Source organism: Protobothrops mucrosquamatus, unplaced genomic scaffold (genome assembly GCF_001527695.2).
Source record: "Protobothrops mucrosquamatus isolate PMUCROS unplaced genomic scaffold, P.Mucros_1.0 scaffold486, whole genome shotgun sequence".
NCBI lineage: Eukaryota > Metazoa > Chordata > Lepidosauria > Squamata > Viperidae > Protobothrops > Protobothrops mucrosquamatus.
Window position 1 is genome coordinate 619,926 of NW_015386805.1, and position 72,089 is coordinate 692,014.

A 72,089-nucleotide genomic window follows, 5' to 3' on the forward strand; every position below is an offset into this window, starting at 1 on the left:
GCATCACAGTAAAGGTGATAAATCGATTAACAACAGATTCCACCTCCCTACCTCCCACCCTGCCTCTACCCTCTCCATCTGTAATTGGACGTAGCCTTTGCAGGTATTAATTTATTGTGTATATGTATAATATTTTATGATTGTAAGCCGCTCAGATTACCTTGGTGGTAAGATGGGCAACCAATAAATTTTATTTATTTATTTATTTATTTATTTATAAATAAATGATAGATAGATAGATAGATAGATAGATAGATAGATAGATAGATAGATAGATAGATAGATAGATAGATAGATAGATAGATAGATAGATAGATAGAGCAACTATGCAGTGTGGCTCAGAGGACTAAGCTTTTGTTTTGCAGAGGGTAAGTATTACAACGAATAAAGAAGAAAAATTTAGATGCAGTGAATCTTGAAAACTGCAGAATTTGAATAGCTATCATATGGAGTAACTGGATTAATGACATATTTAGTTCCAGTTCTGTTTTTCCAGTCAAATATCTTTTCCAGACAAACTTCTTCTGCAGCTCTGGGCCCAGCCAAAATGTCTGGCAAAAACGGATGACCTTTCCCAAGGACAATAGCTGCCATTGAAATTGATTGGGAATGCCAAATGTGACTGTCAAGAGAAAGGCATTGATCTTGGTCTTGGACACGACAGAACCATGAGGTTCTGCTTTGCTTCAATACAGCTGGGGGGCGGGGGAGATGCTGTGGAGAAAAAAAAAGAAAGGAAGTTTTTCCTTTCATTTGAACCCAATTTCTCAGGCTTCTGCTTCCTTATGCCAATGGTTTTGGGGTCAAACTGATGTCACCCATCTTCATTATGTTATTTTCTCTTCTCCTCTAGGAAATTTGGTTCCAATGGAAGAAATGAAATTTATCTACATCATAATTGGGGGGGGGGGTAGGTGAACTTGACTTCCTTTTGACTCTCCCGAGACTAGAATTGCTCGGCTATAGTGGGACTATCTTTCATGCTGGAGAAGAATTCACCCTCTGTTGAGGAAGCAAAAACAAGTGGACATGAATCCAGTAAGAGAAATCTGAAGGTTGGAATTTATTCTCTGGCATTATGTTAGCACTGATATTGGTTGGTTGTATCACATAATCATGACTGAAGGTTTTATTACAAAATGATGGTATAACAAAGCAACACTTCCATAGTACATCTATTTATTTAATAAAATTATAGCGTGTATTTTTAACACTGTCAAAGTGGCCATTCTATTTAAAAAATGTAAGAGCACTCAATTAAAATGGGTACAACGGAAAATTAACTATATCAACACAGGACAACACCATCCAGCAGTACTGGGGTAAGCAAAGGCCTGAGTGGACAGATACATTTAAAAGCTGACATTTCAGTGAAAGCAGAATTTCTTACTTTGCTGAGAACTTCCCTAAAATGGCAAGACAGTATACTTTTGTGAAAATTCTAGAGCTGCCTTCTTAAGTTAATCCTTTGTAAAGTCTGGAAATGATATGTTCTTGTATGATAGTTATGATTTTAGAAGAGGCATTCCATCTTTATTATGGGAAGTATATGCTTCTTCTAAGGTGGCACCTACTAAGATGTATCATGTTTTCTCCATATTTTTAAACAAATATTTTTATTTTAGCTATATGCAAATACATACATAGTTAATGAATTAACATTTTTATGCTGGTTAGAACCCTACAAACCTTTCTTCAACCTACATAATTTTATATTTTATCTCTCAACAATGTGTTTTGGTTGCTTTCAACAACAATCCATGGTTGAAATGTAATTACTGTATTTTAGCTAGAACAGAGGAGTAGAGTAGAAAACACATTTTCTGCCTTTTGTTATGGATTTTATTTTTTGGAAATGGCAAGGGGAAGAGGAATGACAGGGGGGACTTGGAAATTAAAAGTAAGGCAAATGAGGAAAATTCATTGACAGTAGAAAACATGCTACATGAGACTACCCTCAACCCTTCCTCTTATTTCCTGACATACTCCTCTGTAAAATGAACAGAAATGTAGTAGGTGTTGTTTCTCCATCTTGAGAAAAGTAGCATCAAACAGATGTGCAGAGATGTACAGAAGTGTGAGAATTGTTGAAGCACATAACTAATACTAAGGAATGACAGTTGTTTGGTGCCATGGTTAATGGCAGCAGGCTAGAAGCTGGAAGTTTTAGTCTTAGTCTTAAAGTCTTAGTCTTATTGCAGACAAAGAGGTTTCTCCTCCTAGGATAGAAATGTTTCTTCAGAAGCAGACTGACCACCATGCAGCATACCAATGAACCATGAATTGTAACTATGAGCTGCAAGCATTGGAATGCAAAGAATGCCTTTTACATATAATAATGTGATTCCTATTGCATATTAACAAAGACAAGGGAGTGACTGGACTTTATTGCCCTCACCCACATACTGTACACACACTGCCCCCCAAGGGGATGCATAATTTCCTCTTCCCTTTTTATCAGGGAGTGACTGCAAGAAGGTTGCCTAGGCCTGGGAGAGCCCAAGCTATTTTTGCTATTGTCATCCTACCACTATAGACTATATAGTTCCTAATGGAATTCAAGAAATCTAATAGCCATTAATTGTCCTCTGTACGGGAATTGTTTTCTCATGAAATGCCCAGGTCATGGATATTGGTTGAGTAGATTTTATTGAACAGAACACTATGGTTCATGTTATGTGGCAATGGAACTGGATCTTAACACCAGTTATGCAGGACAGTCTTTGAAGTAAAAAATTGCTAATTATCTCCTGTGAATAGATGGCAAAATGGTGGAGGTGGAGGTGGAGGAGGAGAAAGAGGAAGAGGAGGAGGAGCAGGAGCAGGAGCAGGAGGAGGAGGAGTAGAAAGAGCAGCAACAGCCAATTTGGAACTATAAACACTAAGTAAAACTGCTTCAGGAAGTTATATGGCCTATTACATTGTTTAATATCATATGGTAAAATTAGTATGTATTTTTTTCCATGAGTTTCAGTTTGATAATACATAATTTACTGCATAACTATTTTACAACAAAAAAGTGAATTTCACTGAAATCCTCATATGGGAAGTGCTGTGTTTTCAAACTAATTCACTAATGAGCAGACCAAGAGATGTACAAATGTGAATATCCTATCTTATTCTAGAATCACATCTCCATGAATCTGCAGCCTCTCAGGCTTCAATTAAATCCTAAGAGAAGATCAGAAAACATTCTTTCCTTAGAAAAGGAATAGGACATGCATTTTTTCTGAGAGCGCAAAAATTCATTTATTTGCATGACTTTGTTCTCCAGCCTTGCTTCCCTTGTTCCAAGTGGCATTCTTGGATTGGCTGAGGAATTTTGCTCAGAGGCTTTTTTTAAAAAATCAGGATAACTGAGCAGCAGGTGCAAGACTCCAAGAGGGGTATTGGGACTGTTTCTACCCAAGGACCTCTTTTTTCCAACTTGTTTCACTGGCATTGCTCACCAGCTAGGTGGTGTGGCAAAGGATTTCTTATAATGAAGTCCATGCAAGAAAGGAGGGAAAAGGGCACAAATATATTTGTAAGGAAGGCTGGAGAAGGTGACAAGCACAGGGACTTAGTTGACTTAGTTGTTGTGTTTGGCTACCACTGTGTTTTCTTGTGATAAGAGTGACCTATTCAGACTCCTTCCATAGTTGTGGCAGGAGCCAATACTTTGCGTCTAAACTGACCTTCAATTGTGACTTGGAGACATCAGCTGATGAAAAATAAGTTATATTTTTTAATGTGGCAGGAGTAGAAAATTGTGGAACACATTGAGGCTAATCACCTCAACTTTATTTTTCCTGAATTGTAAATTAAATGTTAAATTTAATTGTTGATTTTACCTCACCCACAGTTTTTTCCTGGCCCCATCTACTTTGTTTAGCACATTGCCCACCATGGCACTCAATGTCAAGTGTGGTCCCCAGCTGAGAAAAATAGCACATCCATGACTCAGAGTCTGTCTCTCTGGGGAGAATGCCAGGTGAATGGAAGATGCTATTTCAGTTCCTTGTTCTACTTGCATACCTAGAGAGAACAGAGAAGTTGCAATGAACAGATATAAGAGGAATAGCAAGGCAGAGCAAAGGTGTGGATCTGGTCAAATGTCTGGCCAAGTTTAAGAAAGAATAAAATCATCAGCAATTAGAGGAAGCTATAAACTTAGCCAGTGTCCTGCATTTCAGTAACACTGCCATTGTCTAACATGATTATGAATCAGTTTTCACATGGAGCTACTGCACTTAAAAGGGCTCACTTGAGATGAACTATCAAATGTCCCTCCATTCTGACTCAAAAACATGATATAGGTCATGGGGAAATACAACATTTTGCTTAAGTTTGTTTTTCTGGGGAGTGAGTGGGAACTTTCACAAGACTCTAGAACAGGGTTTCAGTAATACAGATTAATCCATACACCTGATGTTTTATATACCTCCCATTTTTTATATCTTGCTTAACGTATTTTGTGGATCTTTTTAGCCACAAGAGAATACTCATTCAGGATATTGATTCTGAAAATCAATTTAGCCATTCATGCTACAGAAACTACAGAGAAAGTTGTCAAAAGTTCTCCCAGGGCAGTCTTGCTTGGGAGAAAAATTAGTGGGTGTGACCATGCATGGGGTAGCATTAATGCAGTTTGGTATCATGCATATGTTCATAATATAAAACATGTTGGAAGATCAGCAAAATGAGAAGGCAATACTGTCCAATTACAGTAGTGTTAGCCTACTGCACATTCTGCCTGCAAATTTAATTTAATTTAATTTGCTCTCTGGGATGACACCCCCTCCCCCCCCCCCCCCCCCGAGATCTGGATGACTCCCACTCTGATGGTGTTCTGGCAAGTTTTGAAGTCCTGTCTGTTCTCCCAGCCACTGAGGTAATAGTGGATGGAAGCTTTTCTTGGACATATTTGGTTGGCATTTACTCTATTTTGATGTTGGTTGTTTAGATTTCCATCTTGTTTATTTCGTTGCATTTTTCTGTACCCTCAGGTAATCAATGTGGGTTTTATGTCTTTCTTTTTTTTAGTGTGAACTGCCCAGGTCAATTTGGAGTCCACTAGTCAATCATCCAATCAAATAAATAAATATAAAAATGTGAATTCAGAAAATTGAGATATTCTGTTGGAGCTGTTTTTGATAATAGATTTAAGCACCCATCATACCATAAATAAATGCCAGGTGTTCCAGGAGATACAGTTATTCCACTGATAGATAAGGTGTTAGAGCAGTGGTTCTCAACCTTTTTAATGCCGTGACCCCAACCGGTCGTAAGTCGAGGACTAAACCGGTCATAAGTCGAGGACTAAACCGGTCGTAAGTCGAGGACTACCCAACTGGTCGTAAGTCGAGGACTTTCCCTGCCCGGGAGCGCCGTGCATGCGTGGTTCTGCCCCCTGCGCCGGCTGAGGCGTAGCTGGCAAGCGGCAGAGACGGAGCAGGCTGACCACCAGCTGGCCCAGCCCAAGGGAGGTAAGGCACCCGCCGGAAAAGGGGGAAAAATATGGCGGATAAAAAAATGGCGGACAGCCTTGCTTGGCGACCCCCATGAAATGGTCGATCGACCCCAAATGGGGTCCCGACCCACAGGTTGAGAACCACTGTGTTAGAGGGTCATTTTGGCACTTGTCCCTGCTAATGAATGATGGGAAGGGAAATTGACTCAAAGGAGCTGATTAAAATGTATATATATAATTTTCCTCCAGGATCTTAACAGCTACTCATTTATTGTTTGCAATTTTAAAAATAAAGGCTTCTTAACCTGGAGTTTGGTAGGGGCAGCCCAGCATGTTGCAAAAGGCAGGGAAATATGACTCAAAAATAATTAATTCAAATGCATCTTACTAGCTTGTGTTTTTTCTTTGTTCTGACTGCTGAACAAGTGAACACGGCCTTTACATGAAACATTTGACTGACAAGCAACAAACAACATGCAAATGGAGGCAGAGAAAGGTGGTTCCTGTTTTGTAGACACACAAGGAGAATGCAAATTCTACAATCAGTATAAATGATAAAAATGTCTTCAGTTTACTTATTTCACTTTAAACTGGGCTGTTTAGTGTGCAGCTGCAATGAGTTTGCAGGTTTTCTTTTTTGGCATATTTGCAGAATAATTCATATCTTTAAATAAAAACAATGCTTGGATTTGCAGCTTTATGGATGTGGGAGCCTTTGAATGGCTTTTACAGGTAAGGATCTGGAAGGTGAAGCCTCACTTCTTATTGTTTATCCTCTAGGAAAACATGCATCACATGAACTCCCTTCTTTCTAAATTACATTGGAATAAAGGTTCAGTCATTGTCCACAAATCTCAAATCAGCAGACACCTAATTGACTTGGATCTTATCTTGGGAGGGAAACAGTCTGTTTACTGGTGCTCGAAGGGCATCTTCCAGGTGCATCAAATCTCCTCCAGGACTCCATCCAAGTTTGAAAGAATTTCTAAGCAGTGGTTTTCATTCTTCACCACTGATCCCTCATTATATCATTATTCTCCATCACAGCTTGCCTGGTCCTCTGTCTGGGATAGAATTAGAAACTGTGATTCATGGATCATTGGTTGCATAGCCCACAGGTGGATTGTCTTTCGTCTCTTACCTGAAGCTTCCCCATAACTTAGAGGAAATCATATTTCTCCCCTTTTTCTGCTCCTCAGTTTTGTTATTTATTTTCCATCTGTGATTCAGATTGTAGCTGCTGTTTCTTCTTCCCCCGCTTCTTGGATAGTACAGATCTGGTGCTTCCCCCACCTCCATGCTTCTGCTGAATTGGATAATCAACTACCATGGGAAATAGAAGCCACATTCCAAAGGAATGTCCCCTCCCTTTTCCATTCTTGGCAAAAAAAAGAGGAAAATGTTAAACTTTTACAATTAAAAAAAAAAGAAAAAAGACTGTGAGAATGCATAGCATGTTTCACCTGTTCCTTGCATGAACACAGAATGGGGAATGAGGAGATAGGAAAAATAGGCTGGTCCTGGCTACAGTTTCCAAAACAAGGGGGTTTGTTTAAGTGATAATCAGTCTTTTGTATTTGTTTAACAGAACTCACACACTCCTCTTTACAAAGTCCTTAATGAAATGTTCTGAAAAATTCCAAATGTTAGAATCTGTAAAAGAAAGCACATTACACATTAGCATTTGGAGCTGAGTGGGTGATGCATATGTAAAATATGGCAACTTCTTTGATTCCTTTAACCTGTGGTTTTGTTTTCTTTTTTGTAATTAAAGAGTCAGTGTAATTAGAAACCTGTTTTCACCAGTGAGAAGTAGACTATTAAGAAAAGAGTGGACAACAATTGGGGAATCAAGGATCACGTTTTGCATTAATAAAGAGTAGGGGCTATCACACATATGGGTAAGAGTGAATCTGGGAAAACAATTATGTAGGAATGCGTGCGGAAAGGGGGTTTTGTTTCTCATTTGTGTTAGGGCCATACATCACAGTTTTTATCTGTTTCTACTTATGGCAAAAAAATGGAATTGCAATTCAGGTGACTCAAAAGCCTAATGCAGTNTTCAAAGGTTTCCCCTATTTATTTGCACATATAGGCATTTTGCTTCATTAGTGGTTCCAGAGGTATTGTCTATGCATGTATGCTTCAAGAAGGAGTGCTTCACTCACATGCTTTCCAAAGCACCCCTTTTAAAGTAATACCCTTCAGCCATACAAATTCTCTATCCATTTTTGCTCAACAGAAAAACTGTCATGATAAAAAACAAGGGGGAGGCCTACAGACTAAATAAACTTGCCTTTATAGATGTATAAAGAATCATCTTTCAGTGATCTGTAAATGAATACCCTAAGCAATATGGACAAAATTGTAAAAAGTTCTACTGTGTTCTAGCAGTTGATTTGCATACTGATACCTTAATTCCAGCATTCTCATGCGTTATTATTTTTGATTCATAGAAAGTGATTTGAACCATAGATGCATGCATGCTCAAAGGTACATACAATGATCTGAATAATTCACTGAGTTGGAAATATAATTACAGCCCTCAAGAACAGAGTTATCTATGTATATGCACAAGTCTGCATCCCATTGCATACATAGAACTTATGAGATTTATGTATGTATATATACACACACATATATATAGTGTATATATACATATACAGTGTATATATATGTATATTGGTATATATATACACATATATAATAAACATATACAGTGTATGTATATATGTGTGTGTAAATATACATACTGTGTATATATATTTCATGATATATATATATATATATATATGTATATGTATGTATGTATGTATATATCTATATATACATATATACATATATATGTATCTCTCTCTCTCTCTCTCTCTCTATCTATCTATCTAACTATCTATCTATCTATCTATCTATATATTTTTTAAAATTTGGATTGCTAACAAAGAATTAAGGGAGAACTGGAATAGCCATTTCGAACTTTTTAGTTCACATTCTCTCAACCATCTCTATTAAATTTTCACAGACGCAGCAGCCTCTGTGGCAACAGAAGAGACAAGGAGGCCAGCCTGATATCAGGAGCATTGCAGCATCATTACATGCAAGCTCTGCCCTTTTTCTACCTGCACTGCAATGTTGCATGCATACCCCAAAAGAGTGAATCTTGTATGCTTATGCCATAATGCTGTTTTCTTTATTCTGAAGAGAGCAGCAACTATTGTAAATTCAATAACCACATTTAAACCTTAGCAGAACTCCCTTCAGCCCTGAAATGCAGTATCTGACAATCTTGGATCAATCCTATGCCAATTCTGTAAACATGCAGCCTTGCATATGGGAAATATTGTAATGAGAATTTTCTTCAAAAACCAGCAAGGAAAAGGCGATGATAAGGAACAGACACAGCTTCATTACAGAGAGGGTAATTAGAAAGATATCATTTGAGCTTCCTGTTGGATATTTGTAGGCAGGCCCACCGCTCTTTTAAGTAATTATCCTCAGTTTTACAAAAGAGGCGTGTATGATTTAAATGAAAGCCAGCCTCTTTGGGAAACTGACTTCCCAATGAAGTAGAATGCTCATCTCTGAAGTCCTGAGTCTACCCAGCAAATCATTAATTATGTAGGGCCAAATCCATCTTTGCAACAACCCTTGATGTGAATAATTATAAAGGTGTGGTCTGATTTTTAATTTGTGCTTTTGTATAAATAAAATTACCTAACAAAAACTCTGGGAGGAGGGGGCAGAGAAATGACAAAAACTGAATTCCTTCTATTCAGATTTTTCAGCATACGATGAATTTTTCAGACTCTTTGGGAGTATTTTCTATTATTCCAAACTAGACGTTTATCACTGATTAGTAGGATATCTCTCTACAGAGATGTCTTGGGGCACTGTCAGCCTATTGCCAAATAAATAAGAAATTATACTCATAAATTGAGTTTTCAACTTTAGACAATGTCATTTTTTCAAAATAACAATTTGTTGAACAAATGACAGTTAGCACATGCTGAGCATCAACTCAATGGTTGAATTCATGTACACTACAACTAAACAAAATGTAATTGAGATACAGGGACTTACTTTTGCCTGTATGTAGTGGCCTTAGGGATTAGAACTATGGGTGAAATTATTATTCCTGTTCAAATTTGTATGGCCGATTTGTGAATGTTAACTTGAGTATAATAACCAGAAGGAAAAAAAGCAAACGTGGCTTGACAGAATGGAGCAGGGATCCAGCATGGAACTTAAAGGCCACTTGTAGTGGCAGGACTATGTAGGTGATCCAGGATTAAATGCGGGTGCAAAGGAAGAGGGGTGCAAGGCTCCCTGTTTGAGAGTGAACTTGCCTTTCATGCAGTACTTGTGCTGGTAACATTTATTTCCACTCCAATTCTGGCTTAAAAGCAAGGTCAAAACTTTGGAAATCCCCTATGTCTCTAAGGTGGAGAGGAGGTGGTCTTGGTGATCTCACTCCCTTTGTGTTAGTTTGAGTGTGTAAGATTAGTGACAGTGTAGCCAATAGCAAGGGGGGAGATGGACGCCCGACAGGCAGGAAACCAAGAATACATCAGAGGTTCTATATTTAGGGCTTTTTACTCAGCTGTGGACAATATTCTGTAACTTTGCATTGTTTGGGAGAGGGCAGAGGGCAGGAGAGCTATTGAAAGTCTTTGTTTGCAGAGATGCCACTTTGTCTGGGCCCAGGGAGCCAGGGAGGGAGAGGTAAGACATGCTAGCCCACTCCAATGGGATGGATGTGCGTTTGGGGCATTTTGGTTGAGTAGATGATCTGGTTGGAAGTGTTGAATGTGTTGGGCTATTGTTCTTCTTTTCAAAATGGCTAAAAAGGACTCGGGTGGAGCAGAAGGTAGAAAAGTTGTCTCTTTACCACTTTACATTTTAGCTGCAATATCAGAAGAACAAATTGGATCCCATATCTTCAGCTACAAAAAATAGTGTCAGATTGTACAAAGACTCACGAAAGAAGAAATGTAAAGTGATAATTAGATTACTTGGAAGATACAAAGGATCAACAGAATGTACACAGAACATATAGGGGTAGATGGAATCCTCACTAGATTTATAGACAAAATTCACTATTGTTACTCTTAGCAGAGAAGTATTTCATTTGTATAATTGAGGATGGTGTGAAAATGACTTTGGAATGATGAACTTACTGAAAGAGCACTATATCTCAAAAAGGCTACTTTGCTTCTCACAAGGAACATTAAGGGCTGAATGTGTGGTAGACAGGATTTCTGACAACCACCATGTAGAAAAAGCAGAATTATCTCTATTAGTCATACAGGAAAAAAAAATCCAAATTCCTAATTAAGGCAATACCATTATTAAGTCAAGCTGAGATAGATTTATGAAAGAGGTTGCAAATCTTCAAGTTTTTAAAAGTGTTTAAAAAATAAGGTGGATTTTTGAAGTCAAGAAAGAAAAGAAAATGCAAAAAGTAGAAATGTGACAATTGTGTAATCCCTATTTGCACACATCAGGTTGCCTGTTATAGGAATTGCATTCAATTCACAGAGGGCACCAAATTAGGAAGGCTACATTAATAATATGAAGCTCTCCAGGTACATATGGCTTTGAGATGGTAAAATATGCCCTGCAAGTTTGCAAACTTATTTTCATGTTAGTTATTAAAAATAATTACATATTTGAAGAGGTACTATAATTGTGGTCCAGAGTGCAGCAGTTTTGTGTGCGAATATAAAAGGATTTCCTACTTGATGTACTACTTCAGTCCTCTGAAACATACAACAAAACAGTATAAAACAGTATTTTTCAAATTTGCATGCTGGCAGGAGAATTCTAGGAATCCACCCATCTTAAAGTTGCCAAGTTTGAAAACAAAGGCATAAAACCTCCATGAATTGGAGGTGAGGCATATTATCTTCTACATTTCCAAGACAAAGTATGCAGGGGCAGTTAAGTGGGCCCAATAAGTCCCCATCCTCAACCACCGCTGGTTTAAATATAAAGGACGCTATAAAAAAAGTAAATGAATCCCCCCCATCCATGGTTTCCTCCAAGACAATACGAAATTTGCAGGAAAGCGGAGTATAAAAATATAGATGGATTTTAGGGGTTTCCAACCTAGTTGCTTTTATCTGGAACTCTAACAATTTATTTCCCTTTGGTTTGCTTTAGGCTTGAGGTGCCACAAACTTCAGGTAGGAGGGAAAATGAGGGGGGTATGTGTGTAATGCTTGGGGGGCATGCAACAGCTTTTGATTTTCACATCTCTTTATTTTACCTCGTGAGTCATACCATCATGTTCTCAGGAGCTGAGTAACTGCCGGATCTATTTTTACTCTTATACAGCAGGCTTCCTTTCTTCAGCTGCTTCCACAGTAGAACACAAATACGAAGAACTGGGGGTAGAAGGAGTAGGGCTGGAGAGTGATGCAGGCTGGAAAAAGGGAAGTTAAATGCTCCCCCCCCGCCCACCCCAAATCAGGAAGATTAATATGCTAAGATCCCAAAGGAGCAGCATGTGATGTACATCAGAATTAACATACACACAAATAACATAAATACTTGTTATATTCGGATTAATATGGAAAGGAGAACAGGTGGGAGATATTCTTTTCCAGTGTTATTTGGCTCTTTGGAAAAATAAAGAAGGAAAATTGGGTATTTTTTTTTTCATTCCATCAAAACAGGAAAGAACTAGCAGTGATAGAAAATTGTTTGAGCAAATGCTCTTCATGGCTGAAGAGTTCCATTCCATCCTGAAGCTCAAAAGAGAAAAATGAAAGTAGAATCATGCGTAACTTTCTAAGGAGAAAGGTGTTAGTTCTTTGTTGATGAAAGCAGGGAGACAGGAGAGCAGAAGACACATTTGAGGAAAGCTGTCTTTCTCTCCTCCCCTCTCCTGATGTGCATTGTGTTTTCCTTCTATATCTACAAAACTATATGCAATCTCATCCTTCAGTAACTCTGGAAAGGAGGGGTGGCGGTGGAGAGATGTCACCACTATGGTGATGGAACAGCCACTATATCCTCCTACATTCTCAAGAGGAGAAAACTAAGAACTCTAAAAATATAGCTGATATAAAATGGCAAATATATTCCACTGGCCCTCAGAACACCTCCAAAATGTACCAAGGAAAAGATATGCTACCCACATACAGTAGTTACATTAAGGGACATCCGTCTTTCTCATGGATAAAACTTCATCCCCAAATTCTGGTAAGGTTCACAGTAGTAAGGTTCACCACTTAGCCTACATTAACTAATTTCACCTTGGAAACTTGCCAGTTTTCCATAGGGGCAGTGGAAAATGTTGGATTGGTGTTCCTCTGTTTACCTCTCAGTTCCTAACTGATATGCCTGCTCCTTGTTTTCCATCATTCTCTCCAGTTCCAAACTTTGAAATTGTTTCTCATACTTCAATTCTCTTCTCCTCTCTCTCCACTTCCATTTTAAAATATTTTCCCCCTTCTGGAATTCCAAAGCCATTCTGAGAAATTGGAACTGGTTTTCCAATTGCTTTAGTTCATATGGGTCACTGGTGGGCTTGAGACAGTTTTGGTCTCTGACCCTTGTGATGTTTTCGGTTACATTGCTCCAAATGCCACAATCTCCTTTAACACCTGGAAAGATTTTGGATCCCAAAGCCTTCCTTCATTTTTCCAGGCTCTAGATTTCAGCATAAGAACAGATTACTCATTGCCAAGATACTTTAATGTCTTAATCCAGTATGTCAATATTCCACACTTCTTTAAAACTGAAATGCAGTTTTCTAAGTAGGAGCTCATTTTCCCCCCAGCCCATTGTCCTCCAGAGCTCCTGGTCTCTATAACTCTTAAGCTCCAGCTATAGGTTGTGCTAAATGAAGATTATGAAAGATATAGACCATAGTAACTGGAAGATACCAGGTTGGAATAGGTTGCTCAGGAGTATTAATGTGATCAATATCTTAATCACCATCACATATTTTATCTAGAAGCACTGGAAGGGAGAGATTATTAGTTGTAGCAACCAGAACAACCACAGTATTGAATTGAAAAAGCACAGTTTTCATTTATGTGGACTTCAATTGCAGGAGACTTTATCATCTGCTCTTACTATGACTCTGATACCCTAGAAGAGGTTTTACAGCCTGATGTGTCAGCATGGACACCTGCAGTGAGGAAACAAATAGAAGCCAACTGACATGTATGTTGTGTCAGAAATTGTGCCTTTACATACTTGTATGCAGATTCACAAGTATGAAAGGGCAGAGCTTATATTGTGATATCCTGACACACATTTCATCATCTTGGCATCACTGCGGCTAGCTACAAACGCCTGTGTCTCAAAAACACATGTGATGTCAGATTCTCTAGCTTAAATTTGGCAGAAGCTATCCAAATAGTTGTCATATCAGACAACATAAAAATTATATTGTATATAGGATGAAATAAGCATAATCTTTAAGTTACAACACTCTCTGTCAACATAAAGTGGAGACTTCTTATACCTGGAGTTGTTTAATTTTGGCAGTTTATTTCTCTGCCTGTTCCACAGATTAATAGACATTCTATCTTGAGTTTCTCAGTCTTAGAGGTTAGTGACTGATGGCTGTTGACATAGTAATAGCAATAGCACTTAAATACTACTCCACAGTGCTTTACAGCACTCTCTGAGCAATTTACAAATGTCAGCATATTGTAAAATCTATGTCCTCATTTTACTGACCTCAGAACGATGGAAGGCTGAGTCAACCTTGAGCCGGTCAGAATCGTACTCCTGGTTGTGGTCAGAGTTAGCCTGCAACACTGTATTCTAACCACTGTGCCATCACGGTTCCACCAAATAATCAACTTATCGGTCCTAAGAAACCCTGTGTCTTAATATAATGTCTACATATAGCTGTGTAGTTTTAAGTGCAGTTTTTAGAGCTCCCCAGATTGGCATAAAATTCTATTTTCATATGAGGTAAGAAGAAATAAAGTATATAGAAATAATCAAAATATAAACTTGTTTTACAATCAAATTATATCAAAATTATTTCTTAAAATTTTTATTTACTTAATGTTATTTTTAAATTTATTTTTCTCCTGATTCTGTCCATATCTTTGTCTTTGTCCTAACCTCCTGGCCATGTGAGGACTTTAGGCCAAAAGACATTGACATATTTGCTCTAAAATTTCACTCCCCCAAAATCTAGAACTTGCCAGATTTGAGAAGTGTGCTTTGGAGAAGCTACAATATACTCTTCAAGAACAACTGATTTTTAGTATCTATCTTCCTACAGGTAAAGATGGTGTATTTTATTCTCCTGTTCAATAAATATCCATTTTTATATTCTGTACACATTCACTAAATAATAAATAAATAAATAAATAAATAAATAAATAGTCATAAAAAGCTTAAGCTCTTTGAATTTTATTTACCTCAAGACCCATCCAGAACTATAGGTCTTTTTCTAAACATCCTCTTCCTCACTGTCTGAATTGCTAAGATTTAGCTTGTCTTTAAAGCTATGATTCTAAAAATTCTGCCACACATCATCCATGTGTAAATAAATAACCTTTTCCCCTATATTAGATCTCACGTAATTTAGCCGGATATGGAAAAGACAGTGCGCCAAAGACTTAAAAAACAAAACTTGAGTTTTTCATACCACAAATATCACTCTTCCTACTATATTGACCCTAGACTCTGCACATTCTCACTTTGATGTACTTAAAAGGGATTATGAAGTTCACACCATGAAAAAAATAAAGTTTTTCATCTGATCTTGGTGGCAAACACTTATGAAGATTAGAGAAAAGTGTCTGGATGCTTAACAATGTGGTCCTATAAAGTTGTATTTAGAAGTAATTTAGTTCAGGTATGTTCAGAGGGGCACAGAAATGCAATGTAAGGAAACACTTTAAAAAGGGGGGGTTTTTTTTGTTTTTTTTTAGAAATAGGCTTTGGGGAATTCTGGAAGTTGCAGTGCTAGCATTGCTGATCAGAAGATGCCCGCAACGTAGGAAATGAACATGGAAATACATTAATAATTCAGGCTAAGCATATGTTCAAGCAAGGTCAAGGAAACTTCTTTTTCTGTGAAGGGCTATGTTCTCTACGGTACTGTGAAATATCTAATATTTGTGGGCAATAAACCAGCTGCTCTTTTTTTCTGGAGGAGGTGGGAGGGAGGGAATCCCTTCCACTGTAACCTCTAGGGGATATTCCAACACTTGGAAAGCTCTTAATCTCTTCATCCTAAATGCAAAGTACATAAAATTTAACCACTGCAGCTGGAGCAAAGTAGTGAGAAATTAAATGACCCAAGGTTCTCTTCTACAACCCACAACAAAACTCCATGGAACTAAATGTGCCAATTGTATCATTTACATACTTTAAATAGCAATTATTGAGATGGCCAGCTGGAGCTTTATCACTGTACTGAAATGCAAATGGAAGGCAACAGAATTTTCTCAAGGTCGCAAAACTAGAAATGTTTCCCAAACATAGTAAGATTACAATTTTTAGCATTCCCAACAAGCATTGTTAATGGGAAATTTGGGGAGTGAAGCTACTTTGTAGCTGAAAAGTGGTGGTGGTGGTGGGGAGACTGAGCTCAGCTCAGCTCATTTTGGTTTATTTATCAAACTATAATTAAGTAAGCCATGAATGTATTCATTACCAACCTCTATTACTGCAGAGTTTTCCTTCTGAGCTCCGTTCCACAATCAGAGGTTCTATGAAGCAGTTATGCACCCGGTTATGACATGTACAATCGTGTAAATCTCTGAATCCTGGGCAACTCTAGATCTTATGTGAAGTCACAATAGAGCCTACTAAAGAATGAATGGCTCAGATAAATAGCATTTAGAAAAACCTTAATAGACAAACAAAATGTTCTGGGGTTTTACATAGATAACAGGACAACCCCAAAACCCTAACAAAAATGGGCAACTGATGTTGACAACTGAACTCTTGCCACAGCTGCAGGTCCTCTATTGAATTGGCTTTGTTCTCTGCCATACTAGTTTCTGCTTTGTAAAGAATGTCTAAATCCCAAGATATAAATTGACATTAGAGCATATTCTATGATCTAACAAGAGTCAATGGAGAAGATGATGGAGAAGAAGAATGGAGGTTTGTGCCACTTATTATTATATCTGAGCTGTCCAGATTGGATAAATATGAATTGGTTTATTAAGCTGTTATGAATCTACGCAATCCTTATGGTTCTATTTAAGGCACAACTGAAGAGGAACATGTAGACTAAATACTGCCCCCCCTCCTCAAATAAGCACTGTGTAATTCATTTGCTTCCAGTTGCACTATGCTGTTTCACTCTTGACCCTTTTCTGCAAACTTTGGAAACATCCATAGTACAGGATCATAATCCTTAGAGCCATTGATTAATAGATGGATTCTTAGGGCTACTGTCAAAATCATTCTACTTTCTTTATGTTGCTCTTATACAGTTTGTCTTTATCACAAAATAAGTAAAACTCTTTCAGTGATCCTGCTGGCTGCCATAGTACTACATCTCTAAACTGATCATCCTCAGGATGGCTCACTGCTAATGGATGGCCTGGCCATTTTACCATCCAATGGAAGGAGATGTAGGTAGCTACATCATTTCACAGGAGAGAGAAGGCAGAACTACTGGAATGTGCTTGCTTGCACTGAGATCCAGACATATTGATGAGAAAACATTTAGGATGACATTTGCTGAAAAAGGAATGACAGGGTAAAAATGGTTCCATTTAAAGAGCAACAAAGTGGTTGGCAGTAATGCTTCCTGGTTTCTGCATCTAATCAATCTTTTACAGCAGAGACTTCATGCCTCGTTCCAATGCTGAGAAGCCACATAATATAAAATTTATGTGCATATGTCTGGTCTTAAAAATACCATTGGGGGGCTGCTCTGAAATCACTTGCCTTGAAACATCATGAAACTGCCAGAAAAATAATGAGCAGCACCTTGGATCTCACATGCTGAATGTTTAGAGCTCAACAGTACAGCATATATTTTGTATACGGAATCCCCCACCCTGGACACACTGAGTTTAAAGAGTCTGAACAGATGCACTTAGAAAGAGTTCTGCATGAGCAGCAGCTGTTGCAGTAGACAATACTAAGTTAGATCAAGTAATGCCTCAAGTTTGCAAAAAGGCACAGAATTTATTTATTCAATGCATTTACTTGCAGAGTAACAAATGATAAAGTATATATATTATATAACTAGACATAGCAGAAAAGGATCTTAGCCATTTACCAGATGGAATTAATGCACAGATATGACCAGCATTACGTTTTAAGAGCGGAGTCTACAATAGCTTATGAACAAGTTCACATATAGTGGTTTAATCTGTGGTTTAAGTAAACCACCATTGGCTCAATTCCCATAACATAACAAATCACTTTGGTTTGCAAATGGATAGCTACTGGCTGAATTTTCATAATATAATATCATAAGCCAAAATAAACCCATATTAGGGCTTAACATGTGTAAACTGAATTAATCCTCTTGAGCAGGGATTTGGAATGCGAGAAAAGAAATAACATCAAATGTAGTTTCCATACCAGGATGAGCTATGCTTTTATTTTAATAGAAAATGTTGACTCTTGTTTCATTTTCATTTAACAATTAATTATCCCAACTTCCCTCAGTAAATGTCTCAATTTTCCAAAGCTTGGATGTTTATTACATTCTGGAAATTATTACTATAACAACAAATTGCCTTCCAGCACTGAAGGCAATGACACATGCCAACTTTGGTGGATTCTTTTGTTAATATCATGTATATCTTTTTGGCTTTCTTTTAGCTTCTTCTGCAGATAGATCAAAGCTATTCAAGCTCTTCCTTTTTAAGAGTCACTGAAGTAGCAGAGCTAAAAGAACATATATTAATCGCTAAGTACCTATGCTTCAACAGTGAATATTAGGAGCCAAAAATACAACACAGCAATGCTAGCCTGAGAACTATCCTCCCCCTTTTCACTTTACCCTGAAGGAACAGAATCTCCCAGGTTCTCCCTTTGGAAAGCAGAGGTGTTTCTCCATTCGCACTGTGTTTGTTAGCTAAAGATTTTGAAAAATTCTACTGAGACTAAATTCTTCTTTCCCCCTCTTTGATTCCTAGCCAAGAGAGGAGTTCCTGGCAGCCCTGTCTCCTCCCCCTCTCCTCTCCCTCCCCCTCGTCTCCTTTAAAAGAAGGAACTGTAATACTAGCACCTTATTTTCTTGCAGACTAAAATTGAGACCCAAACTTGCTCTCTCCTTGGTGCTGTGTCTGCTTCCACCAGAGAGCGGACCTTTTGCTTCCTTGCTGCAACTGAGTGCAAGGATCAGCGAGAGCAACTGCAGCAATTCTAGGAGGTTTTGCAAGACTTTATTTACACACACACACACACACAATTTGCTGCAGCAAGAACCATTTGCTCACCTGTCCGCAAATATAACAACTGAAGCCTCAAAAACTCTTCCTCAACCAAGGCTACCACTGCTCTTTGGAAAGACGGCTGTGGAGGGGGGGGGGGGGAAGCTCAGCCAAATGATTCCGAGCAAAGGGCTGGTTTAAGAAGTCAAATCAGAAAAGATGAGGCACTTGAAGATCTTCGTTCTCCCTGCATGGTTTTCAATGGTTGAAGTTTAATGCTTTGAAGAAACAGTCTAAATAATTTTGCTTTTGCCAGCAGACTTTTTTTTTTTTTATCTTTAAGAGGACCTGATTTCACGTGAACTGCCAAATCTAGGGAAACAGACCTTGTACTGCACTACTAGGGGCACATAGATGGAAGAGACCGAGTTTGGATGGCTAAGATTTTGATGGGGACATGACTAATTTTTTATTTTTACTAATATCTTTTTCTTCTCTACAGAGAAGCAGACTAGTAATCAAGTCTCTCCACTCTGGAGCTGTTAATTTTTTCCGCTAAGAGTATATATTATTTTTTGGAGAAAGTTTACTGGGACTGAAATGAGGCAGTGAAGAACTCTACACTTGATATACAGTCAATTACAGTAAGGGCAGATTCTCACTCTCAGTCTGCCTGAACTGGGGAAAACTTAATTCTTTGGGGTTTTTTTTTTTAAAAAAGACTCTCCTTCAATGTGTCTGGAACTTTTGGGGATTGGAGTCGGCATGAATTTTGGACTGCTTTTCGTGTCTCTCTGTTACCTGCCACTCATCAGCAGTGAGGTAAGTTCTTGCCTTTTTAAAAAAATAGAAACGAACTAATCATAACATAAACCTAATCATAAAAGTATATGCAAAGGGTAGGAAACACTTCAAGTAGGTGATTACCACCAGCAAGGGGTAAGTGCAAAAAGGGTTTTCCCAGGACATCCCCACTTTTTTCCTTTATAGAGTGCAGAAATTAATTTTGATCCATTAAATTAAACTGACATCTTGGTCACTTTTTTTGAAAAAAAAAATCCTGAAAGAATTATTCTCTGCAGGGAAGTTACTGATTCCAATATTTAGAAAGACAATACAATCTTATGCATGTTTACTTGGAATTCCCAAGAAATTAAATGTGATTTACTCCCCAGAAAGTGGTAATACAATTGGACTTTAATCATAATAATTGTCAAACAGCTGCTCCTGGAGGTGCCTTGTTTATGATTGGCGGTACTGTCCAGTCTGGGTAAATACAGTCCATGTGGCCTTTTCATTTTCTCCTAACATGGAAAAAATGCTCCTACGCCTGCTTGTCGGAACTAGAAACCTTTTTTTTTTTGCAAGCTAAGATTTTAAGTTAAGCCATCAATATCATATTACGTGAGAACATAATGTTGATGCTGTGATACCCATTTGTCCATTAGTGATTGATACACTTGTAACCAGTGATTTTTATTCCTCAAATACTGAAGGGAAAAAAAGTTGTATTGGCATTCTCATTTCCAGTATATTCCAGCCAAGCTGCTAGGTAATGCTTATGGTCTGTTATGCTTTTGAAAGGTAAGGAGCATCTTGTACAAAGCAACATATACCAGATTATCTTGTAAGATCCCCAACATAGGGTACTGATTGAATTGAAGAACTCTACTTGGGGAGTCAGCCCAGATAGCTGGGAGAGGGAGAGCTAAGTGGGAGAGGGAGAGTCTCTGCTAGTTAATGGGGGGGGGGGGAGCCTGGCATATTTCTTATGATGCCCAAGGGAGCTGGTCTGAATGAAACAAGCCAAGGTTTCTCTCTCACCCACTTCTACAGTGGGAGGGTCAAACTAAAAGGAGAAACCAGAATATTGGCTGGCAGCTGAATTCCAAGCCGGGGAATACTTAGCTGGGGATGTAGTCTTCCAGCTGTTCCAAGTTGGAGCTGCCACGGGAGAGATCCTGTATCAGTTCCAAACAAATGGCCAAGAGAAAAGACAGGGAATGTGAAGATTGGGTAGGGAGGAGTTCTTAAAGGGCCAGAGCTGCTGGATTTCCCTTTGATCTCGAAAAAAACAGTCCCTGCAATTTCTACATGCATTACTTTTGGTCCTGCTCATCAGTGGTTCACTGATACTTGGGGTAAATCAAATTGTTTAATGTGGGGGTTGGAGACTTTTGGGTACTCTTCGGATTTCTTCTTGAAGAAAAAGGGTACAGCCAACTGCCTTGAACCGAACACACTAATTTAACAGGCATGCTCCAGTTTCTTAATGCCGAGTAGGTGTGCTGCCTTCAGGAATCTAAAGATGGCAAGAAGATTACCATCATCCTGCCAAGGGTAACAGAATCTAGGCACGCATGTACGGGCAGAGTCATAACCAAAAGGGGGTCGTGAGCACACAGGCAAGAGAAGTGCAGAAGATTTGGAAATGTCTAGTTTTAGGGAGAGACTGCACAATAGGATTGTTTAAAGAATGGAAAGTGCCTCCATTTTCGGAGAAAGAGGCAATCTTGCAAATATCATTTACAGAGCGTAACAGAGGCTCAAATAAACCTGTATAAGGCCACACCCCTTTTTCCGCCAAATAAAGCAGGTGGAGGGGAAGCCAACAAAAAGCTTCGCGTTTGACCTTAATTTGTACCTGTCACTAAGGCTGGCCCATCAATTGATGAAATGCTGTATAAGCGAACCCGTGCAGAGGGGAATTCTCCTCCGGGGGTCGCTGCGGCTTGCCTCCCCCCCCCCCTTCCTAGAGTGACAGAGGCTTCCCTTCCCAGACGATTTGTTTTACAGACTTAAAAAAAAAACAACGGTATGCAGTTTCCTGAGCAAGAGAGTATCTGGGAGGCTGCCAAACCTCAGGTTACTTGTGTGCCCACAAACCTGTGCAAAGAATTCTTCTTTTGTTCTCCGGGAGAAGAGAGCGGAGGGGCGGAGGAAGGAAGGGAGGGAGGGAGGGGGTGCGTCACGCACTCCTCGACGGGCTCCTCCGAATCCCGCTGGAGGTGGTCGTAGCAACGAAAAACCACCGGACCCGCCCGGGGTTTATCCAGCCGGAGGGGAGGAAAAGAGGACGGCGCACCGCGGGCCCTCCTCTCGCTGCTCGAGGGCGGTGCCAGGCCCCGATTCGCTTCTTCTCCCGGGCTAAACCGAAACACCCGGGGGGGGGGCAGAGCGTGGTGGGAAGGCAGGGGAAAGATTTGCTCAGAGCGGGCAGCCCTTTCGGCCACCAGCGGCAGAAAACCTGGGTCGGTGGCACCTCCCCAATGCTGTTGTCCTTGCCGCAGTCCTCTTGATCGCCTTAGAACAGTGTTTCTCAACCTTGACAATTTTAAGGCATGTGGACTTCAACTCCCAGAATTCCACAGCCAGCATTGCTGGCTGTGGAATTCTGGGAGTTGAAGTCCACATGCCTTAAAATTGTCAAGGTTGAGAAACACTGCCTTAGAAGTTCCCTGTTACTACTGGTATACGGTAAATGTTTGCTGCGATGATTCTGGAGGTTTTAAGTACCCAGCAATACAGTAGTAGCGGCTGCGCCTCTCTTTGCAGGGAGTGGCAAGTTGAATGGTGACCTATTAAAAAAATGTCAACTACAGTAGTGCGTTACTAACAGTAGGTAAAGGCCAGTATTGAAGGGGCTTGAGGCCCCAGTAAAAACTCCTAGAGTCCCAGGGGTAGGCAACCTCGGCTCTTTTATGACTCATGGACTTCAACTCCCAGAATTCCTGAGCCAGCTATGCTGGCTCAGGAATTCTGGGAGTTGAAGTCCATGAGTCATAAAAGAGCCGAGGTTGCCTACCCCTGTTACCTAGACCCTTCCTGTGCGGTAAATGACCTTGTCACCCTGTTTCAACATTGGTGGAGTCTGTCATCAAGCTGATGTGGAGACTCGTGGAACATATATAGATAGACCTTCTCTATGACTTCTCTCTCTTACCTGGCCTTCCAGGTTTTCCAAGGTTACATCCGTTGCCACTGAACATCCACCTTGTTGCTGGTCATGCTTTTCCTTCCACCTGATCCAGCAATTAGCAATAATAAAATTGGTTTTGTGCGCAGGATTGGTAAGAAAAAGGGCAGACTTAATATGCTTCAGAACTATCAGTACATAGGTTTAGTGTTGTATCTCTTCTAAATACACACATTCTAGGTTGCAATACAATGATATAGCGGCTGCCTGTGTAGCCATCATAAATTTTATTAGTTGTGCCTTTAAAAAAAAAAATACAGTAGGTTGTGACCTTTTTAAAATTCCATTTGGAATCCTTCCTATAGATAGAAGGTAATTGATTTATGAATAGATGTGTTGTACTTTACCTTGTTTTCTCTTTTGGAAAACTGGTGTCTTCTCAAATGAAGTTGCCATAGTTAAGAGTAACCACTTTCTTTAAAGGTGTGAATAAGGTGGAAATCCGCATAAATTTATAAAAAGTACATAAAATATGTGTTATATTTTAATTGTATGTGCTCTGAAAAATCAAAACTACATTTGGTATTTGAATAGTATAAAAGGGCCTCTGCTGATAAATTATCTTAGCTCATGGGACAGGTAAGTATTCTGCTGCTGCTACTGTTCCAGTAGGAAAATTAACTTTCCAGATAAAGTTGTTTGTTTTTAATAATGCTAAAATACAACCAACATATCTAAGCTACCTTGATCTCTTGAAGACAGAGCTGGATGGAACAGCCTGCCTCCAGAAGCAGTGAATGCTCCAACACTGGAAGTTTTTAAGAAGAGACTGGACAGCCATCTGTCCGAAATGGTGTAGGGTTTCCTGCCTGAGCAGGGGGTTGGACTCGATGACCTCCAAGGTCCCTTCCAACTTTATTATTATTATTATTATTATTGTTGTTGTTGTTGTTGTTGTTGTTGTTATTACACAACCAACAGAGCCAATGTGATAGTTAAGGTGCCAGCTATGGAAAAAGTATGGGAAATTTGGATTAATCATATCCCACCCTACCTCACACAGTAGTTGTTTGGATAAAATAAAATCTCCTTATAAGCTACCTTGATCTCTTGAAGACAGAACTGGATATCACTCTAACATATACATGTGAGTTGCTTAAGGCTAAATCAGCCATCTATTTTGTCTATAGTTAGGCAAATGATATTTCAGCAAACACCTGCATTCAGGTACCATGTGCATCCTGCTTTTAAGTATCCCAGAATATGCAAAAGACAAGTAAAGGCAGAGTCCCTGACCTTAGGAACATACAATTGTCATTAAAAAAAGTTACAGAAAAAAAGCCTTACCTATTTCAAGAAATAAAATGGTGAGGGATTTGAGCAGTGGAGGAAAGAAAGGGGGGGAAAAACCCATGTACAGTAGGGCAACTGCTCACCTAAATCAGACCTGGGCATTTTATGGCCCCTGGGCCACATCCAGCCCTTTGGCAGTCTCTGTCCAGCCTATGTGAGCTCAATCCAAAATTAGAAATCAAATGTAAATAAGTGTATGCCAAGCACTCAATACAATTGCATCGCTTTTATTTTGAGGGCAACTGCTATTTTTTCCCCCCAATTTACATATGTGCATGTGTGAGTGCCTACACACTTTCATAGCCCTATTGGTTCAGCCCTCCACAACAGTTCCGGTTTCTCATGTGACCTCTTGGGAAAATTAATTGCCCACCCTTTAAACTAAACTAAACTAAACTAAACTAAACTAAACTAAACTAAACTAAACTAAACTAAACTAAGGAACAGCTTTTCAAGCAGGTCAAGCAGGAATACATCATCTTTAGGGGGAAACATGTTTACACATATGAATCAGTGATGCAAAGTCTACAAGTCTATTGCAATGCTTTTCAGAATAAGGATAGAGTTCTTGCTATTTACATTTGTTCTGAGGTTGATATAGACATGAGATTGATTTGGTCACTCCCTGTTTGGTCCTGATTGAAACACTCCTTTTGAGCTGGCTTTTCTTGACTTGTGACTACACCTTTGCAAATCTGTGGGGTAGATCTACCAGCTCCTTGAACTTGTGGCTCACTAAGGAAGTGATGGATCTTGCTTGAGGTTTCTTGGATTAGATGGGGCAGCAAGTGGGTAGGCTGGGTTCCCACCCACCCCCCTTTATTTTTGAGGATTTCTGGCTTCTCCTAATTAAAAATGGGCTAAGCCTATCCAAAGGCTTGACATGTCAATTGATATATCATTTCTTTGACTTCTAGATAGAACTTGCCAACAAATTATGGCATTGTCCAAGCGTTTGTACTGTTATTCTTTTATATATAAGAGCCGTGATCGCGCAATGGTTAGAATGCAGTATTGCAAGCTAACTCTGTCCACAGCCAGGAGTTTGATCCTGATTGGCTCAAGGTTGACTCAGCCTTTATCCTCCCAAGCCCGGTAAAATGAGATCCTAGATTGTTGGGGACAACATGCTGACTCTGTAAACTACTTAGAGAGTGCTGTAAAGCACTATGAAGTGGTATATAAGTCGAAATGCTATAGTGCTAGTGCTATATACAGTGTGTATGTTACTCATATATAAGAGTATGCAAGAATATACAGTAATCTTAGGGGCCGCAAAAACTAATAAAACATTTGTGGGATATATGGTCCCAGGCTGCAAGTTGCATAGCCCTCTTCTTTTAAAAATCTTCCTGGGTGCTCTTGTCCTGGGCCTTGAAAATGCTAAGTGCATTTCAGCTGTTTATATTTGTACTACAATTAACAGTCTAAAAGGATATGAAGATGTAGTAAAACAGAGTGTGGGAACAAGTAAATCCTGGATATAGGATTTTCCTTCCTTAAAAATTCTATAGAATTACGTCAGTTCTTCTTTTTAGACAAATCCTTTATGGCCACTAGAAAGTGGTTATGAAACTTTCCAGAGTCATTTCATTGTTACGCAAGCCATAAAGGGTATGCGGTTAAAGATTTGGGCTTACTGGTTTGTACATATGTGATCAACTATATTTCCTTCCTTCCAATTTGTTCTTGTAGTCTAAGTCTCAAAAATATGTTTCTCCATAGCATTTGGCTAATCATACATATCAGCCTTAAGCTTGTACCTTCCGATGCTTGCTCATGTGCTTTTGATTTGTGTGCAGGGTAGGGTTGCAGGAATTCTAGCCCTTGGCAGTATATGTTATCCCAGTGCATGATATCCCTTTGCTCCAAATGTCACCTGCCCACTAGGCAATCCCTACTTTCATTCAGCATGCCAGGGAAGGCCATCTAGAGTTCTGTGTTCATTGCAGTGAAGGTCTTTCCATTGGCATTCGTTATTTTAATTGCACATAGTTCTCACAGGAATAAGTCTGTGATAAAACTGTCCTATGTCACAATGCATAGATGAAAATAAGAAATGTTTGTGTCTGAATGTTTTATTTTGTTAGTGTCTGAATTTATTTTGGTAGTGTCTGAATGGTTTTATTTTGGTAATTTATTGAACAAGACCATATATATATATATATATTAAAAAATTTGGATTGCCAACAAAGAATTAAGGGAGAATGGAATAGCTATTTCGAACTTTTTAGCTCTCATCAGCCAAACATACCCTTCTGAGATTCGAACCTGGGCTGCTTGCATGTTAAGCAGCTGTGATTTCTTTCTCCCATATTTGGGCCGACAGGGTGCATCAAAAAACACTCAAGGTAATATATAGATATAGATATATGGAATGTGGAATGTGTCTAAGGATATAGAAGACTTCTAAACTGTATGTCTCTTACCTAGATTTCTATAAAGATTCATTATAAGCCCTATTCTATTCTTATGAACTATATTTATTAATTATTTTCAGTGCTCTGCTATAGGCAACTTTTACTTACTCAGGAGAACTAAAGGAAGGATTTTGAGTACTTTTAATTAGAATGAAGGGCAAAATAATGTTGAGAAAGCAATGGCAATTTGCTTATATGTATACTTATCAAACATTTTGGATTCCAGTCTTATATATGAACAAGAGCAGAGATGTGTGAGAAATGCTTTAAAGTAGGCTAACAGACAATTCATATGTCTATCTGGGTGTCTGTGTTGAATGTTCCTTGTGGCCACCACATTAATGTGCCTCCTCCCATCCTTGAGTCAGCACAAAACTATTTCATCATAATTTGCATGGCTGTGACAGACAGATTACTACCTCTATAGCAAAACTGTCCTTTGGTGCTGTCCTTACAGTTTTAATGTGGAATAAGCTATTCTCCAAAGCACCTGAAGGCAGGACAAGAAGCAATGGATGGAAACTAATCAAGGAGAGAAGCAACCTAGAACTAAGGAAAAAAATTCCTGACAGTTAGAACAATTAATCAGTGGAACAACTTGTCTCCAAAAGGTGTGAATGCTCCAACACTGGAAGTGTTTAAGAAGAGATTGGGCAACACTTTGTCTGAAATGGTGTAGGGTTTCCTGCCTGAGCAGAGGGTTGAACTAGAAGACTTCCAAGATCCCTTCCAACTCTGTCATTCTGTTCTTTTCTGTTCTGAAGGTGAGGGCAGCAATCAATGGATTTCTCTGCCTGTGTTTCTCCTCCGATACAATATCAATTGTCAGCAAGAAATAAGCCAACAACTTCCAGTCACTGTCCTGATAATGTGATGGGCCACACTTGGATAACTGGGACTTAGTGTCTGAGACAGATACTTTAACCAGCTTTCAAGCTGTCCAAACTAACAGGTCATTGGTGGTGTCCTGGTGACTTGTCACTTGGATGTCTATGGAGATTCTCAGTCATGCAGGACATGGTTGTCTCAAAGGTGCTTTTTCAAAAGGCAACTGGACTATGTTTTTCTGTTTGTTGAAGAAGAAGACGAGAAGTGAAACATCTTCTTCCTCAAGGAAGAAACCTGGTCCAGTTGCCTTTTGAAAAAACACCTTTGTCACTTGGATGATTTTTGAACATAAGTATATGACCTGGAGGACTCTTAGTGGTCGATTTTTAATGGTGGTGTAGAGAAGGAGGATTGTGCCCTCCTCTGCTCTATTAACCTGTCAGTGGCTATTTGGACACCTTAGGGGAGGGTTGCATTGATCTCCTTCCTGTTTGATCCTATGCCACTCTGGTGTACCTCTGACCTGTCACTTGGGCTCAGAAAAGGGTAGAACTTTCCTCAATTCCACCCCAGCCCCTAAGTATCCCAATTTGTAAGTACTTATGAGAATGGGAGTGCTGGAAGTGAAGGGTTACAGCTGGCTGCACCTGGAACTAGCTTCTGGGGTACAAAATGGGGTCCCCCATCAAAGTAGCAGTAAAAAATAAGGCTGTACTAGCCACGTTGGCAAAAGCAGGGGAAAGCCTGTAAATGCACTTATTGCTGATAGAACCATCACCACAATTGGCAGAACCTGGGCTCTTTCGTGGTTTAAATGGGCTAGGTTACTACATCTTTTTAAAGACAAAGCTAATGTTATTTCAAAAGATGAACAACTGTATTCAAAAATAAGTCTAGCACTTTTCTAGAGAAGTACAAAATTGGAGCCTGCTGTAATTCCATTCAGGCATTAGACGGATAGATGCATCTGCCTAATGTCCAGTAACCCAAGTAAAATGGCCATGGAGGGCAGTGCCCATTGATTGGAAAAGAAGTGGGCCTGCAGCATCCTAAAGCAGAGAGCAGATTGCAAAACAAATTAATGTTGCACTTGGAATGTGATGAGCCCTCGTGAATGACATTCTTACCAGGTTTCATATATATATGCATCCAGCTTTTGGGAAAGACCCTCCATTTTGCTTTTATTTGGAATGTGCCATTCCTTGAAAGATGCAGGCTGGAACTGTTTTCTTGATAATCTCAGAAGGGGAGTAAAAATTAGAAGGCTGAATTTCCATAACTTAGCTTAGCCACGTATTTCTGTATTCACATGATACGTGAAACATAATGTAATCACATGAGCTAAATTCATAACAATAAAAGATGATTGCCTAGTTTGTGGTTCAGTATATAAAGCCATAGAAGAATTCGATTTAAATATTCTAATTTTATAAAATAGCATTTCAAATGGTGTTTGATTTCATACTCATGGAAGCCAACTTGAAAAACACAAAGGCTTGTCCAGCAACATGTGAGAGTGGAAATACTTTAAATTTCAGGGGTTACCATTTCTTGGTCATGGCAACAGAAGAGTTAAAGACATACTTTGAGCCACGGAAACTGGGGCCCTTGGGGATAAGACAGTTTAAGTAACTCTTGTCAGGTTCTGCTGGGACTTGTTGAGGTTACTCCATGCTGAGGAATGTCGTATTTTCCCACTACCACCTCAAGCACAATTTTCAGAGTGAAGAACATCTAGTGTCTAGGTATATGCATGCTTATATCTATATAGTATAGTATTGTTTTCTTTTTCTCTTTATCCAAGTGTATAATACCCATTGCATCCTGATCTAGCACAAAGCCATAACTTTTAATTATTATAAGAAACACTAGTCTACATATGTTTGGTGGAGACCTGATGGATAAGCTAGTGGACTGTATATATTGAAGCCTGGATAATATTTCATGCTTGATTCTTTGTGTTCTGTCCCTTCTTATAGCCCCCATCTTTCTTCAGTCTATTTTTTTATTTTCCTTTGAAGGATGGAAATGTTTTGGCTTAACAAGAATCCACCCTTTTTCAAAATATTGCAAAGTGTTTGAATAGCACAAAAGAATGAGTGAATGTCAAAGTGGATTTCAAGGTTGGGTTTGGACTATTCAACATTACAGTTGAGCTGTTTTATTGGAAAAAAATTATTATTATAGGGCAGCCTTTAATACCTTGGTACTATCAAAATATGTGGAAATTCATCTGATTTAATTTTCAATCAGTTTTGCTCTGCTTCTGTTTCTATCTTTTTTCCCCTTCACTTCAATAATGAGATAATAAAATAATTCTATTTTGGGGGGCAGAAAAGGGGCTGGAGTGGAAGAACTTACAAACTTAAAGTTCTTTTCTTCCTTGTTATCTTCCATGCCCTGATTTGGCATTATGGATATTCAGAATCAGCATCCAAATAAAACAGTTTAAAATACAGTTGTGTCCCATTCTTTTTTACAACCTTCCCCAACAGATACTTTTTGGGTGTGTGTTAGGACTATAGCTTTAAGAATTCAAAACCAATCCTAACAATATCCAAAAACAACCTTTGGGGAAGCATCTTTAAAAATATCTCCAACCTATTTGAGTTTCATGTGTTTCCTTGGAGTCATGTAGGAATGAAATATATTCCATTGGGAAGTTCAGAATAACTATAATGAATAGCTGAACTTTTAGTAATCTAGAAGAATCTTGTAGTACTATTACTTATGCTTTTGATTAGTGGGAGTACCCAGTGCTTTGTAATGTTCCACCTTTCACATAAATCCTGTGCAAAGGTAATTCCTAGCCTTCCCCATACTATTGCCTTTATTTCACACCTGCAGAGTGCTTTTTCTCTCCTGTTTACACAGCAGATATTCTGGATTTTCCAGGATACCTGATATACAAAGAGTGATAGAGAATGAAAATACAGGGTTTGCCCCACTACAAGAAAACAGGAAGTAGTTACTTTAAGTAGTTGGATTGGAGTTGTCGTGAAACAATAGCAAGTTATTGTTTATATTTGTTACTAGTGGGAGGAGAGGAAACGTGGTTGTAGGTTTTTTTATTTTCACCTTGACTATTAGATTCCACATGCAGCCTGTCTCAAGGCTAAAACTTTTGATCAAGTTATTGCATCTTAGAGTTGATTTAAATAAACCAGGAAGCAAACTTTCATGTAGCTAGGCAAATATCTGCCTATGAAAAAAAATAGCCTAGAGCTAAAATTGCAATAACTGTGGTAGGAGAGAACTTGGTTAAGTAAAGAATTATGTATCATTCCTAGGAACGGTGATGTCAAAAAGAATGTTTATAATATAAAGGGAATCAAATTGTACAGACTATTTGCAACTAAGGAGGGAAGGCAAGTCAAATGTGAGGTTCCATTGATTTGATTTGCATACAGTACAAAGTACAGAGAATGTTTTCTCTGCAGGAAAAATGTAGATGCACTACTGCTTTACACATAAATATGAGTCTGTCTCTGTTATCATTTGATCAGAAATAGTCTGTGATGATGGTTGGTTCTACCATACCAAAGCATTCTACTTCAGTGGCACCCTTATCAAGGGAGGTGGTACAGCACTCTTGCACTGCCAGCCCCTCCATCAGCTGTAGCAGCCAAAAGATGGAAAAATAAAGTGATATGTATGTGGAAAAGAGAAGTGGAGACATATAACATAACCCTGTACAAATTGCTCAAAAGTGAATAATCCACTTCTTTGGATTTCTTTTGGGTAGCTGTGTAGCACCCACTTGACTTTAGTTAACAATTCATATTATAATTTAATGTATAAACTAGCCCTTTATGTGATCCATATGCCTTTTGTAGGCTTCACTCAAGGTGGAATACAGTAAGACTGTTGTCAATAAATGAGAATTTAATCTTTTAATTCCCTTGCAATTCCAGTGCAATATCTCTGTATCATACAATCATGCTTTTAGCGTAGAACAAGTGTAATAGTTATGGAAAAGTGGATGATATTTATCCAGATCTTTATGGAAGAAGGAGGGATTACATTAATGAGTTAAATGTCTGTGAATGAGGGGGGGGGGAATCAGCCTGTGGGATACACATATTGCACTAAAAGGTATGCTTTAAAGATGAGTTGATGAAAACTAGAATGCCTAGATTTACCCTTACACTTGTGCTAAGTGATAAGGTGGCATTTCTAGACAGAATTTCATTGACTGGATTTGTACAGTGCCCTAAGCAAAAGGAAGTAAGTCATATTTTGGCTTACTTTATTTGTGAATCCAAAATAGATATAAGTGGAGAAAGCAAATAATAACTTGGCTCAATTTCTCCCCCTCCCCTTAAGAATGAAAAAATTGCTGACTTGTTGAAAAAACATGACACTGAAATTGATTTCTACCTGACAGCTTGTCCTTGCTGCCCGCTGAAATGGAAGGAATGTTTTTTATCTTGAGTCAAGCTCAAAAACTAAGCAATTTACTGGAGATGGTATTGACTTTTATAATAGTAAAGTCCATCAGCCATTTCTGGTGTACACACATGCTCTTGAATGTGTGTGGCTGCTAGCTTGTGGGCATGTCAGTAGATACTCTTCACAGAAACACCACAAGAAAGTTTTGAAGGAAAGGCAAAGAAGTAAAAGAAGTTACCAAGCCCTCTGGGTTAGGCATTCTTAGCCCTGCAGTGATGCAAGGCCAGCTCCAAGGCACTTGATAACTAACCAGGCAAGACCCTTTTTCAAACAACTTAACAGTTAAAAGGAGATTATTAACCTACTTTTGCACCTGAGCAAAAAATATCTTTTACTACTCTGATTGGTTCATGGATCAACCTCCTCATTTCCATTATACCTTTCTTCCCATGGTAATTTGCAGATCATATGTTTCCTTATTAGGTTTGAGTACCTCCTTGCCTGGAGCTTAAGTATATCATCTCCTGCACACAGACCCTTTTCTGAAGTGGATTATGTCCCTTCCCAGAAGCACTTTAAAGTGGACCAGTTTCCTGCTAAGTACAGAGAACCATAAAAAGGTATACAAGTTAATCTCCATAGTTGAACACTATCTAATGTACTGTTTACTGAAAATAATATCTGTATTCAGTGGTACATACACCTGAACATGAGTGCAGAGGACTTCAACCTTCAGATCTGCTCCAAAAAGAGAATAAAGAGACATTGTACTCCAGGGCTGCACACCCTTCTCTGAGGCAGAGGATAAAGAACTTTACAAGCTGGGTGTGTTGTCATGCTTTGGTCCAACTGATAACATCTCTGACAAGAAAAAGTTGGCACCTAAACATACCTGTCTGAAGAGGGAGTGGAACTTTTTCCTATCATCTATTCTTCAGAAGGCTGCCTTCTAACAATCTGTTTATTTGCAGTTGAGCATTGGTCTATAAATGCTTGTCAAGTTCTCTTTTTCTGATTATTACAATGCATTTTGTCACCTGACTTCTAGCATTTTGCACTCAACACTTGCCCAGCGGTTGTGATGATCTTGACTTTAAATTAACGTTCTGTCTTCTCTGTTAAGTATCAAGATGGTTTGGTATCTTTTATGTGGTCACACAATTTACTTGCAAGTTTCAGAACTATTCCATTTATTTCAAGTGGCAAAAACAATTATTATAGTGACGTTCACCAGTAACAGCATAATCCCAAGCCTTAATTGATAACACTTCCCTTTTCAAAACAGTACTGTATGTTTCAGATCTCTGCAAACTTTTTTCCAATTTGTTTCTATTGATGCTTAAGTTGGTTGGCTTATTCTTAGTTTTATTCTTTCACTGTCTTAATTATCATTCTTACATCCCAGGGAATTTTACAATAGGGAAAAATAATATTGCCAAGAGGGAAAGGTTATCTATGGATACCAATATAGGTGGCCTGGCAGGGCCACTTTCATGGCCTCTGCCAAGCATCTTAGTCCACTTCTATCACTTGTCATATCTCCTTTGCCCAACACAACCACCATGTTGTGGTTTATCCTGCCATCCTTTCCATGGACTAACTTCTTCCTCCCCCAGGCAGAAGCCCTTCCAACAATTCAATACCATGCTTCACTATCAGGCTGGTCTGGCTACTGATATTCTCTAAGCTTCTTCTGCATGGCATTCAGCAGCCCTTGGTCCCGAATAGGCCAGGCTCCTCCTCCTATAGCTGCCCATTGGTGACTGCCACCATGTGCTTTGAAGAGAAGTATATGCCTGGCTGTCTGCCTGCCAGCGTTTTTTAACACAAAATGAAGCTGTCACAATCAAAATTAAGTTGATCTAGAAAACAGGATTTAACAGACTGAGGACAATAGCTTATTTTCTAGTAAAATTGTGCATTATGATTGACTGTACAATCAGTTTGTAAATAGGCAAGTCATCCATGGCATCCATTTTGTGAGAGCGTGCATAAGGACAGCGCAGGGCTTTGCATCTGAAGGGAAAATGGTATTTCAGATTGGGGGTGGGGACAATTCCTTCAAACAGCTGGGTCTTTTCCTGGGAGCCTACCTCTAGCATAATCCTGGGGAAAAGACATTTAGTTTAAGGAGTTGTCAACAGGTGCAACTTGTGCAGCCATGTACACTTTGAAATAGTTTTTCTCCTTCAAATCCAAAGCATTGCATAGCCCTAATACATACCATATGTTCTTAAACTTTCAGATGTGTCTGTTTCTAAAGCCCCTAGGCAAACATGATATTTGCTGGGTGGCTTTGGGCCAATCATACTGTTTCCAGCTTACTTTAGGGGGTCGTGGGTATAAAATAGAGACACTTGTCTATGCCATGGTGAACTCCCAGAGAAAAAGGCAGGATAAAAATTCAATAAAATTGATGAGGTTTTTTTTAAAATGAAAGGAGATCCCCATAGAAGCTGCTTTAAGCTATTACAGAAAAGAGAAGATATATATCTAAATTACCCCTAATTTGATTGACCAGTTAGTTATATTTTGTGCTTCATCCATTGAGCTCAAGATAGCATTCATCAGTGGTGCATGAATCTGTGGTTCTGTAGATATTAATAAACTATGACTCTGAAAATCCTTTCACCCAAGGATTCTTCAACAATTCGAAAGCAACTCTCAACTATTCTTATCCCACAATAATGGCATATTTGAGAATTGAGCCAGTTTATTTCTGGCTCAGCTGGGTTTTATTTAAAGCTACAGTAAAACTAATCCTTTGAAATCCTGCAGCTCTGTGAAACTGTTAGTATTTATTTGTAATGTTGACTGTAATTCAATAATATATGGAGGATCACTCCAGCCATGTCATACATGCTTCTATCCCCCCCCCCATTTCATCCCGTTTTATCCTCTTAATAAAATAAGAGGCTGGTATGTTAGTAACTGGCTCAAGATCACTCAGGAAACCTCATATCCAAGTAAAGATTAGAACTAGATATGCCTAGTCCTATTTTATATTTAAAATAATTTTTTTTCTATTTCTGAATAATCTATTGACAATCTTGCTATAAAGACCAAAAGATGTCTAATCTTGTTGAAGAGAGGGAAATGCCTCCTGAATAATTTAGCAGTCTCAAACACACTCTTATTTCATCTCCAAATCAAGGCCAAAACAATGCAATCTATAATTCAGGCATGTAACATATATCCAGAAATGAATATTTTACGTACATATGCTCAAAAGTTAGTATTGTTGGAAGGCTGTGAACAACTTATACATGTAAAACTAGAATTGTTGATCCAGTTTGTTATTTTTGGATTAATACCTTAAGTTTGGGTATCTGGAATGAAGGAAACATGATGAATTGATGACATTCTGGACATTTCCACACCTAATGTTGTAATTCTGATGATAATCTATCCAAATGTTGAGGAAATTGGAAAGATTCATAAAGATAACACTCAAATATAGGCAATGTCTTTTTTGCATGGAGCCTATTTTGCCCTACAAAGTACTTTAGTTTAACCCACATGCTATATCCTGAATTGTAGCAGCAAAATCTTTAGCATTCACATCCCAGTACAGCACTTAAAACATTGTTTTTTCAGTTAAGGAAAACAATAGGGAGTACAGTGATCATAAATAAACATTTATGCAGAATTTTTTCCCTTATTGTTTTCTGCAGTTAGTCTTTAACGATAGTTAATACATCAGGGTTGGGCCTCTAATTGTAAGGATTGTATCATAAAAATAGATCTCCCTCAATTTATTGTAAAAACAAAGGTTAAAACTAATGCAATGAATTCTTAAAAGAAAAAAAAAAGCATTGGTGACTTATTCATTAGGAAAGATGCCATAGTTTAGTAGTGGAGCACATGCTTTGCATGCAAAAAGTCCCAGGCTCAGTTCCTGGAAAGATTCTTGTCTGAAAATTTAAATACTGTTGGGTTATTAATGATCTGATTCAGCACAAGAGACGTTCCTATGGATACTGGGTTTTTATGCTATTGACCATAATTGCAAAATAACAGGAGGCTCTCCGGTACAAACTCTAATGCAGAGCTGGTCAGCTGTTCCAGAGGATGCATTTCTATTTCCAAAATTATTTTTGGTCTGAGGGCTACAAGGAGCTTTTTTTTTTTTTTTAGTGATGTGAAAGAGCACAGAATTAACATTTTAATAGAAAAGCAGACACATGAAATCTTCTGGAAATGTAACAGATTTATGTTACAGCATACCAACTGTTTTTTAGAGACCAAAAAAATAGCACCATTCAAACATCACCATTGTCATTGTATTTTGGCAGTGTGGTTATGAAGCTCTGGAGCCTGCAAAAATCGGAGTGTGGTTAGCAAGTTGATTTCTCCTTCCACCCATAACCTGGTAGAGCTTCATAGTACTGACCAGAAGCATCATCTTCTTTTAAGTAGCTTCCATAGATTTCAATTCTGAGGTGAGCAGAACTTCTTAGCAAGTCAAGCCCAATATGTTAGGATATACAAGTCTTTAAAGTAGGCATCTGAACTGCTTCCATTTGATCCTAGCTTCTCATGTCTCACAGCTATATTTCTTTTTCAAATCACTATCAGAAAAAGAAGAAGATGATGATGATGATTTTTGAAAGAAGACTAGGTTACTTTTTTAAAAACAAAATTGTATTTGATGTCACATACTAGGGATTTCTGCTCCCCTCTTTATCAAGGTGAGGATTAATTTGGTGCATGCAAAGCGCCATCTAGAATGGTTCGGGTTGTATAAAGTATTAGGATGTTAACAACTGAAGAAAAAAAATAAGCTGTGTGTCAATTTTTAGAACATTTCATTAACTCTAAAAGTGTACAGTTGTCCTATGATGTGAAACTGCAAAGCTCTTCAGGTTGTTTTTGCATTACAGTTTAATTTTTGGCCACACATGAATACAGCACCTGTCTGCTGCTTATTAAGGGAACCTGGTCTTTTTCAAAATCAACTCATTGAAGTAATTATCTTTAAACTGATTTTTAGAGCAACTGCATCTTTTCTTAGTCTCACACAGAAGCCTAAAAGAAGGCATGTATTATCAATTCTGAATCAGAGAGAGATGCTGTGCTTGCACTTGTTCAAGAGTTGTAGCATGCTCAGCCATACCATCTGCAGTGCTGAGAATGGAATTAACTAGAGAAAATTTTGCATGTATTGCATGTACAAAGCTGTATTGATAAAATGTTGTTATAGCTGATACCCTGGAAGCAATGGGAGGGAAGGGTATGCATTTGACAATAGTCTGACAAATGCAGAACAGGTTTTGTAACTGCTAACTATAGTAAATAAAGAAGAACATTGAAATACTAACCCTTTCCCCATTTTCAATATTTTCACTTCAAATAATTTATCCCAGTAGTTCCCACATGAATGTGCATTTAATTTGGAAGACCCTCTTGGGGATAACAGAACTATCAACTATTATTTAGAATGAAGAAATTCTAAAAAAAAACCCAAACAATAAACAAAACTTGGAACTTTGTTCTTATATATGACAATAGCAGCAAGGCTTCTCTATGTCCAGAGATGAAAGGACTAATGGAGTTGGATGAGATGGCAAAATTGACTGCTTCAATTAAAGCTTTATCTAGATTAGTTTCTACTTGGAAACCACTCTTGGAATTTTTTGTTAGTTTGTTTGAAACTGAAAGAAAGGAAAATTTAACTTTGAGTTTTGATTGTTAGGCTTGTTTATAATGATAGAAGTACTATTTTTTATGGTTTATTACAGTTTAAAGGGTCATTGATTTTTAGGTTTTTATCTGTATCAAACAAAGTCAAAAGTTACTTTTTGCCCTAGCTTTTTTCACCTTTTTGCCCACATTCCCCAATTTTGCTTTTTCACTCCTCCTCCCACTTTACTTCTAATTCTTTTTTCGTTGCTTTTTTGTATTTTGCACTTGAAATTTAATAAGATTTTGGTAAAAGCATTAGTGAAGAAATTTTCTGAGAGAAAATGTAGCACCCCAGCAGCTTATCCTGTACTCTCAGTTGCTCTGTCTTAAAATTGCTTTTCTTTTAAACAAATTACACTGAGTTTCCCATATGTAATTCACTTCTTAATTAAAGGAGTATCCAGCTTTGTTGACATTACAGTCCAGTGTTTGATAAAATGTATATGATAGCATTTTAGATAAAAGCAATATAGTTTAATGTAATAGGTACCGCTTTTGTTTGGGCTTTTCCTTCCAAATGCAAAAAAAGACTGTTTTAATTTTAATAGTGCATGATCTCAATATAATTGCTCAACAGTTTAATGCAAACATCAAGTTGCATTGCGGATTGAGAACCATTTATTGGCTTTAATATCAGAGATGTAATAAGGTGGCAGTATTAAGCACGGGAGTAAACTCCAGTAAATGCTGGTAGACCTATATAAACATGCATAAGATAATAACCATTTCCAGACAGGGTGTTTGGAACAATACCAAGACCATCTGATTAATGGAACATTCAGAATCCTTGGATGTATGACTGTAAAGGTCTCCAAAGTTATACTTCTTTTTCACAAAGAGAAAATGTGAAAGATTATTTCATGGATGGTGAGCACACTGACATTCCTGACATTTGCACTTTAAAATACACTTGTGTACATTTCTCATTATTTTCTCTTTTTCTGCTAATCTAGCCTTCCTTAATCAGATATTTTTCAAGGTGCAATGAAACTGAAGTTTTCTGCTTTTGGAATCTTGTAACTGCAATTCTAACATAATTGGAGGGTACCAGGTTGGAAAAGGGTGTATAAGAATTTATTCTGTGAGAAATGTATAAAATTGGTACAGAACTGGCATAGGAGAGCTCTTTAACATAACTTTTTTCTTTTTGGTTTGGCAGGGAGACCCCATTCCTGAAGAAATATATGAATTACTGCGTGACAGCTCAGTGCATTCCATCAGAGACCTCCAGCAGGTCCTGCAGATAGAATCCGTAGGTAAATTTCCAGACCAAATGTTCCTGTTTAATAAATCTCAACAGATATAATGGTGAAACAACAACAAATGCATTTGTATACCACCTGAGAAATGCCATTGTGAATTATGTGTTTTCTAGATTCAGATTACACAAAGTAAAACCATAGGTTATATCTGGGTTGAAAAGCTCCTCTCCCAGGACAGTATGTGGCAGTTTACCCATAGAATAATTCTATAGCCTATTTTGGTGTTTGGCTTGAACTGGATCTAACATGTAATTCGTAATGTAACAGGGGCAGAAATATTACTTGCAAATAGATTTTAGTAATGTTTATTATTTTCAAATCAGTCTGTAATGATTCCTGATGTTTGAAAAAAAAAATAGACTGTGATGTTGTAATCTTCCGTGCTTGAAATCAGATATCAGTCATCCATTATTCATTTCCCTGGCTTTTGATTTTTGGTCTATATAAAAGGAAAAATGAATGACATCAGGTAATGAGAGGAGAGTTAATGTTTTGTTTTACTGTGATGACTGGACTAGGCTGCAGAGAGAGTTGGGGATACCTGTCTCAGGACTGAGGTCACAGACCAGATTGAATAGGTTTTGGCACGTGCAGGAATGTGAGCACGCGTCATGGCCACTGGGTTGGCCCTGGAATGTATTTATAAACATTTTCTTCACAGATTCCATTCTGATCCAACCTCTCCTCCTGCCTGTCCCCTCCCCACCCCCTGCCTTCTCTCTTGTGTTTGTCTGTTGGTAGCTTTGTAATCTTTGCCGAGACACTATCTACGGGGGAACAGAATTTCCTGTCTTTGTTTCCGATGCCAGTTGGACCACTGGCACGTTCTCAAAAGCATTCCCGCTCCCTTTCAAAATGCCTGTAAGGGGAGGAGGGAAAAAAAGAGGGAGGGCACCAGCTGTGTTTTGCTATTGTTCCTCTTAAAAGTTGCTTGGCTTCTCCACCCGCCTGTCCCGGACTACACAAGCCATACAATGGTGTGCCTTCCAAAATTAGCAGCACTGGCTTTTTCATAGCTGGGCCTGTTGGCCTGGTCAGCAGTAGCTTTGCTGCCCTATCTGGAAAGACTCTTGGGGGAAGGGCGAGGTTAACTGGAGACCTCTGTTTTTCAATAGAAGATTTGTTTCAAGTCAACAGCATTGCTATTTTTTCCCTTGTCTGTTTAACCTTTGCACAAATACAGCCCCCGCCCTGCCCTGATAAAATTCCAGAAAATGGGGGATGGATGGAAGAAGATGGGAAGATCCAATTAAGTTCAATGGTATGGATAAGTGATAGAGCTTTGATGTCATGATTCATCTTTCTCTTTCTCTTGGGAGTTGGGAGGTTTTAGGGACAATGAATCTGGGAATAATAGACTTTTAGAATATTGTAGAATCAAAATGTATATAGTTGGGCACTGAATCTCCAACATATCTTTGAGTCTTGATTTCTGCAGAATCTGACGTAGAAAACCCGAGGCTTTACTGTATTTCCTTTAGCCTTAAACACAGAGCTCAGTCTGTAGAAACTTTGCCTTCGTTCTTTTTTTTTCCTATAGGCTTTCTATTCCTTGTTTCTTACGTTCAGAATTATTTCCCAGAAATAAAATCTGCCCTGCTTTACTTTATGTAGCCTGCAACTGTGTAGGAACTGTCTTCAAATACTGCCATTGACTTTGGAATCTGGAGGGGTTTGTTGACTCCAAGGAAGCTCTGGCTGATGTGATGAGAATTGCTTTGTTCAGCATTTCCTATGGGAAAATGTTAGAGAATGTTTATAAAGAAAGCTGGCAGCCTTATCTTTTACCCATCCCCCAGAAGACCCAATTGGCTAAAACTGAATACATCCTCAGTAGGAGGGACAGAACTATTATACTTACCTACATCTTCACTTTCGAAAGATAAAATTACAAAGCCTGAAATCTTGAAATATCTCTTATTAGTTTAACAAAGTACAGACCTGAATAGATGAATAAATAGCCAGATTTGTTCAAAGGCAATTGAAATCAGTCATTTATTTTACCATTTGGGTATTATTCATATTTACAATTTTGTTTTGTTTTTAAAGAAGCAACCTAAAATATACCCAGTGCACGTAACACTTTATTACAGGCAAATATTAGTAATCTAAAGAATAAATGTTATTAAAATGATTTATTGGGTATAAAACAAATAGGAGATATAATGTAAGCTGAGGATATCTGAAAATATACACAGAATGTGGAGAAATATATTGTAAAATTTATATCAAATTAATTTGCTGTGCTATTTATTACCAAATTCCATTGAAATGATTTTGTGGTGTTAAGCACCACATTATCTGAACTTGAAATAAATTGTCAAATAGTTTCCACTGCAGCTATTAAGGGGTATGATAAGAACTGCAGATTTTGAGGTCAGATTGCTAGAATTTGGCTTCTACTACAGAATGATAGTCTCACCTTGTAGCTGAAAAACAAAAATCTAAAACATACGTTCTTATTTTTCTCCTTGCTTAGAAATACATTTTAAGTCATGTTGAAAAAAAAGAATTTCATTTTTAAGGTGGGAAGAATCCTTATCTTTGCATCACTGCATTCTCCCTGCAGTCTTCAGGTATATCATTGCTTATCACTTATGATTCCTTCTTATAGGGGAAAATACCTGCACAATTTCATCTCCTAATTTCAAAATACTTATGCAGAATAATTATATATTTTATTTTATATAATACATCTTGAGCAGAATTAAGAAAGTTGGTAGGGCTACAGGTTGTAGAATTTTATTGAGTTTATTATTCTAGTACCACATTGCCTGTAATTCTTCTTGGCTTTCTTAATATGGATAATTATAGTATTTTGCTAAACTGGAACCAGTCATTTCCTTCTTTATGATTTTGTGAACCTTCGGGTATTTGCTGTAGTGATGCAACTTATATATTAATTTACTTAATTATTTTGTTTTTATTTTCTCTTTTTGCAGATGAAGATACCTCTAGTTCATACATGAATTTTACCCAAATGCATGCTGGTGAAAATCTTGTTCCTTTGTCCCGTGGAAGACGAAGTTTAGGTAGGCTGTAGACTGGCTACTGTATTTCAACAAGTAAAGTATGGGATTATGCTTAGTCCAGAAATACTTGAGTTTTAGTTTTTGCAGATATAAACCAGCACTGTCTTCTACCAAACCAAATAAAGTCTTCTTTACAGTTTCAATCTTTGGAATCTGCTTTGTTGCCAGTTCAGAGATGAGAATATTGGTTAATTACATGCATTTAAAAGAGATTCTGTAAATGGAAAATCATAATCCTTTAACTGAATCAATTAATTAAAATAGTTTGTTTTTAAAAGGGCAGAGTAATAAATTTGCTTATAATGGAGGGATATGTAAGATAATTGCTAAATAACTAAGATATATATTTGGTGAAATATTTTCATCTCTTGCCCAACAAAAAACTTACAAAGACTCCTAACAACTTCAAAATACATAGCAGAAATGCCCCCAAACACTTCTGAATAAAATGAGACACAGTAAAACTTGCAATAAGGAAAACAGTCATGAGTTTCAAAGTTGATTTCACTGGGAAATTTTCTTTTGGGTTTTCTAGGTGGAGCAGAACCTATTGAACCAGCGGTAATTGCTGAGTGCAAGACACGGTCTGAAGTCTTTGAAATCTCCCGGAGCATGGTGGATTCAACAAATGCCAATTTTCTTGTGTGGCCACCCTGTGTGGAAGTGCAACGGTGCACAGGCTGTTGCAATACCCGAGCAATGCAATGTCGTCCCACGCAGGTTCGGGTGCGACATATCCAGGTATACAGATATCTCTGCTCTTCTCCCTCAGTTTTTCAATCTTCTTTGAAAAATTACATTTAAGTTGATAGATTGCAATAAACATATCTGACATCTTTTGAAAACAAGGTTAATATTGATGCTCCTGAACCCTGCCTAAATTATCTCCTGGTGCTGGAATAAATTTGGCTTTAATGGTTATGAATGTTCCTTGAGTAAGATACAGGCAGTCCTCGACTTACAACCAGAATTGGTGTTGGCATCTCAGTTGTTGACCTAACCCTAGACCTACATATCTTTATTGTACAATTATCTTTATAAATAGTGTCTTGAATTGCTTAATTTGCATCTTAAAAAAATAGACAAATTTTATATGTTTGTAGAATGTTTACTGAACATGGGGAAATGAATAGACAATTTGTAAGATTTGCAGCTGCTGATAGACAAGTAAAAGATAGCATAGGTACCTCGACTTATGACCATATATTTAAACATGGTCCAGAATTACAATAGCATTGGAAAGGGTCTTTATGGCCCATAAACCACTTTAGGCCATTTCAAAACACTGCACCCCACCCCTACAGTCACATGACCATGATTTGAGTGTTTGGCAACCTGTTCACACTTATCTCTGATTTCCTAGTACCCTGCAGTCATGTGATCACTATTTGCAATCTTCTCTGCTGGCTTCCCCAGAAAATCAATGGGGAAGTAGGCAGGGATGGTTGCAAGCTAAATGTCTTTGGAGATTCTCAGTCATCCAGGTCATGATTGTCCCAAAGATGCTTTTTCAAAAAGCAACTGGACTTTGTTTTTCCTTGAAGATGTTTCACTTCTCATCCAAGAAGCTTCTTCAGTTCTGACTGAATGGTGGAAGATGGAAAGATTTATATTCCTTGCAGTCATCTGGTCATTGGCACTCTTTTTGAGAGTCATTGAGGCCACTTGGTTGTTTATCTGTGCCTCAGGGTCACCTGAATAGTTCAAATGGGTGTGGGACCTTCTTGGAACTGCTAAAAGGATTATGTTGTAGGGGATAGGTAATGCCGTATCCCTCCCCCTCCGTTGAGACAGGCTGTTCAATCTTAATGTAGATGGCCTCTTTGACCCCTTTCAAACCAGCGGCCCTCTCTGCCCAGATTGATTCTGATTCTGTCCAGAAGCTGCTTCTGCCTGCCAAAAGAACTCACTCTCATTTCTGGGGCTGGCTCAAAGAGCTGCCTGTTAAGGGATGCTCAACTCCTTTGGCTGGGTATGAAAACGTGCTCCATTCTTCCATCCCATACCAGGAATTCCCTTCCCGCAAATGTGGATTTTGGCACGGAGGATTTTCATTTCCTGACTGGAGTCCCAGGGTCTCCCTCTCCCCTCCCCCGGGCAGCCCATGCACCTTACCTGGGACTCTGTCTGCTTAATGACCCATGAGATTGCTTAATGACTGCAACCAGGTGCATGCTTCCTCCAACTTTGTTATATGGAGATGAGAATATTGATTATATCTGGAGGAGTGAGTGAATGCCCACTGAATACAAAAGTGAGTGGCCACTACAAGCAAAATATATTGAAGTGATTTGGTAAAGAAATAAAAGACTAATTCGTGTATACAATATATGAAAGAAGACTCAAAGCATTGAGAGGAAGGGGAAGACCAAGAAAGTCATGTTTGGATGGATTTGATGAGACCTTCAAAAGATTAAATTTAAAGAACAAAAAGGCAGTATGATGCAATGTATGGTCAAAATTATGCAGAAAGTAGTTTAATATTGTTGTGCAAAGATAACTCTTTGTTCATTTGCCAACACCTGTTTAAAACAATAGAACTGAAACAGTACACCTGGGCAGTAACAGAAAAATATCACTGCAATCAAATTGGCTACCTATAGGAAACAGAAGATGAGAAAGTACAATCCAGTCAGCCAGAACTTCCAGGTGCATGTTGAGGAACTAATAATGAATTATTGTGTCATATATGAGTTAAACCTTGGAAATTAAAGAGAGTATTTATGCCAACAGGATATGACCTGGTACAATTAGAATTTAAGATCAGTGTAATGATTAACTTACAGCAAAAAGAACTGAGAAGAAATAAGAAATAAGAGTCACAAAAATTTATATAGAAAAAAGATTCTCAAAATGTCAAGAATTCAAATGGCTTCCAGAACAAGTTATCTTGACAGGCAGACATTAATATAAAGCCTTTGGCAACAAAAAGGAAATACAGCAACTAATAGCAAACTTCCAGCATCAAGTAAGGACAAGGAAAGATATGTCAATCAAGAATTTCAACCCAAAGAGGAAAATAACAAGAAAAGAGAGATGAGAGGTACTTTTAAGAAAATCAGAGAACTCGTAGAAAAATTAAAGGTTATAGGAATATTCAAGAGTAATTATGCAAGGGATCTAATTGAAATAAATGAGACTAAAATTGCTTGAGCAATTAATTCAACTCTTTACAAATGGGATTATGCGATGATAGAGATATTGGAAGGGAGGTAATATATTTAGGAAACAACTCGGTGAGAAAATAAGATGCAAAGCAATAGAACACTGTCAAACAGAAAAGCATTGGATATAGATGAAATACCCATTGAACTGCTTACAGGCTTAGGGAAAAGAAAGTTGAATTTATAGCCAACAAATAATGGACATGTTTGTGAGGCATAAAAATTGGAAATGTGAATGTACATATCTATATTGAAGAAAGCCAATGTCAGAGAATGTCCAAAGTTTAAGAAGGATATTTACTTTTATTCCTTGACTACAGTAAGGTTTTTTGTTTTGTAGATTATATCAGTGGGACATTTTAAGGCTAATGGGCACACAAGATTGCCATTCTTTTGAATAAATTTCACAATAAAGTTATTATAAAAACAATATGGAAAAATAGAGTAGTTCAGAAAGGTAGAGGAAATGGATGTATATTGACTCCTTATTTGTTAAACTTGTGTGACAAATATGTTATAAGAATAGAGGGATTGGAAGAAATGACAGTAGACATGGTAAAGTAAAAATTGGAAACTGAACTAAGAATTTGAGATGTACAAACAACAGCAGAAGAGCTCATTAGGAAAGTGAAAGTAGAAAGTGAAAAATCTGGACTAAAGTTAAACATAAGAAAGCATTAAGTATGCTTAGTGGATTTACAGGTAAGGTAGATAGTTCTGGATTTTGGGGGTGAAGAATAGGTAAAGATGGCTAGTATACAAGAGAAAAATAGATTGTCTTAAGAAGGAAGGCAAAGACAAACTCAGGCAAGATCATAAAGGTTTAGGGGATTTTTTTTTATGTCAACAGATATAGGAACAATCCCCCCCTCCCAGTGCTATGAAAGTCAAATATTGTACCACTGTGAAAGGTGAACACTGAGAAAATAATGCAGAAAAAAGATAGTTGTGTTTGAATTATAAGCATGAAGGCAGTCATTAAGGGTGCCATAGGTTGCAGAAAGGTCTTGAAAAACTTGTTTGCTACAGATGATGATTAGCAAGCAGAAACTCGCCTACTATGGACAAATAACGCAAGTGGACTATAAAAATTAATGTGCTTGTCAAGTTTGAGGGAAAAAGAAAAATGGTGTTACAATGGATAATATAGATTAATGGGTTTGGGGATATTGTTGTAATGTCCCTGGAAACTTTTTGGATTGGGACTTTAGACAAGTTGAAATGGAAGTCATGTACTGTATACACCAGGAATTGATTCAATGGTATATAAATACTTTCACAGTTTAAGTTTAATAAGGATTTAGTTATTTATGATAATATTCCTGCATCGTGCTTGGATCAGATATTGCCAATTATATTTCATATATAATGCAGTTCTATAAATGCCTGTTTTAAAAAAGCCATGTTAAGTTCTGTATTGGCTTCTACTATGTTTATAAAGGAGGAGTACTCTCTAACACATTATCCTTTAGTATGTAATAAAATAATTAAATCCAGTAGTCCAATGGTGGAATTGGCAGAAATGAACCTACTGACAAACATGCTAACAAACAGCTTGATTCTTTATTGTGCTGGTGCACCTTAACAAATATATCCCCAGCTGCTCTTCAAAGTTATCTTCTCTGGATGTATTGAAAGTGGGTATCTTGCAAATGACCTCTTCTGATGCTGTTCAGTTTCCAGTCAGTATGGACCTCTATGCTTCTTCCTGGATAAATCATTTAAAAATACAAATTCCTTGCTTGACATCTGTATGAGAACAAATTCCTTGGATTTTTCATACAACAATGCACAAAGGAAAGAAAATGTTACACCATTTCTAAGTGGGAAATTCCTTTCTCCATAAAACTTTATGAAGCAGAAGAGAATGAAGTTGGATGGAATGAAGGGGATGTGATAGTTTTTTGGGGGGGGAAACCAAAGAGTTCATAGGATAGTCCGTGAACGTGATCCTGAAATGCTTTCTTTGAAAATAAAAAAGGCTGTATTTTTTATTCAGAAACAATGTCTACTAAGCAATTTCTGTGCTATAGTGGAATGTGGTTTTTTAAGAAAATTAAACTGAGGGGACATTCGATCATTGCTAGGTTCCTGGGAAGATCATACCTATGCTTTATGTCTGCATTTGAGTAACATGTTTAACCAGACAGGCACAATTGTAGTTCCTTATTCTTAGATGGGCACCAATCAGTCACGCAACCTAGTTCAAGGATTGTCATCTGGAGGAACAAGGATCCCATCTGTTTCTTCCATCCCCTTATGCTAGGAAAATATTGGCAAAACTTTATTACATTCGTGGCTGCTTCTGTATTAGCCACACAAGCCGTTTGGATGTTGCAGACATTCACTGTTTTAAAAGTATGTTTTGTGACTGTCAGACCTTGCCAGTGAATGTTGTAATGCAGCATGTTGTTTTCTCAGAGTTGTGTGCTTTGGTCTCATTTCATTGGAGGACTGACTGACTGGTATAGATGTTTCTGGGCTTCTGAATTTGTGTGACATACTTTATCCAAAAACATACTTTGAGTAACAACTGACTCCAAATTCGAGGATTAAAATGGTCCTTCTTCTGACCTTGAATTGATTAGGTACTGGGTTTCCATGTCATGTAGGACCAGAAATGCCTCTGTTAAGAGTGCTGTGCAAACCATAGCCTCACATCACATTTAAAACAGACTTCAGTAGAATTGCATCCCTCTCCTCCCTAAAGTATTTCTTTTGCCCACAGTCACTCTATAGATTTAACCCTCTTACTCTTAGGTGGGGCTGCTCAGAGCTCCCATGTTGTGTGGTAGTTAAGATATGGACTAGGAATGGGGAGATCCAGGTTCTAAATGAGGCTTGGGCCAATTACTCCCTCTCAGCCCTAATCAATATGACAGGTTTGGTGATAAAGAAAAACTTGTTATATCATGCACTGAATGCTTTGCTGTAAGAACTAAATACAGGCAGACCCTGCAATGCTATGGAACAAATGCTAAGAAAATCAGAAGCCTTTAGCTAGAGTAGTTTGCTGTAGAGTTTTTCCTTTGTCTTCTGATAAGAAATCTGCTGTTACACTTGTGACAGCGACTTGCAGTTTGATCCAGGGTGGCAGGAGGTGACAGGCAAGTAAACAAATGATAATTTCTTGCAAGGAGAATGAATTCAATAACTTCTTGGTCTTCTTTAGCTCCATATAGGTATTACAGGATGAGCTAAGAGGAATTATCTTGAGCAACGAATAGGAGCCAGCACTGTCTTTCATGATGCATTTTTACAATTTGTTTTAGTGAATTAATTTGATATTCTAAGCAGGAGAATTTGATAGTTTGAGTGAAATATTCCAGTTTCCCCAGTTTGGACTTTAGCTTCAGTCCTTCATTAGGATATGCTAATGGATTAATCTAAGATGCTATTTTGACTGAGATTAATTAGACTACATCTGGGCTTTATCACAAGGCAATAACAAGTTTTAAAATGTACAAACAAAATCTTTAATAGTAATAATGCTGCCTGAATTGAGATAAAGTCACAGTGCTATGTATCACAGAGTTTGTTCTTACTCTCTTTTTGATAGGTAAACAAGATTGAAGTTGCTGAAAAGAAGCCAGTCTTTAATAAAGCAATTGTAGCTTTAGAAGACCACCTGGCATGTCGATGTGAGCCAGTATCACCCAGACTTCCCAGTCGAGAAAATTCACGTGAGCACAGAGGTAAGTAATGTAGAATTTATGCTTATGAGAACTGGGTACATATGAAGAAACGTCTGAAATAATAAGTAGAAAGAATTCTTTAAAAATATGTTTGTCAGTGTCAATAAACTTTTATCTACTGATGTTTATTGTGCACCCTCTTTTTTTCTTTGCAGATGAGCCCCCAGTAAGTGCTGTAACTTCTCTTCCAGCAAGACCAAGAGCACACAGGTTCCCACCACAAAAGAGGAAGCATCGAAAGTTCAAACATGTACATGATAAAAAAACATTGAAAGAAATTTTCCCAGCATAAAAATGCTGGTGGGCAGAAGTACAAATGTCAGGTAAATGTACCAGATATAATCACTCATTTGAATTGAATTGAATTGAATTGAATTGAATTGAATTGAATTGAATTGAATTGAACTGAACTGAACTGAACTGAACTTTATTTGGCCAAGTGTGATTAGACACACAAGGAATTTGTCTCCAGTACAGAAGCACTTAGTCCACATGCAAAGCAATAGAATAGTAATAATAATAATAATAATAATAATACCAATAAGAGGGGGAGTAAAGAAGATAATAAGAAGAATAAATAATAATATTACAGACACCCTGCTTGGGTAAATATTAATAAACATTAGACAGCACTGTGAGAATTAGGTGTTCAGCAGAGTGATGGCACAAGGAAATCTAGTTGTTTTGCCATGCAATGGCCTATAATGGTGCCCTGAGAGGAAGAGTTGAAACAGTTTATATCTCAGCCCTTCTTCTGACCTGCACAATATACAAGTCGTCTATGGAAGGTAGGCTGGTTGCAATTATTCTTTCTACAGTTGTAACTATCCATTGGCGTCTGTACCTGTCTTATTTGGTTGCTGTATTTTGGGAACCTCTTCAGCCAAGGTTGTTTTCACAATAAATCCAGTTGAATTACTGAAGTATTATTTTTCCACAGTTGGCTGGAGAAGGAATTCAGATGATCGAATTCCTTATTTCATTTGGGAAGTGCAAAAATATGTGTGTTTATTATGAGTTTGAGACAAAACAGCCCAATTTGAAATATTCTGTTAAAACAGTTGGCTGTGTTCCAGCTGAACTAAAATTAAAACAATTCAAATATTCTGATTATAGGAATATAAGAAACACCAGGGCTTTTTTTTGTCATAGAACGCCCAGAATGGAGTTCCGGCACTTTTTTGGGATGGAACCTTGTAGGGTAGGCAAGGCGGGTTATATAACGTGTGTGAGTTCCGGCACCTTTTTTTTTTTTTTTTTTTTACAAAAAAAGCACTGAGAAACACTGTGAATTTGGAAGAAGCCCCATTAATAGTGTTTCTCATCCCAGATCCAAAAGACTATGAAAGATGACAATCTCTGGTGTCGCCTTCTGTCTAGCTAAATTGTAGGAAAATTAACCAAAAAGATGAGTTTTAAAATATTTTTGAAATTATTAAAGCAAACAATGGGAATTTAACTTAGCAATCATCCACTGCAAATTCAGTTTAGATTACAATCTTTATACCAGCTATTTTGTAAGATCGATCAGTAGATTTGGCGTGTGTTTTTTCTTTTGTACCTCATTGCCAAATATAACTGAATTGCCCTTGATTTTTCTGTTCGTTTATTTGCAAATGATGATGGAAGCTGCTGCAAAAATGTTTACTGCAAAAATTCTGTTAACACTACCGCAATAATAAGCAAACATGTTAAGCTCAAGAAATCAATACAAAAATATACAGCATGCATATAAAGCACGCATGCACATGAAAGCTTAACAGCCCAACCAAGCCAAGTGCTTGGTTAGTGCTCTTTGCATGTACAAAACTTTAAATACATTACCAACACTTGTATCTGAAGATCAGTAACATGTGCTTGCAAAGAAACGTTTGTATAGCCTCTCTGCAAAATACAGTAGAGGCCAACACAATTTAATCCAACCGCCCACAGATACTCTATATTCCCTGTAGAGTAACATTTTTAAAGTTGTAACTTACCAGTCCAGCTGGCAGCAGGCAGCTGCAAGCTATCTTCTGCCTGTCCACATTTTTAATTGTTGCTTTCTCCTCACCCTGTCAAGCATACGCCTATTGCAGTGGAAACATGAGTGCTTCCTATGCTTGTACAAGGAAAAAGAAATGGATAAAGTAAGCTAATCACAACCTGAGAAACAACAATAAATCACAGCACCCAAGACACTGAAAATGATGTACTGTTAAAATGCCAACTTTTGTTCCATATGTGTTTTAAGCTCAGGAGACTTGAAACAGCCAATCAATTGCCCAGCAGTGCCCTTGACATGATCAAATGTTCTGCAATATTCATTTACTGCCATTCGACAAACCTGCTGTGCAATGTTATTTGTAATATTGTCAGCACAGTAAAGTTATAATGATAAATCTTCCGTTACTATGTCAAGCTTTATTTGTGGGAAGAGATATGAAATGAAGCCAGTTATTAAAGCCCACCCAGCCCAAATCAAGAAATTCATATATAATTCATGAGAAAGTTGCAAAGATCAAACCAAAATAAGCCTTTAGCTTTAAAAAAAATGCTTTTTTAAAAAAAGATTCAAAATTATCCTGTCATAAATCATCACTGAAAAAAATGAGAAGACAGTTTAGGAAAACGAGAATGCTACAAATCGACATCAAAATTGTTACGATGTTCTTGAAGGATTTTTATTAGCAGATGTTATGAAACTCAGTATGAATTTCTGTAGCGTGTTCCCACAATCATGTCCTGGTAGACATCTGATCGGTTTTATTACAGATTTTTTTTTCTTTTTGCCACTCTGTAATCCCTTAATTTGGGGTAGAGTTGGGTTGACTGGATGGAGTTGAGCGTTTACTGGCCAGTTGCCCTTCCTAATACCTATGCAGAGTTCGCAGCAGATATTTTTTCTTTGCACCCTGTGAGAGAAACATCTGTCGCTACCTAGGATTGAACTTTCAACCTTCCAAGTGGGAAGTGAGTGTCTTTACCACTAGGCCACCACACCATTTTATTGTAACGACAAAATGTTGGACACAAAATGTTGTGGTCTGATCCAGCACAGTTATACTGATTTTTATGGATACTTTTTAAAAAGTTGCAATAAAAAAAAATCCCAGATTTCTGGAAAAGCAATGAAGATTTATTTCATTTTTTATGAATGTATTACATTTTATATGCTACCCATCTAGTGACTGTGTTTTGTATGGAAGCAATCCTTGAATTTAGCTGTCAGGACAGAAATCTTCTAGATATGAAAATGTGAAGTGGTATAAGAAAACCACAACCAGCATCATACCTGGCTCATTTAGGCACCATGAGCAGATGACTTGTTCTCTGGAATTGAATGCTAACTCTCCTTTTGTTCTTTCCTTATGTTTCAGGTTTATTTAATATATTTGCTGTATAGCCCCCATGGGGTTATCAAAAGTTTCTCTCCGTCCATCTGCCTCAATGCCCTTTTGGACGGCCAACGGTGCTTCCCAATTCTTCATTCGCTGAATGTTTTCTCACCAAAGTTTGCCATTTAAGTTCATAATGGCATTACATCCGCCTCTTGAAGAAGAAAAAGGAGAGAGGAAATAAAGAGCAAAACAACAGCAATGGGAATGGACAAGATGCTTTTTGCTGCAACAAACACTATCGAAATGTTGCAAGACTTGTGGCTCTAATGTGTTTTGGAAGTGGTGGGTTTGGGGAAAACGGGAATATAACAAGGTTATTTTTCCTCCTTTTTTTCTTCCCCATCTTGGACTTAACTGGGCTCAGGTTGTTTACTGTGGCAATGGGCATGTCAAGAGAGTCAGTATGGCAAACAGTGACAGCAGATGCACTAAGGACTTTTACTGTCATGTTTCCACTGATATGTTTAATGTCTTCGTGTATATTTCATTTTTCCTACCATGCCTTGGGGAATTGAAGCAATCAATACTAAATTCCCATTCCTAACACTTTCTGGAACCAGGCAGGGAGCAGTTATGTTGGGAGTCCATCTTACCCACCCTCGTGCAAAGCTTCCTCATGGGTCAAAGAAGTAATTTCTGAAAGTGATGTTAAGAAAGACTTGGCTCCTCCTGTCAATTGAGTTTAGAGATGTTTCTGTTAATAAATTTACATTGGGAAAAGTAATAGTTGTGACTCATGGACAAATTGGGGCTTCTAGCACCCCTGATGTGCTATTTTTGCAACTGCTGCCTCTGTAGTTGCTAGAATAAAGCATTGCTTTTTAGTAAGCAGGGCCACAGCAATTTTTCAGCATGTTGTTTTAAGATTAGGCAGTATACAGGCAATCAGCAGCAGCATCTCTCTAAATGATCTCAAATGCCAGTTGAGGTAAAGAGGTCTCTAGTTAGGATCACAGAGACCTCTTGCTACTCTAGGTAAATAGCAGCAGTTTCGACCAATCATTGATAGGATATAGTTATACAGCATCAGCCTTCATTTGTATGTCATTTTTTTCTCTCTAGCATAGTCATTTATGCCCAGATGCAGTCTTACACAGGGGCATCGGTGGAGTTGGGTCAGAAGTAAAAAGAAGTGAAGATGGCAGTTGCCTTTGCCATCTTGATCCCACCCCATTCCTGGATACCCCAAGTCTTACAGTACTAATCTCAGGTTAATATCTTCCAATCTTATGAAAACCAAGCTGTGTAAAATCTTAGAAAAGCCATACAATGCTGCACAATGTATTGAGTATGTATAAAAGTCAAGTGGTGCTGAATACCATTACACAAAGTGCTGCTGGCCCCATCCCAGTCCAATTAATAACATCTGGTGGATATGGCAGATTTCTCTCTCCTTGGGACTCCAGCTTGGGATTTGCTGTCTTTAAAAATATGATAAATAAGCTGTTTCCTGTCACTAAATGCAAAATTCACTGGAAGTCTTCTGTTGAGACAGTAGCCTTCGAAAAAAGTTTAATTGCCTATGGACCTTTACTGAGAGAATACTGAACAAAAAAGGAAAGGGATATGTGAATGTGTAACGTCCCCTTTCCAGTTACATTTTAGCTCTGTTCATTTACTGTGTTATAAAAGAGGAGAGACAAAACAAAAATGCTGAGGTTATAGATGGGTAGAGTTTGACTGAGGTTTGGGGCATTTAAGGTCTAATTCTATAATTTCTATACTATTGCTTGCCTCATGATGGAAAAATGTGTTTAAATCTTAACTGAAAACATTCTAGTTTTATCCTCAGTGACTAAACACATGATAGAATCCAGCAGTAATACAAATACCTTTATTAAAAGAATCTTGTCTAAATACCTGAAACTATGAAAAACTCTTGGTAAGGGGGCATCAACACAAGAAATAAAGCCTTTTACAATCTTTAAAACATGTTAAATTAGCTATGCAAACCTGGTTGGTTAGAGTTAACAGTTGTGTGCCACAAAATTCCAGCTGATCATTAGATGGCAGAACAGAGTTTCTGTAATGACTATACTGTTGTCTAACCCAGATTTTTGCACCTCAGGTGATAATTTTAAATTCTTTGGGTAAGCCACATTTGGATTTGTTCCTAGCTCTGAACTATTAGCCATGGTTTACAGATTACAGTGGCTATGCAACATGTTAAAGCCAAATGCAACAACCTACCCAATAATGTATGATGTGCAAATTGAACAACAACCTATTTTACTCCAGTTGAGACAAAAGGAAAAATGCTACAATTGGGCAAACTAAGTAATAGTTACTACAGAAACATGGAACAGCTAGGGTTCTAACAGGAGAAAATTATTTTCTGTCATGTACCCCTGCCTGATGAAGGATTCTCAAAATGCACCTTTTCCTCATTCCATTTTCAGTCCAACTACCTATGGAAACAAAATGGAAAATTAGTTGGAATACTTATTTTACCTCCTCTTTCAGTTTTTGTTGTCCAAAGATATTGGGGGTCAGTAATCTCCTCCTTTACTTTCATTTGAGTAATGCTACTGATGTTCGGATGCCCTAGATCAGGGGTATCAAACTGCTAGCCTGCAGGCTGGTTGCATCATACGGAGGTCGCGCCTACCCCAGCTCCAGCAATGCAAAAAAAAGTCACGATATGTCATGGCATGGCACGTGATGCGGCGAGTTTGACACCCGTGCCCTAGATCAACTTTTATGACACATCTTGCTTCAGCCCACTTTTTCTCATATGAAAACATCCATGGTCCTCTAACACCTGACAAGACTGAGATTTGTGGTCATTAATAAACTCCTTGCATTTAGCCAGATTGTACTGGTTTAAAAAAAGCATTAATACTATAGCTGTGGTCTCTCAATATAATTCCACGGCACCAAGATGTATGAAAAGTCTGCTCTAAACAGTTTGGAAATATGCATCTCCTGTCTACTCACTTTATACTCAATGGTTTATTTCTGACATTAAAATACTTGCTATTCAGTCCTATTTCACTTTGTTTTCAAAGTCCATTTGTTGTTGTTTTTTGCATACTTTTATTTGTAAAGTGGGAGCTTTCATCATCCCCCATTTTATGTACAATTAATTTATACTCTGTACTGTATTTAAAATTGTTTTTAAAAAATCTTAAAACCCAAAGTCTTAATGGTTTTATGTTTCATTGGGATTCAATTCCACTATGCAGGTTGAAGAGAAAGTGAAAAGTCTTGGAAGCCAAACTTTATTTTACATTTAGATGTTGTTGTTCATTATTGTTTATTGCTAGTCATTCTTTTCTCTAAGTGTTCTGCATTCAAAATTCAGGGGTGTACATGGGGGATGGGGAAAAAATCAAGATAAAAGCTGTGATGGTACAACTGAAGCTCTGTCTGCTTTTTATACATGTCACAATTATCATCTTGAAATAGACTGAGCTTGAATCATACCATTGTGGCCATTTTGATTTTTTTGTAATCATGCCCTACAGATACCCCTGCAGGGTACTGCTAACAGCAATCTGATAGCTGAAATTAAGAGAATTCCATCATCATTCTAACTTCTGTCATCTCTGGTGAAAACACTTTTTCTAATCCAATATCGCTAGCACCACTCTATCATCTACCCACCCCAGAAGTGAAGTTTTACCACCAACAGCAGAAGGTAGTTGATGGAATTCTTTCAGCATCACTGATAAATGCTAAAGGAATGGGGAAATGCAAGTCTTAATATCTTTGGTTTCAAATGCTTACACACCATAAAGTGCAGTACTGTATTTCATATTTGCTTCATTCCCAAATTGAATTTACTGAAAGGAAAAAAAATCTATAAAAAGCATTCCTCTGTCTTTTCCAGGAGGACTGAGCACACAACTGTTATATTACCATCACACCAGTGGCATTTGGAAATTGGTGCTGGTGAAGCCAACATAGGAAAAATGTGCCGTACTAAGTAAATTAGGCATGATTTGGCCACATGATGAATTGTAATGTTGCAGAGCTCACACTGTATTCCTTTAACCTAATGGTAATAGTGATCTCATATAAAATTGTTTCAATATGCACAAGCCATTGGTACAACAGAATGAATTAACCATTGGATGACGGATGCATCTATCCATGCAGAAGATTAGATCGTTTTGAACAATTGTATTGCATAAAGTTAATTTCCAAAGTGATTTGCTGGACAAATTCCAGAAAGATAGTCATGTTAGGTGTGTTTACATATATATTCATCATCTAGTACTTGATGAATCAATAATACTGGTTTCTACTTGAAAATATTAGGCTGGACCAAGTTAGTTGCTCTTTAAAGGAGAATATTTGTATCTCAGGGTTGAAATGAGGGGTCCTTGGCGCTCTCTGAGCTTTGTTGTTTTCTTACAAATGGTTCATTATCCAAATTAGGTAACATCATCAGTGCTGGTCTAGTCTACTACTGGCTAGACTAACACTGATGGTGTTACCTAGTTTGGGCAATGCAATGTCTGCAAGAAAACAACCAAGCTCAAAGAGCACCAAGCACCCCTCGTAGTTGCTCTTTATTTTGTAGAAATCTGTAAACCAAATTAGCCATGGACAAATCCACTGAGTTTATAAGACAAAATTCTGAAATACATAGCTAGAGAATCATTATATATTGCACATTTTTAATTAAGTTTAAAGGTGATGAGGCCAAACCAGTTTTAGTACTTCTTCTTCTTGTGCCATATCCGTTATCGGATGTTGGCGATAATGTTGGCGATCCTGTTTTTATCAGCAGCCGCACGAAAAAGTGCTGCTGAGTTTTGTCCAAACCAGTCGCTTAGATTTTGAAGCCATGATGTTCTTCTTCTGCCTGGACCTCATTTGCCTTCAATCTTTCCCTGGAGGATTAAATGGAGTATGCCGTATTTTTCTGGGTGTCGCATCACATGTCCGAAATATTCTAATTTTTGTTTTTTAATTGTTTTGATGATTTCCCTTGGCTTTCCCAGGTGACTTATCGCCTTCTCATTTCTGATTTTGTCAACCCAGCTTACATGTAACAGCCGCCTGTAAATCTACATTTCAAATCCTTCTGGTCTCTTCAGGTGGCATTGACTCATCAAGTACTAAATGATGGATATATAGGTGATCTCCCTAACATGGCTACCTTTCTGGAATTTGTCCAGAAAGTGTTTTTGGAAATTAACTTTATGAGATACACTTGTTCAAAATGATCTGAAATTTCTTGGCAATTTTTTTCAGAAGTGGTTTGCCATTGCCTCGTTCCTAAGGTTGAGTGAAAATAAGGTTGAGTGATTGGTAATCAAGGATAGCTGATTTAGTACTACACACTAAGGCTAGACTGCCTGCATTGGTTTTCAATCTGTTCCAGATTCAGTTCAAAATGCTGGTGATTATCTTTAAAGTTCTACATGGCTCAGCTCCCAGTAAACCATCTTTCCTGGCAGAGATTCAGCATGTGCTGTTTTTCCAAGACAAGAAGGTGCTCACCTTATATGAAATGGAAGGAGGAATCTGTCAATGTACCTTCTGAGAGGTTTCACTCACAATCTGGAATGCCTAATCTGTGAAAAGCGGTAACATACAACAAGGCTGTATATTGTCACTCTGCTTATTTAACTTATATTCAGAGAACATCATGTGAAATGCCAGACTGGATGAATCACGAACTGGAATTAAGATTGCCAGGAGAAATATCAACAACCTCAGATAGGCAGATGATACCACTCTAATGGCAGAAAGTGAAGAGGAACTAAAGAGTCTCTTGATAATGAGAGTGCAAAAGTTGGCTTGATTACTAAAAAGCATTAAACATTAAAAAAAAACTAAAATCACGGCATCCAATCCTATCACTTCCTGGCAAATAGAAGGGGAAGAAATGGAAGCAATCAAATATTTTATTTTCTTGGGCTCCAAGACCACTGTAGCCATGAAATGCTTGCTCCTTGGGAGGAAAACTATTGAAAACCTAGACAACATATTAAAAAGCAGAGACATCACCTTGCCAAAAAAGGTGTGTACAATCAAAGCTATGGTCTTCCCAGTAATAATATATAGCTGTGAGAGCTAGACCATAAGGAAGGCTGTGCACCAAAGAATTGATGCTTTCAAGTTGTGATGTTGGAAAAGACTCTTGAGAGTCCCTTGGACTACAAGGAGATCAAACCAATCGATCCTAAAAAAAATCAACCGTGACTGTTCCTTGGAAGGACAGATATTGAAGCTGAAGCTCAAATACTTTGGCCATGAAATGAGAAGAGAGAAGTCATTGGAAAAGACCCTGATGTTGAGAAAAACTGAAGGCAAAAGAGGAAGGAGATGGCAGAGGATAATGAGATTTAACCAGAGATGGTTCGGTAGTGTCATTGACACAATGGGCATGAATTTGGGCAGACTCAGGGAGACAGTGAAGGACATGTGGGCTTGTGTGCTATGGTCCATGGGGTTGCGAAGAATTGGACATGACTTAGCAACTGAATAACAGCATATTTCAGAAGGATGTGGAAAAGGGTATATCAGAAATTCACTACTGAGGTACATCAAGAAATGTTGCTACCAACAGAATAGAATAGAATAGAGCTGGAAGGGACCTATACCATCTCAGACAAATGATTCTGTAGCCTCTTCTTGAAAATCTCCAGTGATGGAGCGCCCACAATTTCTGGAGGCAAGCTGTTCCACTGGTTAATTGTCCTCACTGTCAGGAAGTTTCTCCTTAATTCCCCTCTTTGATCAGTTTCCAACCATTGTTTCTTGTCCTGCCCTCTGGTGCTTTGGTGAATAACACGACCCCCTCTTCTTTGTGGTAGCCCCTCAAATACTGCTGTCATGCCTCCCCTATTTCTTCTTTTCTTTAGACTAGCCAAACCCAAGTCCTGCAGCCGCTCTTTGTATGTTTTAGTCTCCAGGCTTCTGGGATGTTGGCTACTCCTGCCAGTTTGGTGTCATCTGTAAAATTGATGAATTCCCCTTCAATTCCCTCATTTAAAGTCATTGATGAAGATATTGAAGAGTACTGGGCCTAAGACGGAACCTTGTGGTACCCCAATGCTTACTTCTCTTTATGTGGATGTAGTGCCATTGAGGACTACTCGTTGAGTATGGTTTGCCAGCCAGCTACAGATCCATCTGGTGGTGATGTTGTCTATTCCACCTTTTTCTAATTTACCAAGGAGTAGGTTGTGGTCTACTTTATCAAATGCCTTACTGAAATCTAAGTATACTAAGTCCACAGTATTTCACTGGTCTATTAGTTTAGTCACTTTGTCGAAGAATGAAATAAGATTGGTTTGGCATGATCTGTTTTTAACAAACCCATGCTGGCTACTAGTTATAACTTTGTTTGCTTCTAGTTGTTCGCAGATCTGTTTTTTGATAATCTTTCTAGGATCTTCCCAGATATTGATGTTAAACTGACTGGTCTGTAGTTTCCTGGGTCCATTTTTTCCCCTTTCTTGAAAATGGGAACCACATCAGCCCTTTTCCAATCCTCAGGTACTTCCCCGGTTCTCCAGGATTTTTGAAAGATGTGGTGCAATGGTTCTGAGATAACATCTGCCAGCTCCTTCAGAACTCTGGGATGTAGTCTGTCGGATCCCAGCGATTTATATTCATTAAGGTCGGATAGGTGTTCTCTTACCATTGTCTTGCTTATTTTAATTTTTGTTTCCAGTTTGTCTTTTGCAGTGGTTTTTTTGGTATGTTTTTTTGGTATGTTGGGCTATAATAATGCAAAAAATGAGTTAAGCAGTTCTGATTTCTCCCTGTCGCCTGTTATTTCCTTGCCATTTTCTCTCTTTAGTGGGCCTACAGTTTCCTTGACTTTTTTCTTGTTGTTAATATGTTGGAAGATACTTTTTATTATTCTTGATTTCTGTTGCAAGTCTTTATTTGTTCTGAGCCTTTGCTTTCCTGACTTCATCTTTGCATGTTCTGGCTGTCTGCTGATAATTGGCCTTAGTTATGTGCCCTCTTTCCATTTTTTGTATTTGTCTTTTAGTTTGTCAGAGAGATCTTTGTGCAACCATGCAGGTTTCTTCTTGAATTTCTTGTTTTTCTTTTTCAGTGATATTGTGCTAGTCTGGGCTTTTATGATCATATTTTTCAGAGTTTCCCATGCGTCTTGAGTTGTTTTTCCCTTTAGGATTTTCATCAATGGGATCTTTCCTAGGTTCTTTCTGAGTTTGTTAAAGTCAGCTCTTTTGAAGCTTAAGACACTGGCTGGATTGTTTTCTATTTTTAATCTTTGTATTATATTAAATTCCAGTATGGTGTGGTCACTTTCACCCAAGGTTCTGGCAACTTCAACTCCCTCTATCACTTTTTCTCTATTAGTAAGAGTTAAGTCCAGTATAGCTGTGCGTCTAGTTCCCTCCTCCACCTTTTGGATGACAAAGTTGTTACTAGGTTGGTTAGGAATCTGTTTGATCTCCTGCTCGCTGCAGTGACAAGATGTTGCCTCTACTATTCCATAGCAGTTTAGTTAACTGAGAAGACATTTTTCTGGTTTCTTTCTTAATTATTTTTATAACTCACCAAATCATCTGCAGATACCCAGGGTTTACAATAATAAAAAAATACTGTACATAAAAAAGATGTAAAATGCTCAGACAGATATATTTAAAATCAACCAACCCATCAATCCATCAACTGTTCCACCAATTCCCAAAACAATTATTATACACACAGAACAATCCAAATAAAACTGTGGCAACAATTGTGCAATGGAAAAACTCTATTTTTAACACTTTTCAGAATGCCTTATATTAAAGAACAAATATAATTTTCCAGGGGAGACCATTTCACAGTGCCTGGATGCAATGGAAATATAGCATCTCCTATCTTTTACTACCCTCCTTTAATGGAGGTGGGCAACAATTAATAGCTTTTCCCAGGAGGAGCTCAGAGTAGGTTGGCTTCTTGCAGGGGGATACCCCTTCCTGAATTTTTCACTGAGTGTAGGATGTGCCTCTCATCAAGTTTAAGGACTGCAGGAGAAGTTTAGAGATCACAGGGCAGGTCATACCGCATACACAACTGTCTCATCCAATATTTCATTGCTACCTGTCTCACCTTGCACTATCCATCCCTGATAGCTGCTTCAATGCTGCATAAGGAATGAAAGCTCTACCAAGATATGGTATATTGCATCTACCAAGTTCACTCATCTACATGGTATGTGGCATTGTCTAGTCTTCTGCTATAAGAAGTATTCACCCAAATGATTTATATGTCTACAGTCTACATCTTGGATAAATCTATAACTTTGTCAGCCCTTAGAGGTGATCCAGGCAAAAGCACCAATCATGAATACTAACACTACCTTTATTGCAGTGGTGAGATTCAAATATGTGAACAACCCGTTCTCTGTGTGGATGCTGCTTCCAGAAGTCCATTCTGGGCCTTGGCAACAAAAAATTAGCTACCGGTTCTGCCGAAGTGGTACAAACAGGCTGAATCCCACCACTGCTTTATTGTAAGGTTATAATAACATCTGAAAACATGTACACTCAAATACCTCATAAATGTATATTTGCAGATATTAAATTTCTCTGAAAGGAGGAACTGAAGCTAAAATAACAATGATTCTGTGTCTTGATGATCCCATTTGTTCAAAAGCTTACTATTAGATTTTATCAGTGTTTTCTCCATTACAGAGATTGTTGATAAAACTCATTAGGAAAACAGAATATTAGCAGAGTTGGCAAAACAGAAAACCCAACCTTAGCCATTAGCTTGCTATTTAGCTGCAATTTGAATGCAATATTGTTACTACATCAATCTAGTGGCTTTCTGCATCTGAGGAAGAGAGCTGCAGCTCACCAAAGCATATGCCTTTTAATAAAATGTATTAATTGGAAATGGTATTATCAGGCTCCTTCTGATCTTTTGCTGCCATAGATTAATATGGTTCTCCTACAGTGAATTAGAAAAGATATACACCTCTCTCTACCGCCCACCTCCACCTCCTACCCCATCGGATGGATAGACAGGAAAGTCATAGTGGATTACTAGAGTCATCACACTCAAGACGCTTTTGAATGACCAATCCAGAGCTCTAGTGAGAAAAATAACAGAATTGAGAAACCTTGCCATAAAGTTCACAGCAGAGTCACAATGACTTCTTTTGTCTACATCAGACTGCCTGTTGGCAAACAGTTACATTATAAGCAGCCAGATAGTTCTGAGTCACAATACTTCTATTCTTTTGTTTGTCCAGATTCATCCTGAATATAGTCCAGTGTTAAGTCTTTTGAAGTCTTTGTCCAAAGACTTATCAATGGCTTGACACATGGAGATGAATTATATTTCTTTTTCTGGTCAGCTTTGTGTCAGCTTTATTGCTTTGTTGCTACCCATTTTTTTCTCCTCTGCCTGAACTCTCAGCATATGGCCACGATTCACACATAATACTAAGATATAATGCAACTTCATTGTTTTGGGTGTAGTATATGGAATATAAAACTATTCCAAGAAAGAAATAATAGTTTATATTTGTAAACACTGTATATCTCAGGGACAAATAAGATGATATGGTGGCAAGCCACTATATTAGAAGCTGTACTTCCTCTGCCATCTCTAGAAGTAAATAAAGGATAGCAGTAACTTTAGTTCAGCAGATCTTGGGATTCATTCCTTGGGTAGCAAGCTCTCTTTTGGAGCCCTAATTGAGCAGAGGTTTACAGTACATACTGTATGATGATGCCCCCTTCAGATAAGAATTTAATAATAATAACAATAACAACAATAATAATTGGAAGGGACGTTGGAGGTCATCTATACCATTTCAGACAAATGGCTGTCCAGTCTCTTCTTTAAAACTTCCAGTGTTGGAGCATTCAGAGCTTCTGGAGGCAGGTTGTTCCACTGATTAATTGTTCTGTCAGAAAATTTCTCCTTAGATCTAGGTTGCTTCTCTCTTTGATTAGTTTCCATCCATTGCTTCTTGTCTTGCCTTCAGGTGCTTTGGAGAATAGCTTGACTCCCTCTTCTTTGTGGCAACCCCTGAGATATTGGAACACTGCTATCATGTCACCCCTCGTCCTTCTCTTCATTAAACTAGACATACCCAATTCCACCAACTGTTCCTTATGTGTTTTAGCCTCCAGTCCCCTAATCATCTTTGTTGCTCTTCTCTGTACTCTTTTTAGAGTCTCAACATCTTTTTTATATCGTGGTGACCAAAACTGGATGCAGTATTCCAAATGTGACCTTACCAAGGCATTGTAAAGTGGTATTAACACTTCATGTGATCTTGATTCTATCCCTGTTAATGCAGCCTAGCACCATGTTGGCTTTTTTGGCAGCTGCAGCACACTGCTGGCTCGTATTTAAGTTTTTGTCAACTAGGACTCCGAGATCCCTCTCACAGTTACTACTATTGAGCAAGGTACCACCTATACTATACCTGTGCATTTGGTTTTTCTTGCCTAAATGTAGAACCTTACATTTTTTCACCATTGAATTTCATTTTGTTAGATAGCACCCAATGCTCAAGTCTGTCAAGTTCCTCCTGTATCTTAAGCCTATCTTCTGGAATGTTGGCTATTCCTGCCAGCTTGGTGTCGTCTGCAAATTTGATGAGTTCCCCATCTATCCCCTCATCAAATCATTGATGAAGATGTTGAAGAGCACTGGTCCCAGAACAGAGCCATGGGGCACTCCCTACACACTTCCCTCCATGTAGATGCGGTTCCATTGAGGACCACATGCCTGTCAGAAAGCTACAATTCCATCTGGTGGTGATACTAGCTAACCCACATTTTTCTATCTTATCAAGTAGTAGGTTGTGGTCTACTTTATCAAAAGCCTTACTGAAGTCCAAGTAAATTATATCCACAGCATCCCTCTGGTCCACTAATTTTGTCACCTGGTCAAAGAATACAATAAGATTTGTCTGGCACGATCTATTTTTGACAAGCCCATGTTGGCTTTTGATAATGACTTTGTTTGCCTCTAGGTGTTCGCTGATTCATTGCTTGGTTATCTTTTCCAGAATCTTCCCAGATATTGAGGTCAGGCTGATAGGTCTGTAGTTTTCTGGATCCAATTTTTTCCTTTTTTGAAGATGGGAACTACATCAGCTTCTTTCCAGTCCTCTGGTAGTTCCCAGTGCTCCAGAATCTTTGAATTTGGAAGTGATTAAGCATGGATACCTGGTAGCCCAAATGTTACTAGAGCATTGATAGTAAATTCTTATTTAATTTCAAATGTTTCTTGAGTTTTGAGAAAATTTGTCTGAAATCATAGAGAAACAGGACACATTTCAAGATGAAATGCTAATTCTGCATTTACATTTTGAATTTGAATAGCAGCAATGTCTCCACTGTTGAAATCTGGATTGTGCCAAAACATTTGAATCATTTCAATATGGGCAGGACATCCTGCTTGTGGGGTTTCCATAGATCTCCAGATCACTAATAAAGGAGCAGAACATAGAAGAACATAGGGCAGCTTTTATGGATATTCACTGAGGGATGAGTGAGTAAACAAAATCAAGATGGCTGCCACAATCATAAGATCAAAGCTGCCATTTTAACATTTTTCATCATCCTTGCAGATAACCCTGGTATTTTATTTCTTATATAGTGTACTTTGAAAGGGATCAGTCAGCTCTCATTTAATTAAAACAACATAAAATGTTTACACCCCATTGGTAATAATGTGCAAATAATTTGTTATGTTACAAATCCATGATTTTTTTCCAGAGTATAATATTCTAAATTGGTCAGCCAATATTCTGTCCAATTTATTCAACACCAGATATTGAAATAACTTTTGCCAGTTTAGTTTACCTATTCAATCTCTACCTGGAAACTGTTATCTGAAAATGCATTTCAATTCCTGAGAACCTCAGAGCTGTGTGAAGTTACAATATGTACATGTGGGGTGGGGTATGTACTGATACATTTCCTGATTCGTTGGGGAAATACCAAGGATAATGCTCAATTCCAAAGAAAAAAATTAATGCATTGTTTATTATTGAACTTTTCCCATTTCCACAAGAATCAAAACGTTTTCTTTCAGATTCATGGCCTTTTGTTTTCTAAAGAAGAAAAGCACTCTAGAGGATTGTGGAATATATAAATGGCTAAACAGACAGACATAGAAAAAGTTCTTGTGTATCATGCTAAGCCAGGACTGCTTAACTCTTTTCAGACAGAATTTAGTCAAGACAAAAATGAAAAGATTTACTTTCACTGACATTTATATTTATGTAAAACTTAATTTAGATAATGTGATTATTAATATGACTCTTCTCCAATCAAACATTATTTTCCTCTTCACCTTAAAAATTATGGTGTTCAGAGTTGGTGATCTCTGCAGCTATTCCACTCAAGGCTTTTGAAGGCTGCATGGCTTTAAGGCTTCTGCTAGACACCTTTATGCTAAACTATGGTCCATTTAACCCCATTTGATTCAAGAAACCACTGGTCTGATAAACAAATATAAGAAGCGCTCCATAGATCAGTGTAAAGGTCCTTTTAGCTCAGTTTCTGTGTCTCTGAGTGGTCAACTAAATGCATTCAGACTGCTCTCAATCCTAGACTGGATTCTTTTTTTATTTCCCAACAAACTGTACTTAAAAGGATGCTTTAATGATTTGGAGAGTAGCAAATAGCCATCAATCTTATTAGCTGCTGATGGCCTGATCTGCAAATCTCTTCCTTTTAAAACCATCCATATTGGCCTATGAAAGGTATGGTGAGGAAAGGTAAAATAGCAGCTTCAGATATCTGAACGGTTATCACATATAAGAGGGAGTGGATGTAAACCAAATCCATGGAATAATTACAGGGAAGTAGATTCAGGCCAGGCATCGGGAGGAAGAAAGACCGACATACTTAACCGTCGGGTACTACTGGAAGTGTTCAACATTTCGTTTCCTTTCGACTTCGTTGATGAAGGAAGTACTGACTCAACAACCAGGGTTGACATCAGCGATTTATTCCTGATGGACATAGCCAGTAAGATAAAAGTAAAAGGAAGGATTACTAAAGTTCGTACTTAAACGGTGGTGGAGGAAAATTAAAAAAATTATTTACACTGGTATTACATTTTCATCAAGCTGCTCACCATGACTCCTACTGGCTCCTTGTCAGTTCCCATTAATGTAAACAATAAAATGTGAATTTCTTTTTTATTTCAACACTATATTTGTTTACTCAGAATTCCATTTCTCATTTTGAAACTGACTCACATAATTTGGCCAGATCCTTTTGGAACGCCTCATAATCCTTCCTGACTTTAAACATTTTAGTATTACTGTATCTTCACTGCTCAATCCTAATTCCAGGTTATTTATATACAACCCCAGCATAATCCCTGTAGGATCTTACAATGCATATCTTGTCAATATAGAATGGCCTATTTATTTCTACTTCCTGTTTTAAACCTGTCACCAATCTACCTAGTTTCTTATCACATGGCAGCTGAATTTTCTTAGGAACCTTTGGTGAGGACCTATGTTCTCAAAAGCGTTTTCAAAATCCAAGTATACAATTATCGATATGACTTTGTCGATATGCCTGCTGACACTCTCAAAACCTTCTAGAAAGTTAATGAGATAAAGTTTACCTTTGCAAAGGCCCCTTTTAAAATTATAGGTCAAACTGGCTATTTTCCAGCACTTGGAAACATAGGGCAAGGTTAGAAATTGCATATTTATATCGGTGATTTCATGTTAAAGTTTTTTAAGAAGTCATGTCCAGAATATGCATTATCCCAGGCTATCTGAGGGCAATGAATTTGCCCATTACGGTTATTATTGTTTTTAGGTCACTTTCTAATTTGATTTTCTAACTTGTAACCTAACTTTAGCTACTTGGTGATAGCATGCTAACTTGCTTTAAGGGACTAATATGGATGTCTGCAGTGATTCAATGAAATAGTTTATCCATTTCTAAGTTCTGGTTTATGAGACTTGGTGCCCCCAGCATGCTCTTTCTTGTCTCTTCAGGGTATCTTATATCCAGAGCAAACTATATCCCACTGTTTATATGCACTTCACCAGGTTTCTCTCATGCTTTTATCTATATTTCCGTCTAACATCTAGTGTTTCTACATTCCCACCTTGGCTTGGAACAATTTGCACATACAGTGCATTCAGAAAGTATTCTGACACCCTTCACTTCTGTCAATTTTGTTATGCTGCAGCCTGATTCTACAGTTGTTGAAATTCATTTTTTTCTCATTAATCTACTCAGTACCCCATAATGATATAAGTATTCAGACTCTTCACTCAGTATGAGCTTTGCAGACTCATAAGTTAGATATAGAGATATGAATTCTGCCCATTTTAGTAAGATTGATTGATTGACTATTCATCTTACCACAGGGTAACTCTTGGCAACTTATAATATTAAAAGGGTAAAATTATACAAAACCTACACACAATATGAACACAATACTATTAAAATATAAGTACTCAGCCCTAACTAAAAAACAGAGAAGGAGGGAGTAGGATGAGCGGGATGGGAGGTGGGATCTGTTATTAATTTGTCAACCACCTCCAATGTGAAGCCACCCTATTGAAGCCCCAAGCCAACTGGTAGAGGCAGGTCTTTAAGCTCTTGTGGAAGGTCAAGAGCATTGGAGCCGACCTCACTCCAGGGGCCAAGATGTTCCATAATCCAGGCTACTCTAGCCTGGTGCCCTCCAGATGTTTTGGATCACAATTCTAATCTCATCCCAACTGCAACTGATGGCACTTTTAGTTCAAAATATCCTAGAACAGGGCTTTCAACTGAATTGTTGTAAGTCGAGGACTACCTGTGCTTTATCACCTTTTTCCTTTTTTTTTGGTCTTCAAGTTTTTGACACCTTGTTAGGTGGTACTCAAATACTGCCATATCCTAAAAGTGGTACAATCGGTGAAAAGGTTGAAAAGCCCTGTCCTAGAAGAGGCCAGATTAGTGAAAGCTGCTATAGCCTCTTAGCCACAAACATTGGAAAATAAACTGAAGGTAAGAAAAACTAACCCAGAAAATGCTTAGCAAGAAAAGGCACAGAAAATGCATCATGGAAATTGTGTTTTACTGGCTGTTTTAAAATAACACCTTTGAAATTTCTAGAGGACTTCTCTCTATGCTTATCTCAGAAGTAAAATGCAATATTTAGATTGAAACTATCTGGGAATGCACATGGAATGTTCCATTACATCCAGGGTGGCTCGATTCAGGCCATGAACAACTGACCCTGCAAAAAAGATGCCCAATGAACTGCATCATTACAACTGTCAGATAATTTACAAGAGGAAGTAGAATGGAGTTGTGCAAAAGTGTGAGCTGTTTCTTTAAAGCTGGATGGAGAACACTTTACATGGAAAGAGTGTGTTTCCTTGTTATAATGGAAAGTGTTTGTTTTACTAATGATTGAGAAGAGAAAGAAAGAATACCTTCCTTCCACATTACATGTACAGATTTTTCCATTAATCAAGAAAATAAAGAATCAAACAACAAAAACCCTCTGTCTGGTGAGCAGGAGAAACGGAAGGGAAGGGATCCCTGATGTCCCATAAACTTGATAGCCACAGGCAAAACATTTTAACCTAAATAAACTCTGTACTGGAAAGCCTAAAGCAATGTTTGTAACAATGGTGAATTACAATGTATGAGCATGCCTTCCAGATTAATGAATGTTTTGGCATAGTTCTCATTGTACTCCCAGGTTAAGATTTATTGATTTCAAATGTACAGGATATATCATAGACAAATGGATATATCAAAGAAGAGTTATGGATGCCAGAATTCAAATTAGCCAAAATTAGCACTTAGATATCCTAATTTGTAATTTGGGAGTCCCAGAACATTATATTGTCCTTATGAAAAATTTATATATAGGTCAGGAAGCCACAAGATGAGTTGAACATAGTGAAACAGACTAGCTCCAGATTGGCAAAGGAATGAGACAAGGCTGCATACTCTCTTCTTATTTATTCACCCTATATGCTGAATATATATTAGGAGAAGCTAGATTAGAAAAAGTTGAGTGTGGTTTTAAAACTGAAGGCAGAAACATAAATAACCTGCTCTATGCTGGTGACACTACATTGATAGCCAAAATGCAGGTATCTGGAAGCTCAAGTAGTAAAGGTCAAGGAGCACAGTGAAAAGAATGGGACTTAAATATAAAGAAGACCAAACTAATGACAACAATAGAACAACCAACCTTAGAACTGACAATGAAGGTACTGATGGACAGAATCTGCTTTTTAAGTTCAACCATCAATAGTAAAAGAACAAGCACTCAAGAAATATTCTTCAGATTAGTACTTGGTAGAGCAGCCATGGAAAAGATGTTCAAATGTCATGATGTGTCTGTATCTATAAAAATCAGAACTGTGCAAACCATGATATTCTTATGGCACTCTATGGAAGTGAAAATTGGACTTTGAAGAAGCAGAACAGCAATGGTATTGGCACTAGCAGGGAACTCTGGGAGTTGAAGTCCATCCTCTTAAATTTGTCAAAGATGAAAAACAGTGATTTAATTATATGCTCAAATTAATAATGCATACACTTACTTGAATAATTAATTCTGTATATGACAGAGCTATGATACTCAAGAACTGCACCTTGAAATATCTTGTTACAGAAATTTCATCAAAACATCCTGATGTCACAGATAAATAATAAAGTCAGTCTTTTTCAGAAGTTGAAATTGGCCATCTTCAATTCTGGCACGGAAAACCTTTCCTTGGCTCAGCTATGAAGGGTAAGAACAGTACAATAGTTCAATTATGTACTTTTCACTTTACTCCAAGAAAGAGAAAGGAGCATTCGAAGGGGTTTAGCTATTTTTTCCTTGACAAGGCTTCTCTCTTATTTTTCTCCCTTCCCGCTGTTAATTCCATGGAGGATTGCAGTACATTTTGTGTGTAAGAAGTAAAAAGTGGTTTTTTTTCACTACTTATGTAGTGTTTTTCTTGTTTACCTGTGGTACCTCAGAAGAGGAAAGTTTGGACTTTCCGTCCTTGAAAATAAAGGTGTATAAGTAACACGTTTCAGTCGGATCTAGGTTCCGACCCTTTTCACCGAGGTAACAGTCTATTATATTGTAATTGTAATTTGGATATGACACTGGCACTCTCTCCTATTCACCATAGTTTTTCTTTTCCATGTAGCCCCAAAATTGTTGAAATCATCAGTTTAAAAGTTGAGAACATGTTTAGTGATGACTGAGGTTTGGATGGGGTTTTAAATTTAATATATTTTGCAGATGGAAGAAACAAAAATTACCTGTCATTTTATCCCTGAGCTGGTTTTAGCTCTAAATTCACTCTGAATTTTATCAGATTGACTTTGCATTATAACAGTACAAGCAATTGGTTTTGTTTTGCATTTGCATCTATATTTTTCTTGTGGTAGACTTATACTGTGCTTTTAGGCATTTGTTTGTGTTTTATCATTTGAAAACATTTGTATAATGCCTAGAAGCCATTGCTAGAAATTATCACACACAATTTGAGTTGACAGAAGGCAGCAGCCTTCTTTTTCTTTTGCCTAACAGAAGGTAGCAGCCATCAAGGAGCTCGGGGAGAAATAGAAAGTGGGTGTTGGCTATGAAGCAAAGTGTCACAACTGGACTAGAGGCATCCCACAGCTGGAACAGGTCTCTGAACACCAGGCGGTGTAACTCTAACTTGAGCTGGAGAGAATACCAGCTAGCCAGCCACATCTTTTCTATTGAATTTAAAGCCTGAGTAGGAACTCCTTGCTATGTTGCATTACTACAGTTTCTCCATACTAACTTATATATATGCAAAAGTATAAATGATAACTGTCTAAATTGCCTCGTTACTGAAAACTACCTTTTTAGTAATCATAGTAATTCATGTATATATGTTCTGGAATATCCTCAGCTTTTTTTCAGTTCAACTGCATAAGTTAAATTGATAGGAATAGTGATGGCCCAAAATTTTTATTACCGCTCTTATTAAAAAATGAAGAATCAGACGAAATGAAATCATCCAAAATTCTACCAATTTCTCTATCCTGTGTGTAATTAAGAGTCATGGGTTTTCAGGGAGGACTGGAATAGGCCACGGGGAATGTCATTTCAACAGCACTGAAGCTTTTGCTCAGGTTATAGAGTAATATTTAATTAACTTTGGTTACTCTCAACAAAGCCATATTGGGTTAGACTTGTTTGCTATTTACATGGGAAACCAGGGGGAAAAAAACCCAAACTGTAGAACATGGGCATCCAGAGAGGAGGCAAGCAGGGGACAAATGATATGTGTCTGGTGACATCATCATACAACTGCTATGACTTATGCCCTTGCATCAGACGTTAGGACAAAATGCATAATTGCAGCATTTGCATAATTATCTCAGAATACCCATAGTGCCATTTTGATACTATTGTGGTTTGTTACATAGATAACTGCAGTAGGCTAAGACATTGAAATAACATTCCAGAAGAAACCAATGACAAATTACCCCTGTAAAGAAAAGTGCCAAGGTATCCATGTAATTGTCAGAAACCAGTTTTGATTTGTGAAAGATTGCCTTTGTCTTTATACTTGTTCTTGTTATGGTGAATCTTTATCATGGATAGTTTCCCCCCTAACAAGTTCCCAAACTTAATTGCCTTACACCTTAAGTCCCAGAGGGAAGAAAAAGGAATAAATATGACCGCTATCAGACACCGTCAAAAGGGCAAAAGGTCTACAAAGAAGATTCCCTGACTGTGAACCTGATGGGGTTCCTTTGCTGTCTCTCTTTTATATTCAGAATAGTTTTCTTCCTACGAAACTCCCCCATAGTCTCACCTCCTCATTATGGATTGTTCCTATTTGTTTAGGCCTGAATGAGTAGGAGAAGCAATTGCAGAATTGAAAGAGGAAATTTCAACGGAAGCAGTTTCTGTGTGCTGTTGTCTTTATATATTGCAGAAAAGCAAATAATTAAATCAGTGAAGATTGCAACATTGTCATTGCATAAGTGTACTAGCTAATATTTAATTTTAGCACCATGAAAACCATTAGTGACACAGAAAAAGGAAAAAAAATAGTTCAGAAGAAAAGAGGAAACTCACAGAAATCAGACACACCATAAAAGGAAACAGCCGGTCTAGGGTGTCTATAGGAATTATGATTGAAGATCCATGAGTGACTCTAGATTAGTCACTATCTCACAACCTAATTTATCTCACAGAATTCTACAGGATAAAATGTGAGGATTCCTTGTTTTCCAGGCAGGTAATACATGCAAAA

General features: G+C 37.9%; 1 protein-coding gene across 1 annotated transcript; it reads left to right on the plus strand.

The window, feature by feature from the left end:
• The first annotated feature begins 19,122 nt into the window (after positions 1-19,122).
• On the plus strand, positions 19,123-48,837 carry PDGFB (platelet derived growth factor subunit B). The gene is made up of 6 exons (XM_015816724.1): positions 19,123-19,602; positions 38,534-38,630; positions 41,579-41,668; positions 42,204-42,409; positions 48,392-48,527; positions 48,683-48,837. Exons 1-6 carry the CDS (start codon positions 19,513-19,515, stop codon positions 48,817-48,819), a joined length of 756 nt encoding a protein of 251 aa, XP_015672210.1. The 5' UTR covers positions 19,123-19,512; the 3' UTR covers positions 48,820-48,837.
• The last annotated feature ends 23,252 nt before the right edge of the window (positions 48,838-72,089 follow it).

Excerpts from the sequence above, each read along its gene's own strand:
- PDGFB (XM_015816724.1), top strand. The coding sequence starts at position 19,513 with ATGTGTCTGGAACTTTTGGGGATTGGAGTCGGCATGAATTTTGGACTG. Across the intron at positions 19,603-38,533 it reads TGCCACTCATCAGCAGTGAG|GGAGACCCCATTCCTGAAGA; the intron begins GTAAGTTCTTGC and ends TTGGTTTGGCAG. Across the intron at positions 41,669-42,203 it reads CCGTGGAAGACGAAGTTTAG|GTGGAGCAGAACCTATTGAA; the intron begins GTAGGCTGTAGA and ends TGGGTTTTCTAG.